Below are 72089 nucleotides of genomic sequence, written 5' to 3'. Positions count from 1 at the left end.
GACACACACAAACTCACACACACACACACACTGACAGACACACAAACTCACAGACACACACAAACTCACACACACACACTGACAGACACACAAACTCTCACACACACACACTGACAGACACACACAAACTCACACACTGACAGACTCACAAACTCACACACTGACAGACACACTCACATGCACACACACTCACAGTAATTAATAATATACATTTAATTTAAATTTCCCACCCAGCCTCCCTACCTGGAGAGCTGGCGTGGGTCTCTCATTAGTGGTCCAGTGGGGCTGCTGGGAGGCGTGCGGCTGAACTGGATTCCGAGGCGGCGAGGGAGCTCTCATCTGCTCCCTCGCAGGCTGTTCACTGATGCCGCGGGAGCCGGAATATGACGTCATATTCCGGCTCCCGCGGCATCACAGCAAAAGGCGCGCGAGGGAGCAGATCAGAAAGCTCCCTTGCCGCCTCAGAATTCAGTTCAGCCGCACGCCGCGCCGGGGATCCAGGAGGTGACCTGGCAGGAGGGAGAGCTTCCCTCCTGACGGTCACTGGAATTTTGCGCCCCCAGAGCCTGTGCTGCCTTATGGATGCGCCGGCCCTGCCCCTACTTCACATCCTCTCTGCTGCATTGTAAATGTACACAAAAGTTAGTCCTATATAAATAAATATATATTTACATGCAATATTTTTAAACTAATTTAAATGTGCCCACCCAGAATCCCTTGCAGTAGCAACATCTTTGCTGTTTCTGTGGGAAAGGCAAGTCTTATGGCTTGACTGTTGTGCAGATCTTTGTTTAACATTGTATTGACTATCCACTGACTTCAGGTGGAAGGGGATTTCAATCACAAATTTCCCCCCCCCACCATAACCCCCCCCCCCCCTTTCTGTTTTAATTTTTTTGTTACAGTAACTTGTACATGATGACCCGGTAAGGGATATAGTATACAGATAAACAGAAAGAAGCAGGGAGGTATTAATCCTTTATATTAATCCTTTATAACACATATAACATGATGTGACAGATGCTATATATTGATATTTAATAAAGGGTGGGTTTGTATTGTGAAAAATCTATATAACAAACAATCTATATTTATTGTAAGTGTAGTAGTTACTCAGCCAGTCTATAATGCCAGGCCAGCACAGACACAGACTGCAGCTTTGCCTGGTTCCTCCCTGCCACTGCCCAGCAGAGTTTCAGGCTGCAATTGACTACTCTGACTCCTCCCCACCACATACCGCCCAGTGAAACCAGAAGTGCGCACAAAATGCAAGTGCCCGGCTTACATGGCAACAAACTGCGCCAACAGGAACAAGCCCGTTTATCAGCAGGGGTTCACAGAGCAGCATTAAACAACATGCGACGGGGCCAGGATATGTGTAAATGCTATTGCTATAGTTATATTGTGTTGTCCTGTTGTCTTTGACCCTGAGGAAGGTCCCGAGTGGGGACCGAAACGTTGGTCGTTATTTTTAATCTATTTATATCTATATACAGGGCTCGAGTCCTGCAGGAACGCGTGGGAACTGCGTTCCTGCACTTTTTTTACAGCAGGAAAGCCGTTCCCCCTGCAGGCACTCAGGGGGCGGCAAAAATGCTGCCCCCAAATGCCCTGTGTTCTCCCTGTCATGGGGGGCCACCTGATGGCCCCCCCGGCAGGCGGCTCTCTCCCTGTCACATGCGGCGAGGGAGCTGTGCCCTCTCTGCTCCCTCTCTCCGCGCCGTTTTCTGATGCAGGTAGCCGGAATATGACGTCATATTCCGGCTCCCAGCATCAGCAGACAGCCGCGTGGTGAGAGGGAGCAGAGAGGACACAGCTCCCTCGCCGCGTGTGACAAGGAGAGAGCTGCCCGCCTCACTGCAACCCCACTGGACCCCAGGGACCCATCCATGCCAGATTTCCTAAAAGGTAAGGAGGCTGGGTGGATGGGCAATGTTAATTTTAATAATATTAATAATTTGTATATGTGTGTGTGTCTGTTAGTGTATGTCTGTTAGTGTATGTATGTATGTCTGTTAGTGTATGTGTATGTCTGTTAGTCTATGCATGTGTGTATGTCGGTGTATGTGTGTATGTCTGTTAGTGTATGTGTGTGTTTGTGTATGTCTGTTAGTCTATGCATGTGTGCATGTCGGTGTATGTGTGTATGTCTGTTAGTGTATGTATGTGTGTGTGTGTGTTTGTGTATGTCTGTTGGTCTATGCATGTGTGTATGTCTGTTAGTGTATGTGTGTGTATGTGTGTGTTTGTGTCAGTGTGTGTAAGAGTGTATTTACATCTGTTAGCATATGTACGTGTGTGTGTGTATGAGTGGATGTGCTTCTGTTAGTGTATGCATGTGTATGTTTGCGTGTATGTGCTTCTGTTAGTATTAGTGTTTGTAAGTGTCTGTCAAATTAGTGAGTCTGTTTGTCATTTAGTGTGTGTGACTATTAGTGTGTGTCTGTCAGTGTGTTTGAGTGTGTCTCTGTCAAAGAATGAGTGTGTGTCAGTGAATGTGTGTGTCAAATCAGTGACGTCTGTGTTTGTCATATAGTGTGTGTATGTTACTGTCAGAGTGTATCTGCCAGTGTGTGTCAGTGAATGCGTGTGTGTCTGTCAGAGTGTGTGTTAAAGGGACACTATAGGCACCCAGACAACTTCAGCTCATTGAAGTGGTCTGGGTGCAGTGTCCCAGTCCCCTTAAACTTGCAAGTGTAATTCCCAGAAACTGCAATAATTACCTTGAGGGGTAACTCCACCTCTAGTGGCCGCTAGAGTCGCCTAATTGATGCTGGACGTCCTCACGCTGTGCATGAGGACATCCAGCATCTGCTAAATACCCATAGGATTTTAACCCCTTCAGTGTCGAGTGGGGGAGGGGAGGACATGAGGGAGGGGGGCACTATAGGGAATTATAGTTCCAGGAAAACAGCTTTGTTTTCCTGGCACTATAGTATTTCTTTAAAAGGAGCAGGAAAAGGTGGAGTCTAAAGAGGTAGTGTATGTGTGTGTCTGAAGATGTGTGTGCACGCATTATATATATATATATATATGCATATGAGTGAGTTCCCACACTTTTCCCCACAGGACTTGACCCCTGTCCCTATATACAGCGCTGAATGTATCTATCACTACTCAGGCTAACAAGGCATGTTTCCTCCACACTGGAGAAAGCGCCGCTCTAGGCAAATGCCTCATGATAGATACATCACCGATTAAATCACATTTGTTTCTGTTTATGCAGCTCTAGCTGTGGGTCCCTAACTGACAGACAGTCTCAGCTAAAATGAAAATAGCACAACCAGCAGGTAACATTTAGCTAGCTATATGCCTGTGCACAACCTTTGAACCAGTCAGTCAGTAAAGAGATCTCCAAACAACCTGCAAATATCTTCATGAAGGCAGAGATAATCAATGGTCTGGGCTGAACACAGTTGAATCTAGCTTTATCTCTTACGTTGTGACCCAACTTTGAGAATAAAAGCAAGGAAATTAACCCTTTAACTACACATCACAGAATTATTCTGTCTTGGGTGTACTTCCCTTGAGGGCCCATGATTGGGATTAAAAAAATATTACTTATTTTTACTTTAAAAACTGAAAAAGTCAGGTCTCTTATATTGCACTGTAATTTCGCAAGATAGTGCCAAAGATATGCATTGTGGATTTTGTTTTGTATTTTCCAGAAGAGCTTCCTGAGCATTATTTGGGGGTTCAACCATAGTGCCACATATCAGATTTGCAAAATGCCCAGCAGAAAAAAAAAATGTAACCTGTACGTAAAATATGCAAAAAAAAAACAAAACAAAAAAACTATTTTTACTACAAACTTTGACATAAACTGGAAAAAAAAATCAGAATTTTAAAGGGACACTACCACTAACATAGATACACCCCTGCTCTCTTACTGACTCCTGTGTATCAGTAGAAGGCAGGACTAGGTAACTCTGTACACTACCTTTTTTACTTACCTTCCAACACAGAAATTCCAGCCTTCTGGAAGAGAGAGAAGATTGACCTCGATTGAGCATGACGGTGATATTTCTACCTTTTACAAGAAAGTGTTCATACATGGTGCCAGTAAAACAAATTCGTTTTCTAAATACTCCGGCTTTGACGCAACTTTTCACTCACATCAAACAGCAGTCATTTTGCTAAAATAATTGTGTTGTGATAGTTTCCCTCATGCAACACCCATAAAAATAATTGCAATGTGTACATATTCACGGTAGGCTAGGTGTTATAACAGTTTTCAGTTCCAGATATGCAATTCCAATATTTTCTGCATTCAAAAAGGTATAGGACAAACAATAGGGAAAGGGGGAGGGGATATGAAGACAAGGCTGCAGGGGATGTATTGTTTTTATTGTATTTGCGCAAGGGGGTTAGCATGCGTAAGGTGTCGTTTAGGGAGTGTGACACCCCCTCTCCTTCACCCTGCTACAATGGTTCAAACAGAGATAATGTTAGGCCACAGAGAAATAAGTTAATGTTCTCAAAATCTTCAAAGGAAAAGCAAAAAGCTTTATACTACTTGTAACAAACCCCTTGTACTTAGTATCGTACTTTCGTTCGCACTCCCACGAACTCTTAGAAGGTTATGTGAATATAGAAGGTTATGTAGGTGAAAGTTTAGGATCCAGTGATCATCAGCCAGTGTGGTTTAATATAAGAACAGTGACTGAGTCACACCACACAAAAACAAAAGTTTTAGACTTTAGAAAAACAGACTTTTCTAAAATTAGAATATGTGTAAAGGAGTCATTATCAGACTGGAGCAATTTAAATGGAGTCCAAGAGAAATGGGATTATTTAAAAGTTTCACTACTGAAGGCAACAGAAAATTGCATTAGGCTTGTCAGTAAAAGCAAAAAATTCAAGACACCACTGTGGCCAAAATAGTAAAAAACAAAAAGTTAGCATTTAGTAATTATAAAAATACCCAGAGTGAGGAAGACAGAATGATCTATAAGATTAGGCAGAAAGAGGCTAAGCAAGTTATAAGAGCTTCCTGATCACACACAGAAGAGTAAATAGCACAGTCAGTAAAAAAGGGGGACCAAACTTTTTTTAGATACATAAATGAGAAAAGAAAAGTAAAACTAGGATTAGTTAGATTAAAAACAAAAGAAGGAAGGTATGTAGAAGAGGATAAAGGTCTAGCTGACTGCCTCAATGAATATTTTTGTTCGGTATTTACAGATGAAAATGAAGGAAAGGGACCTCAGTTAAGAAAAAGGATAAATGAGTCATTTATTACACGTTAGTTTACAGAGGAAGAGGTTCTATTTCAACTCTCAAAAGTAAAGACAAATAAGTCAATGGGACCTGATGGAATACACCCAAAGCTATTAAAAGAGCTTAGTGGCGTACTAGCAAAACCATTAACAGATTTATTTAACCAATCATTAACAGGAGTAGTCCCAGAAGATTGGAAGTTAGCAAATGTTGTGCCCATTCACAAGAAAGGTAATAGGGAGGAGTCGGGCAACTATAGGCCAGTAAGCCTTACTTCAGTAGTGGGGAAAGTTATGGAAACCATGTTAAAGGATAGGATTGTTAAACATCTAAAAACACATGGATTTCAAGATCAGAGACAACATGGGTTTACTTCAGGGAGATCATGCCAAACTAATCTTATTGATTTTTTTGATTGGGTAACTAAAAGTATAGATCAGGGTGGTGCAGTAGACATTGTTTACCTATATTTCAGTAAGGCTTTTGACACTGTTGCACATAGAAGGCTTATCAATAAACTGCAATCTTTGAGTTTGGATTCCAATATTGTTGAATGGGTAAGGCAGTGGCTGAGTGACAGGCAACAGAGGGTTGTAGTCAATGGAGTATATTCGAAACTTGGGCTTGTCACCAGTGGGGTACCTCAGGGATTTGTACTTGGACCCATTCTCTTTAATATTTTTATTAGTGATATTGCAGAAGGTCTTGATGGTAAGGTATGTCTTTTTGCTGATGATACTAAGATATGTAACAGGGTTGATGTTCAAGGAGGGATAAGCCAAATGGCAAATGATTTAGGTAAACTAGAAAAATGGTCAGAGTTGTGGCAACTGACATTTAATGTGGATAAGTGCAAGATAATTCATCTTGGACGTAAAAACCCAAGGGCAGAGTACAGAATATTTGATAGAGTCCTAACCTCAACATCTGAGGAAAGGGATTTAGGGGTGATTATTTCTGATAACTTAAAGGTAGGCAGACAATGTAATAGAGCAGCAGGAAATGCTAGCAGAATGCTTGGAGAGGTATTAGCAGTAGAAAGAAGGAAGTGCTCATGCCATTGTACAGAACACTGGTGAGACCTCACTTGGAGTACTGTAAACAGTACTGGAGACCGTATCTTCAGAAGGATATTGATACCTTAGAGAGAGTTCAGAGAAGGGCTACTAAACTGGTTCATGGATTGCAGGATAAAACTTACCAGGAAAGGTTAAAGGATCTTAACATGTATAGCTTGGAGGAAAGACGAGACAGGGGGGATATGATAGAAACATTTAAATACATAAAGGGAATCAACACAGTAAAGCAGGAGAAGAAAAACTACCACACCAAGAGGACGTAGTCTTAAATTAGAGGGACAAAGGTTTAAAAATAATATCAGGAAGTATTACTTTACTGAAAAGGTAGTGGATGCATGGAATAGCCTTCCAGTTTAAGCATGCGTGGGATAGGCATAAGGCTATCCTAACTATAAGATAAGGCCAGGGACTAACGAAAGTATTTAGAAAATTGGGCAGACTAGATGGGCCGAATGGTTCTTATCTGCCGTCACATTCTATGTTTCTATGTTTCTATAGCCCGTTCGTATGGTACGTTAATTCATACTCTCCCGAAATCCAAGCAGGTCGTGGGAAAAATCAAGCGCTTCGTCGTTTGCATACCCAAACATCAGACGAGACTTGATGAAGGGTACAACTGGAAATGTTTTATTCTGTCCAGATGGCCCACTTTTATACACAGCAGAAATATGTGTAAAACACGCCCAGGAGTCTCTGTGTCTGGGAGATAATTGAGTGTACTTTGCTGCTTAAACCAGGCACTAGAGGTACAATGCACAAAAAACACCCCAAAACATACACAATATTACTAGGTACCCCCACAAGTCCTATATCCACGGATAGCCTGGATCTGAGCGCCCAAAGTGTCCAAATAACGCTCAGATCCCACAAATACAGCCGAATCACCACCAGGGTAAAAATTTGACTTACCGCACTTTCGGGAGTCCCAAAAAGAAAGAAATACTGAACAGTTCCCCTGGCTCATATGTATCGATTGTTCGCGCGTATTTTTTTACCGAATAGCGATCTCTTGGCTTGTCTGCAATAGAAGCAGGCGTTGGTACAAAGTTACCGGTGTTCGCGGGTTAGAGTGTCCGGCTTGGAGTTCCAGACACTCAACGACCAAGTACCGCTGCCTGCTTTCGGAAGTCAAGATGGGCCGCCTTTTTCCAGTGCACGTATTGTTCGGTTATACAAACGGTGGCTGCCCGGGGAGAGTACTTAACTTTGTGGTTACTTTGAAGTTAATGAGCCAGGGGGGTGGTTGGTGTTCGGTAGATCAAACTACCGAATGCAGGGAAAATAACTGGGGAAATGGATAAAAGTGACACAAACTGTATATTCAGTAAATTGTAATACCTGTGGCATTAAATACAAAGTACAATAAATATACTAGTACATATAAAAATATATATATATATCTAACAAGATGAAAAAACATATATAGAACTTTATAAAAACTTTAAACAAACATACACATTGAAAAGAACAAATCAAACCTGTGCCGTGTGAAAATGTTCTGATCGTAGTCCTCTGACATAATTGCAGCACAGTAATCATAATAAAAAAACAAAAACCCAATAACTGGTTTAATACTATGGAAATGTAGTTCTTATTTTCTGTACAACACACGCTGGTATTGGCCGGTTGTTCTTCGGGCCTAGGTAGCCATGGAGCCACCTTGCAAATATTCTATAGGCTGCTTTCCCCAGAGCCCTACAACAAAGTAATATGGATTACTGCTATTGAAAGTGTATTAGAATTATATTTATTAGTTTTAAAGTGACAAGTGAGGTGAGTATTAGTCAATATGAAAGATGCACTAATAACCGTTGAAAAACCACACATGAATGTAGGTATTTCACACAAATGTAGACACTGATGCTTGCACGCCCAAACATTCACATATACTAACAAACCACATGGATATCTAAGTGCATATAATAACATATATAAACATGCACATAAACAGTCAAAAAAAATGTACATACTTAGTGACAGATAGGATGGGACAATACGAACATGAATGTATGAGTCCTAACATTTCATTGTGTTAAAATGTATTCAGTCTGCCGTGTGCTTAAACGGGGAATAAAGAAACAAAAAAGTTAAAAATAGATATTCAAACATGTATTGGGTATTAGAAAATGGTGTCATTACAATTCCTAATTATGTTCCAAAGTAATTGCACTGTATGTTTCTAGTAAAACAGACCTGTTGGGATATGTACTGGATGCATTTCTTCTTGTCCTCCATACAAATTACACCGATCAAGGGAGGAGTGCAACATTATAACATACAGCAAGGGAGCTGGCTCCATCGCAGTTACATTTACTAAGCGCAAGTGATTCGCCAGGACTTTTGTGATCAGATCCTTTTTTTTTTTTTTTTATGGATTTTTATTTGCCTTTTTTGAGGGCTGAAACAAGAAGACGAATGAAAAAAGACATCTAATGGTAAGTATTAATATTTTAATTTTAGAGGTATTTAGTATTATGCCCCCCTGGTCACTATTATTAGGGTTAGGTAGGGTATTTTATATATATTGTGGGGGGGAGGGGGGGGGGGGGACGGGGGGGTGAGGTCAGTGGTGTATTTTGGATTTGTGCTGCCCTAGGCACAACTAAATTCGGGCACCCCCAAAATCTAAATCCCCCCCCCCCCCAATTCATGTCAAGCCCACTTTGTTGACTGACAGACACATGCCCTCATTGATACATGCACTGATATACACTCACTGACAGATACAGTCATTGGCACACACTGTTTAACCTACACACACTTTCACTGACAGACACACACTGACACACCCACTCACAGATACACATAAAATGACATACACTCACAGGCACACCCATTTTCACTGAAAGACACACACTTTCCCTCACTCACAGACACACACTGGCAACTACATTCACTCACAACAAGGTGGAAAGCCTCAGAACACGAGGCAAACAAGGCATTTGTCTGGGAGCTTGGGGTGGCATTTGGCGCCCCCCCTGGAAGTGCCGCCCTAGGCAAATGCCTTGTTTGCCTTGTGGTAAATACATCCCTGGGTGAGGTGACAAAGGGCATGAGGACCCCTAGTCACAGGGGAGTGGGAGGTTGAATAAGGGCTTGGGGATTCCTGGTCAACGTGGGGGGGGGGGGAGAACTTTTATTTATTATTATTTAGGGCTCTCAACCATTGCCAATGGGTGGGGACTGGGGGGACAATATGTCCGCCTGCCATAATTATTAATTACGTCCCCAACACGACGCTATGGGTGCAGGGTTTAAGACACTATGTCCCAAGTTCAATTTTTTTTAATTGTCCCCACCTTGGGCTCTTCTCCTTTACCAAAATGGCACCTAGAAGAAAGTTTGAAAGTAGATTTGTCATGCCCCCCACATAATCCCCCCTGATGATGTAACTTACATCACCTCCCACACACATGCAAGTCTGTAAGTCGGAATTCTGAAAATTCAACTTATAGACTGCATTCTATGTCCAGAGCCCCACAGTGAGAAAAACGTGCTGTAAAGACACGGAGGGGAAGGAAGAGCAGTTTAAAACACAAAATATCACAAAATGGATGCACACAATGACATGTGAAATAAAGTATATTATTAACAAAACATACATGAGGAAAAGAAAACACAAAATATCACTAGTATGAAACAAACAAATTAAGAATATTTCATTTTTTGGTGGTAGTTTCGGTCTAAATCACTGTGAGAAACCCCCAGAATATCTACTTTCATAAATGCTAGGCAAGCCTTTGTTGGTTCATTTGAACATTTAAACTGCTATAATGCCCTAGAATGACAGATAAGTATGTTATATATGACACTGGAGCTTTTTAAAGCATACATATACATAAGGGTATTGTTGAATTTAGAAGCTGAAGCTGAATACTATATGGGATTTTGTAGCACACATTAAAATGGTTATGTTAAAAATCAGAAAATCACAATTTTACTAATATTTCGCAGACATTTGCGGCCAAATGGCTAGGGAAACAGTGTCAAAAGGTGCTTTGGTAAATAGCCTGTGATGTCTACTTTATATAAATATATACTTTTGTAAGGCAATGTTGTTTTCTGTGATGGCAATTAAACTTATAAGACAAACATGTCGAATTCTAAAATTATTCTACATTGAAATTTTATTTTGTGACTTGTAATTACCAAAGATCCTAGATATATATTATGAACTCTTTAAATCAGGACATATAAATTAATTTATTTTGAGTTAGTTTTCTTAAGTTGCACTCATTTTGCACAAATTATTATTGCCAATTGTGGAAAAAAATGAAGCTGCACTAATTCAACACAAATTATTATTGCCAATTGTGTAAAAAAAATGAAGCTGCACTAATTCAACACAAATTATTATTGCCAATTGTGGAAAAAAAATGAAGCTGCACTAATTCAACACAAATTATTATTGCCAACTGTCAATTTTTTTATTTAATAAATTAGAATTTATATATGTATATATGTGTGTGTATGTCTGTCTGTATGTGTGTATGTGTGTGTATGTCTGTCTGTATGTGTGTATCTGTGTGTATGTATGTGTGTTTGTATGTCTGTCTGTGTCTGTAGGTATGTGTCTCTGTGTGTGTGTGTTTGAATGTATGTGTGTGTCTACATGTGTATCTGTTTGCATGTGTGTGGGGTGGGGATACCGTATGGGAGGGGGTTGACGTACAGGGGGAGGGGCCCAGGGCAATTCTTTCACCGGGGCCATGTGGTTTCTAGTTACGCCTCTGAGTCCAACCAAGCGACCTTTGTAAATTTTTCGGAAGCACATCTGAGATGTGTGGCCATAAGCTCCATTTCATATATCTCCTCCACTCTAGTTACGCACAGCACACCCGAGCGTGAAAACACACAATTAAATAAATAAATGCATGAAAAATTGTCCTTTTAGTGCAAGTCAAGCAACTGCAGCTGTGCCTTTATACATGATTTGGGCGCCCTGTGCGAAAAATCTTCACAGCGCCCCCCTCCCCTTTCAGCCCCTCTTACCCCCACTCCTTCCCCCCTTCTCTCCTTCTCACACACCCTGTCACACACACACACAGACAGACACACACACAGGCAGTCACACACAGGCAGCCACACACTCACATACATAGAATGTGACGGCAGATAAGAACCATTCGGCCCATCTAGTCTGCCCAGACAGTCAGACATAGGCAGTCACACACACACAGGCAGACAGCCACACACACACAGGCAGACATAGAAACATAGAATGGGATGGAGGATAAGAACCATTCGGCCCATCTAGTCTACCCAGACAGTCACACATAGGCAGTCACACACACACAGGAAGACATACACACACACAGGCAGATAGTCTCACACACAGTCAGTCACACACACGCGCACACACAGGCAGACAGTCAAACACACAGATAGTCACACACACACAGGCAGACAGTCAAACACACAGTCTCACACACACACACAGACAGTCAAACACACAGATAGTCACACACACACACACACACACACACAGGCAGAGAGACAGTCAAACACACAGTCACACACACACAGGCAGAGAGACAGTCAAACACACAGTCACACACACACAGACAGACAGGCAGTCAAACACACAGATAGTCTCACACACACACACAGGCAGACAGACAGTCAAACACACACACAAGCAGACAGTCAAACACACAGTAAGTCACACACACACACAGGCAGACAGTCAAACACACAGTCAGTCACACACACACACACACACAGACAGACAGACAGTCAAAGACACAGTCAGTCACACACACACACGCAGACAGTCAAAGACACAGTCAGTCACACATACACAGACAGGCAGACAGTCAAAGACACAGTCAGTCACACACACACAGGCAGTCAAACACACAGTCAGTCACACACACACACACAGGCAGACAGTCAAACACACAGTCAGTCACACACACACACACGCAGACAGTCAAAGACACAGTCAGTCACACATACACAGACAGGCAGACAGTCAAACACACAGTCAGTCACACACACACAGGCAGACAGTCAAAGACACAGTCAGTCACACACACACAGGCAGACAGTCAAACACACAGTCACGTTTTTTTGTTTTTTTTATTCTGGCCGGCCAAGTGTGAGCTGTGTCGGCCGCACAGCTCCCCCTGCTTACTACAGTCATAGGGTACATTTCAAATGATTAAATCTACGTAGAACAAAATAATTATATACATTTACCTAAAAAGCATGCGTGAAAGGTGGATACTTTAAAGGAACACTCCAGGCACTTTATTGCACACCACACTTACTCAAACTGAATGGCAACACAGACATACCATAAAAGACTATTATACAAAATTCACAGCATTTTGTTGCAAGAGAGGATCGATGTTGGATCAATGTTGCCATCAACAGGATCAATTTCATATTTTGGGTAGATAGCAATATCTTCTCTTTTTCTGGGTCATAATGGAGCTGCCAGACGCGTGTCCTAAGTGTCTGGACTCTGCCCAGACACATATGATCAGGAAATGTCTTCAGGATGGTAGTAAAAATGGTTTGTACAAGTCTAAGGTTTTTCTTTCGTCCCATATTATATTTGTCCTCAGCATACATGTTTAAGTCATTGCAGGTGCCATATTATAATCCATTGAGTCTATTATGCCACTGTGTAAGATGATCCGCAGAGAGAACGGTTTATATAATTTTTCTGTACATTTTCTGTACATGCACCCGGGCCAAAAGTTGCTAGTTCTCCCTCTGTTTCTTGTAGTTTTGGATCACTTAAGACAAATCCCAGCAGGTAGATTTTCACTTAAAAATGTCAAATGTACGACCTAAATGTTAAAAATAGAGAGTTAAAAATGTAAATTTTGTTCACGTATAACACTGTCATTTACATACCTAGCAATGCTGCAAGTTAGACCTGCAAAGTTCGACAACATTTTTTTTTTTTAAATCTAGATTTAATGGGAAGTGGAGTTGTGTCTACACCATTTCAAATAAGTACCATATATAATCAAATAAAACACTTCAATAAGCAATTGGGACACAGTATCTTTGCTCTTAACACCTAAATAAAAATATTCAGGGTTATTTACAAAACCATTAATGGTCTGGAAATCAGAAAAAATGTATTCTCTATATCAGTTATGTTTCTAGTTCAGTTTCACTAGCCTCTTATTCTTTACTGTAATAAAAACAGACACATAGGAGTGATTTTATTCAAGATTAACACACACACACACACAAATATATATATACACTATCTCACAAAAGTGAGTACACCCCGCACATTTTTGTAAATATTTTATTATATCTTTTCATGTGACAACACTGAAGAAATGACGCTCTGCTACAATGTAAAGTAGTAAGTGTACAGCCTGTATAACAGTGTAAATTTGCTGTCCCCTCAAAATAACTCAACACACAGCCATTAATGTCTAAACCATTGGAAACAAAAGTGAGTACATCCCTAAGTGGAAATGTCCAAATTGGGCCCAAAGTGTCAAAATTTTGTGTGGCCACAATTATTTTCCAGCACTGCCTTAACCCTCAGAGCTTCACAGGTTGCCACTGGAGTCCTCTTCCACTCCTCCATGACAACATCACAGAGCTGGTGGATGTTCAAGACCTTGCGCTCCCCCACCTTCCGTTTGAGGATGCCCCATAGTTGCTCAATAGGGTTTAGGTCTGGAGACATGTGTGTACGTGTCTCAGTGTGTGGGTGTGTGTCTCTCAGTCAGAGAGTGTGTGCCTGTCACTGTATGTCTGTCAGAATGTGTCTCAGTCAGAGATTGGGGCGGAGCTTGCGTACGTGGAAGTTGCTGCACAGTGGTGGAACGTAGAGTGGGCCCTGGAACGTAACGTAGAGTGAGCCCTGAAGACACATGCCCATCGGGTGGCCCTAACTGCATGGGCCACTCGACGGGCCCCGGTGTAACCGCAGCACCAGCACTCCCTGTAGTTCCACCGCTGCGCCATCCTTATTACAGGCAAAACACCAATTCACGGAAACTGGAAAACCTTTTCAGGAGACGCCATATCATTTTCCATGGTGTTTAGAAGGGGCTCTGGTCTAGTGTGTGTATAAAGGAGTTTGTTTATGGTGTACTATGTGTAACTAGGGGCTGTAGTGTGAGCACATGTTCATGTTCATTTTGAGATTGTGTGTGCTAAGAGGGCCTGTAAAGTGTGTGCGTGTGCATTTAGGGGCTGCATTGTGAGTGTATGTGTATTGGGATTGCATTTTGTGCTTATCAAGGAGCTGTAGTTATTATATATACACACACATATATATATATATATATATATATATATATTTATAAAGGATAATCAGCACTCCCAGGTTTTGCAGAAAAACAAACTTCTTATTTATTCCAAATGACATTTGGAATAAATAAGAAGTTTGTTTTTCTGCAAAACCTGGGAGTGCTGATTATCCTTTATAAATATTGAATAGTGCAATCGAGCACCGGGTCATTAAATATGTAAGTAGGAGTGCAAGGTTTCTCTCTTTGTTTATATATATATATATATATATACCGTATATATATATATATATATATATATATATATATATGAGATTTGGTGTGTAATGGCGTGAAGCATGTATGTATGTATGCCTGTATGTATGGGGGTGAAGGTATGTGGGGAAGAAGTGTGTATGTTGGTGAAGAGATGATGTGTGTGAGGGGTGCACTGTTTTTGTATGCAAAGGTGTACTCTGTGTTGGTGGGGGGTGTACTGTGTTCAGGGGGGTGTAGAGAGTAGAATAGGGAAGAGCTTTACAATTTTTACTTTAATAATTGTAAAAAAAAAAAAAAAAAAAAGAATATTCCCCTTTCCTTGATCTTACCTTGCAGGGAGGGGGTGATACAATCAGATCGGTGGTGGTTGAGAAGGCTGCCTATCCATCAAGTACAGGGGAGGTCACGAGATGAGAGGTATCTCTCCTGGAGCTCAAGCACTTATACAACTGACCCATACAAACCCACAGACTGACCCATACACACACACAGACTGCCCAAGCCACACAGACTGACCCATACATACACAGACTGATCCCCCACACACACAGACTGACCCCACACACACACGCAGACTGATCCCCCACACACACACGCAGACTGATCCCCCACACACACACACAGACTGATCCCCCCACACACACAGACTGCCCCCCCCACACACACACAGACTGACCCCCACACAGAATGACCTATACACACACACACTGACCCCCCACATAGAATGACCTATACACACACACACAAACAGACACACAGACTGACCCCCCACACAGAATGACCTATACACACACACACACAGACTGACCCCCCACACAGAATGACCTATACGCACACACACACAGACTGACCCATACAAACCCACAGACTGACCCATACACACACACAGACTGCCCAAGCCACACAGACTGCCCCATACACACACACACTGCTCCCCCACACAGACTGACCCATACATACACAGACTGATCCCCCACACACACAGACTGACCCCCCCCCCCACACACAGACTGATCCCCCACACACACAGACTGATCCCCCCCACACACAGACTGACCCCCCACACGCACACACAGACTGACCCCCACACGCACACACAGACTGACCCCCACACGTAGACTGACCCATGCACACACACACACAGACTGAGCCCCACACAGAATGACCTATACACACACACACACACACTGACCCCCCACACAGAATGACCTATACACACACACACACACACACACAGACTGACCCCCCACACAGAATGACCTATACACACACACACACAGACTGACCCCCACACATAGACTAACCCATGCACACACACACACAGACTGAGCCCCACACAGAATGACCTATACACATACACTGACCCCCCACACAGAATGACCTATACACACACACACACACAGACTGACCCCCCACACAGAATGACCTATACACACACACACACACACACACAGACTGACCCCCACACACAGACTGACCCATGCACACACACAGACTGACCCCGCACACAGAATGACCTATACACACACAGACTGACCTCTACACACAGACTGACCCATGCACACACACAGACTGACTTTGATCCATCACGTGTACATGACTTTGTTTTGCAGAAATTACATTCTTCAAATATTGCACTGTTAATAGTCTTATTTTATTTAATTGTAAAACTGATTTAGCTGTGAGGATGCACCCAATAGAGGGACAATTTTACACATTTACCTTGTTGCATCATTTATGGTGCTTCCCCATAACCTTTACCCTCTTCACAGATGATACAGGGACTACACTTCTGCAATATCAAGCCCAATTCTTTCAAATCTGAACGGCTGACTAACCCCCCTCCCCCCCGCACTAGACAATTTATACCACTGCAATGTAGTTTTTATGGTGCTTAGAGCGCCCCTTTAAAGAATGCTCAATCATCAGTTTCATTTTAATGTACAGGAGAAAACGTTTTACTTTACCTTGGATTATAAGGCTAGGAATAGGAAGCATGGCCTTCTTGATCTCTGTGTGGCTGTGTTTCTTCAACACTTGTTTTTTCTTTATTGACTTTAAGTGAAAAATAAGGCATGATAATTGGTATTCATGAATTAGAATGTTTTAACATGAAGATGCATTTTATGGACACACACACACACACTCTCAATAAATAAATAAACTCCATACCAATTTGCCCCTTTGTTCACACATTCACATATACCCTATACCAATAAACGCTGCATGCACCCACATTTACAAGCAATGGCATACATTCAAATGCCAAGCAGGGTAGATACGGGCTCAGGCCGTGAATTAGTTTGTTTAACAAATTCCATTAACGAATGAAGTGCACAGTGCAACAAATAATAATAATAATAATAATGACAAAGTATTTAACCATGAAAGGCACATTCAGATTACTCTGGTTTTCAAGTACGTCCTGGGGATGTTACTAACTAATTAATAACTACTGGTAATTAATCAAACATGACCATTGAATGACCGTTTTCCAAGACTTTCCTTACACATCTTTGGTTCTCAAGAGATTAAAATCCTGCTCATCACAACAACCTGAATTGACACCTTCAAAAAAGTCACTTGATTGATAACAGCTATGTAATATATTTTACAGCCGCCGTTATACACAATAATAATTAAAAAATGAAACATATTAGGAATGCAAAATATATAACATGCAGACATAATAAGTGGATATTAGTTATTATGTCATGCTCAGCCTTTGGATACAAACTGAAATAGGCAACCTGGAAGGGGGCATTCCGGACTTTGCCTTTTTTGCTGCACCGATTTATTTATTTATTTATTGTAAAATTTGCTGCAGTTATCAAGTCACTCTCAGACTTTGCACCATAAATATTGCAATAATGCAAAGTTGTTTTTGTTGCATCGACTGATTTTTGTAAATGCTGATTTACAGGACAGGAAATTCTGTTGAATGAATACACTTGTTACAAAAACAAAACAAAAAACTTGTTACAAAAAAACCCAAAAACAACTTATTACAAAGAAATAACTCTTTTTAATCGAGATGTTACAATGTATTTGTTTTTAGATTACAAACTTACTGAGTAGGGGGGACATGGACTGGGCATCATGGCAGCTAGCCGCACATCGCTTAAGCTTCTGACTTGACACACATATTCTGCCCGATATCGGACATCCAGCCCGTTACCGACGCCCTACAAAGCTACATACTGCTATACACGGCCCCGGGGGAGCTCAACTGCTCAACTCTCCTGCGGAGACCACACTGCGGCCTGTCACTGCTGCCAGGCGGGTGAAACGGCCGATCACCTGCCCCACATCTGCCAGGAATTCTGGAGCCGGATCCACGACCGAGCTCAAATGCAACCCTCTCATAAAGAACAACAGCCCCACAAGAACACCATGGGAGCATATCCCTCACCCAAGCTGGAGGCTACTAAGAGACATAGCTTGCACTTTCCTACGCTTCCTGCGATGTGGGTGAAGGGTGCTGAGGCCCTCCACGCCTGCTCTTCTTCCGAGCCGGGGGCTCAAATGGAGCTAACCCCCCACCGCCGTCCATATACCCAGAGGGCCGTCTGAAACCCGGAAAACCCTTGGGCCCACGATCCTGATGAAGGGATTAATGGACACCAGGCACAGGCTCCCACAAAGACCTTGGGCCGAAGACATGGAAGATGGAGACCCCACAGACCCATCTCTGGCCGGCGGGAAACAGCACCTGACCCCCACAGACCCGATAAGCAGACGGGTGAGGGAAGCACAAGAGCGCCTTACCAGACATGGCGTGGTCTACCACAAAGCCTGAGAGGACTGCCATACACGGGGATCGGTGTACAGCCAGGCTTCTCCTAAAGGATGCCGATCCAATCAACTGGACTTAAGTGACATCATCAAACATCACCCGATATGCTTATTATTATGTTTTAGTTAGGCCTGTTGCCCACTTATATTATTTTAAACACCGTAATGATATATTGCTTGTTTGACACATGCCGAGCACTCAGATGGAGCTACACTGTTTCACAAGCTTCCGTGGTTCACTCACTCCCTCTGCTGCACTCTTAACCGCACATATCCATACACACTAGCACCCAGAGCGGGTACAACACACATTGTTTGTAAATTTCCCACCTTGTATTACACGCAGACATATGGGTCTCAGCTAGTCCTATACTACATTAATCTCTCGCAACTTAATCGCACCCCAAAGGTATGCTACACTTCATAGCAGTTAGTCGTCAGATACAGTCAGCCAGGGCCGCCATCAGGGCATGACAACCATAACAGTTGTCATGGGCCCGGCGGTCCTGGGGGGCCCCGAGCCCCACATACTGCTGCAGTAAGTAATGGCTGAGCTGGGGAGTTAAACAATCTCCCCAGCCAGCCTGCACTCAGCAAGGGACCCGCACAGCCGTCCGCGGGCCCCTGCTGCTACTAATCATCTCGTCCGTGCAGGGCACACTGAGGGACAGCTATAGGGCCCTCCCAAAGACCCCACTAGGCTGCCTCTCAGTGTGCCTGTCTCAGAACACAGCCTCACTGAGCTGCCTGTAACACTGCTCAGGGCAGCTCCGTGCGGCTTGTTTTGCAGGAAGTGACATCACCAGTCACAGTGAGCTATGCGGAGCTGCCCTGAGCAGACTTACAGGCAGTATGTCAGCATTGTGAGGTTCCTTCAGAAGAGGACCACCATAGAGGTAAGGTTTGGGAGGGTTTTGGGAGCCCCTACCCCCCCCCCCTTGCTCCCACTGCATCCTCTACACCTCTGCTCCCACTGCATCCCCTACCCCCCCTTGCTCCCACTGCATCCCCTACCCCCCCCGCTCCCACTGCATCCCCTACCCCCCCTTGCTCCCACTGCATCCCCTACCCCCCCTTGCTCCCACTGCATGCCTTACCCCCCCTGCTCCCTCTGCAGCCCCTACCCCCTGCTACCTCTGCAGCCCCTACCCCCCTGCTCCCTCTGCAGCCCCTAACCCCTGCTCCCTCTGCAGCCCCTAGCCCCTGCTACCACTGCATCCCCTACCCCCTGCTCCCTCTGCAGCCCCTACCCCCTGCTCCCTCTGCAGCCCCTAGCCCATACCCCCTACAGCTCCTACCTCCCTGCTCCCACTGCATCCCATGCTCCCTCTGCAGCCCCTACCCCCACTGCATCCCCTACCCCCTGCTCCCACTGCATCCCCTGCTCTCTCTGCAGCCCCTACCCCCCCTGCTCCCTCTGCAGCCCCTACCCCCCTGCTCCCTCTGCAGCCCCTACCCCCTGCTCCTACTGCATCCCCTGCTCCCTCTGCAGCCCCTACCTCCCTGCTCCCTCTGCAGCCCCAACCTCCCTGCTCCCTCTGCAGCCCCAACCTCCCTGCTCCCTCTGCAGCCCCTACCCCCTGCTCCCTCTGCAGCCCCTACCCCCTGCTCCCTCTGCAGCCCCTACCCCCTGCTCCCTCTGCAGCCCCTAGCCCATACCCCCTACAGCTCCTACCTCCCTGCTCCCTCTGCAACCCCTACCTCATTCAGCCCCTACCTCCCTGCTCCATCTGCAGCACCTACCCCTGCTCCCACTGCAGCCCCTACCTCCTGCAGCCCCTACCTCCCTGCTCCCTCTGCAGCCCCTACCTCCCTGTTCTCACTGAATTCCCTACCCCTCTGCTCCCACTGCAGCCCTTACCTGCTGCTCCCACTGCAGCTCCTGCCCCCTGCACTGTGCGCAATGGTAGGGTTTCGCTTTTGGTAGTGGCTAGTGGGCTACCCAACTGCTCCCGCTGCAGCTCCTATTACCCTTTGCACCCACTACATCCTGTCCCTCCTCTGCACCCACTACAGCCTCTATTCCCCCCTGTACCCTCTGCAGCCCCTTCCACTCACACCCTTTACAGCCACTTCCTTTCGGCACCCTCTGCAGTCCCTACCCTTTTGCACGCACAAACATAAAGGGACACTATAGTTACCAGAACAACTACCACCGGTTACTATGGCAACGCTCCGCACAGCACGCAGGCCTGTCTCGTGAGATTTAGTCAGAGAGGAGCTGGAAAGGAAGACAATGTGTGCTGCTGGGCCCCCTCTTCAATGTACCGCGGCTGGCTCCCTCCACCATGCCACTGGATCAACAGGAAATGCGATCTCCCCCCTCCCTGGCACGGTAAGAACCAGGGAGGGGGGAATAAAATTGAAATATACACAAATAAATAAATAAAAAAATACTCCCATTCCCCCCTATTTTACACACACACTGAATCCTTACAAGCACACTCTGCACTACACACACACACACTACATTCACTCAACACACTCTGCACTACACACACACACACTACATTCACTAACACACTCTGCACTACACATACACTACATTCACTTAACACACTCTGCACTCACTACAAACACTACATTTACTAAACACACTCTGCACTACACACACACACACTACATTCACTCAACACACTCTGCACTACACACACACTACATTCACTAAACACACTCTGCACTAAATTCACTAACACACTCTGCACTACACATACACTACATTCACTTAACACACTCTGCACTCACTACAAACACTACATTTACTAAACACACTCTGCACTACACACACACACACACACTACATTCACTAAACACACTTTGCGCTACAGACACACACTACATTCACTATACACATTTTGCTCTACACACACACTACATTCACTATACACATTTTGCACTACACACTACATTCACTAAACACACTCTGCACTACATTCACTATACACTCTCTGCACTCACTACAAACACTACATTCACTAAACACACTCTGCACTACACACGCACTACATTCACTAAACACACTTTGTACTACACACACACTACATTCACTAAACACACTTTGCACTACACACACACACACACACTACATTCACTATAAACACGTTTCACTCACTACAAAACACTACATTCACTATACACACTGCATCCAGTACAAAAACACACACTCTGCATTCACTATACATACACCCAGGGCCGGATTAACATAGGAGCTGATGGAGCTGCAGCTCCAGGCCTAGGCCCATGGAATAGGCCCATTGAAAAAAAAAGAAAAAAAAATGTTTTTTTTTACACACTACTCTTAGGGTTTCCTTCTGACTGGTATTTTAAGGCACATCCTGTATTTTCAGGCTGCCTGGCCGTGCTGGTATTGCAGTATTACCAGCAATACAAATGCAAATATTTTCTCTTTTATATTTAAAAGAAGAAAAACTACCACAACAAGAGGACATAGTCTTAAATTAGAGGGACAAAGGTTTAAAAATAATATCAGGAAGTATTACTTTACTGAGAGGGTAGTGGATGCATGGAATAGCCTTCCAGCTGAAGTGGTAGAGGTTAACACAGTAAAGGAGTTTAAGCACGCATGGGATAGGCATAAGGCTATCCTAACTATAAGATAAGGCCAGGGACTAATGAAAGTATTTAGAAAACTGGGCAGACTAGATGGGCCGAATGGTTCTTATCTGCCGTCACATTCTATGTTTCTATGTTTCAGTATAAACAGAGATTACTCTGCAATACCAGCACTGGCCAGTAGGGGTCACTGTGTATCGAGAGAGGCAGGGATAGGAAGTTACAGCATATCCCTCCCTGCCTCTCTCTACTCACTGATACGCAGGGGAGCAGCTACACAGTACAGAGAGTTCAGACAGCTGCTCCCAGCCTGCAGAGACAGACTACAGCTCAGGGAAGTGAGGGATGAGGGGAAAGGCATCAGGAATATGTGAGACACACAGACACTAGGGGACACTGTGAGACATGCAGACACAGACACATGGGGATGCTGTGAGACATAGGTAGACACATGTCTCCCAGTGTCCCCATGCCAACCAGCCAGTGTCCCTAGTGTCTCAGTGTCCCCATGGCTCCCAGTATCCCCATGCCTCCCAGTCAGTGTCCCCATGGCTCCTAGTGTCTCCATGGCTCCCATTGTCCCCATATGTCTGTGTCCCCATGTCTCCCAGTTAGTGTCTGTCTCCCAGTGTCCACATGTCTCCCACACAGTGTCTGTGTCCCCATGTCCCTATGTCTCCCAGCCAGTGTCCCTAGTGTCTGTGTCCCCATGTCTCCCAGTGTCTGTGTCCCTATATCTGTGTCCCTAGTGTCTGTGACCCCATTTCTCCCAGTGTCCCCAAATGTCTGTATCCCCATGTCTGTGTGTCCCCATGTATGTATCCACAAGTGCCCCATGTGTCTCAGTGCCCCCATGTCTCCAAGTGTCTCAGTGTCCCCGTGTCTCTGTGTCCCCATGTATCCTAGTGACACGGGACACACTGAGACATGGGGACACTGGGAGAAATGGGGACACAGACACTGGGAGAATAGGGGACTGGGCGACATGGGGACACTGACACTGTGATTCATAGGGACTCTGATGCCAGGCTGGCCTTCCAATTCTATGGACAGACATACCCCCTTTTTGGGCATGTTCGCCCCTTCTGGCAGTTCTGGTCATGTGATTAGCATCAGTGGCCTACTCTTTTACCCCGACCATTGGCTTCCTGCTTTATTGGACACTGCTGTTGGTATGGATTTACTTGAAAGATGAAAGCATAAATTAGATAAAGAGATTAGCATAGAGTATGTGTTTTCTTATCGTTGCATCCCTTGAGTTTCCCTCCAACACCATCAGATACATGACGCTTGGGAGGTATGACTGTTTTAGTATTTTTCGTCGATAAGATTCTGTAATTAGGCCCCATCATAATTGTCAGCACCAGGCCCACTGGGCTCTTAATCCTGCCCTGCATACACCTACATTCACTACACACACACTTTGCATCTAATGCATGCATACAAACATTACATACATTACACAGAACGTACAATCTGCATCCACTATACACACTGCATCCATGACACACATACTGCATCCACTATACACACTGTATCCATGACACACATACCGCATCCACTATACACACACACACTTCATCCTTGTGGGCGGGCTCGGGGCTGGCCCCGGGGGCCCAGATCTTGAGCTGTGTCAGGGGCCCTAACATTTCTGATGGCAGCCCTGCAGTCAGCCATTTCTACTAAGCCTGTTAATAACTTAATGTTAACCCTGTATGCAAATGTTCATACTGATACTGCTGTGGCGATTGACAAACCACTGCTACCCGTGTAAGCATGGTGTTTCTACGCAACCGGTGCAAGAACTCATGCTAATATCTAACCTGAAAATTCTTGAACTATCTGTGATCTTTTGCTTAGAACTGCAACTTTTACCCTGACATAATCTCACAATGTTTAGTTTGACATTATAATATAAAATTGTGCCGTTTTCTCACATGTCTTATCAATCTACTGTTCAGAATAATCTTATGGAAGCTGTTGGGGCACTGTAAAATAAAATGTTATCTGTTTTTTTACATGCACAAGAAAAATAAAGAATTAAAAATAAATAAATAAATAAGAATTTCTGTTAAAAAAAAACTTACTGAGTATACATAAAATGCACACAACCAATCCCAATCCTAATCCTAATGTGACGAAAGGTATAAGAATCTTCCACCTTTCCCTTGCGTGCAGAGTTTTGCAGATGGTGTCGTTGGTACTTGTTCCCTGTTGAATAATGATTCCACTTGCACATCTAGAAGAAAGACAGAATGTCATTTTGGTTAGAAAAAAAAAGTCTGTCCTAGCACAGAAAACAATTAAAATGTTACTAATGTATTACAATGATTTTTATTCATCATAAAGTTTGTGTGTCGGAAAAGTGATGCACGTTACAGCTTTATCTAGTAACAAATATATACACAAGGGCCCATCAACTTATAGTCTTTTGATTTCTAATGTCAAAATCACAAACCTCATTCTTTATTTTAGTTTATGCTCAGGACAAAAGGCGCGTTTTGCTCTGCTATTAAATGCAGAGTTATAAAGACATAACTTTATTAATAATGCGGGAGAGTTTTAAACACACTTTATATTCAGCTCCCCCTTTCCTATTAAAAAAGAGATTACTTGCCTCCAGTGGAGGCTTGTCCATTGGGGCAGCTGGGGTAAAAAATAAAATAAACTTTATAAATATTTTTTTTTTCTGTTGGGTTTTTAACTCTTGTGTAAACCTAAACCTTAATATGTGTCTGTATGATAATAATGTGTTCTGTCCCTTTAAAATTAGTACCATAATACTACAATTCCCCTTGTTATTCCCATATGCTTTTGCTAGATAAAGTTAAAAAAAAGCCTAATCAGATTTCTGGACGATGTCCCAAAACTCTGATTAAGCTCCAGCCTTGCTGCCCCCTGTTGTTTTCCAACGGAGCTTATAAAGGTGGCAAATAGGTGGGACAAAATAGTCCTTAGTAAACAGCTAGTCTACCAGCCTGCCTACTGGGCTCTGATTGATAGTTTGCACCAGGGAGTGGAGGTCTCGGACCCTGCTCCCTCCTCCCCTCCCACAGCTCAGCTCTCTCCTTCCCTCCTTGTTCCCCAGCTCCAGCTCCTTCCGTCCCAGCTCTTCAGCTCCTTTCTAGCTCTCCAGCACAGCTCCCACACAGAATTAAAAGAAAGGAAACTAATGTATTTCAACTTATTAGCTTTGATTTAAGCTTAACTTGTTTAGCTGCCTGGAGCTTTCCTTTAAGGCAGCACCACTTCACTCATCGGGTGCTGCCTTAATAAGCTCTTCAGTCAGTCAGGCAGCGCAGAGGGAGGGAGCAGGCAGGCAGCAGGTACATTATGTTAAAGGACCACTATAGTGCCAGGAAAACAAACTTGTTTTCCTGGTACTATATAGTCCTTAGGTCCCCCCACCCTCAGTCATTTACCTTTATCCAGCGTTGAGCTCCCTCAGCACTGGTGACCTCTCCTCCCCCACCGACATCAGCTCCCGAGCGGAGCCAAATGCGCACGCATTCAAACCGCCCATAGGAAAGGATTTCTCAATGCATTCCTATGGACATTCTGCGTGCTCAATGCGATTCTCGCATTGACCATCGCAGAAGCGCCTCTAGCGGCTGTCAGGAAGACAGCCACTAGATGATGGATTAACCCTGCAATGTAAACATAGCAGTTTCTTCTAAACTGCTATGTTTACAGCTGTAGGGTTAAAACCTGGAGGACCTGGCATCCAGACCACATCATTGAGTTGAAGTGGTCGGGGTGATTATAGTGTTCCTTTAAGTCACTTTGAGCTTTGTTCTTCTGTGTGTAATGTAGAATATTGGATGCCCCATTTGCCTGGAACTAATATAGATTTAGAAAATAGGACAGATGATTTATCCATGTGTTCCTGAATGTCTGATGGCTTGATATGCGGTCAACAGTCCCAACTGTATGAGCCATGTCTCCTAGAATATTCTATTAATATCTAAGGATAAGGAAAATGTCTAGAGATGATGATTCCTTTTTCATATTCTATTTATGAATCGGTGATCAAAGGACCGAATGTAATGAAAAGATTAATATCATATCGGTCACTTTTTCTTATGTTGCAAAATTCTCATAACAATTTTTATAATTGTGTAGTTTCTTATGTTCTCATAACAATTTCAGGCAGTGTGTAGTGTGTAGCAGTCTTGTGATGCATGACTTCTGTGTCTTGGAAATCTGGCAAATGGTTCAAGATAAAGCAACATCATGTTCTCACATAGTCAGGACCGGTGCAAGGATTTTTGCTGCCCTAGGCAAAAAACAAATTTGCCGCCCTCACCCCCTCACCCCCCATGTGACATCACAATGCCCCACCAATATGATCTGCCATATGAACTAACGCCAGTGCTGCACACAGTGTGTGTTTACATTAAAAAGCCTGCAGGGACCGGCTATAGACACAAGAACCACTTTATTAAGCTGCAGTGGTTCTGGGGACTATAGTGTCCCTTTAATGTGAGGTAAATTAGAGATTAGTGTCACTAATAATATACTAGATTGCCTACTTACAGCCAGATGAGGATGGTAATGGGCTCTGGCTGCAGTTTGGCTCCACTGGTCTGGTGTAGAACAGGATCTCTGGAGGGTGTTTGTAACTGTGGTCACAAAATTCAAAGTTCTAGTAGAATGGGAAGCAGCTCCATTTATTTGAGGCCCCTTACACAGCTCAAGGTCTGGGCCCCAGGGCCTGACGGTGAGCATGCCCATAAGGCCCACCTAAAAGTCCACCTACATGTTCCACCTATGAGTAAGCTCACAGGGATTGGAGTGTGTAGGGGATGTGTTATGTGTTATTGCAGAGGATCTAATGTGTGTGCTTATGGAATGTAGTGTATAGGGATACCAGTTTGTGTACGTGATGCAGTATGTTTATGAGTAGTGGAATCAGTATGTTTTTGTGTAAGTGATAGAAAGCAGTGTGTGTTTGCATGTGTGTGCAGGGATGCATTGTGTGTGTGTGCGCGCGTAGTGTGAAAGAGCTCCCTGTCTCGCCCCCTGTCCTATAGTGCTCTCCCTTGTGTCCCTTAGAGCTCTCCCCTGCCCCTTAGTGGTCTCTCCACTCCCCCCCCCCACGGTCACTTCTCACCCCCCCTTCCTGTGTTCTTCTCACCCCCCCCCCGTGTTCTCCTTACTCCCCCCTCTCTCCCTGTGTTCTCCTTACTCCCCCCTCTCTCCCTGTGTTCTCCTTACTCCCCCCTCTCTCCCTATGTTCTCCTTACTCCCCCTCTCTCCCTATGTTCTCCTTACTCCCCCCTTTCCCTGTGTTCTCCTTATTTCCCCCTCTCCCTGTGTTCCCCTTACTCCCCACCTCTCCCTGCGTTCTCCTTACTCCCCCCATGTGTTCTCCTTACTCCCCCCTCTCCCTATGTTCTCCTTACTCCCCCCTCCCTGTGTTCTTCTTACTCCCCCCTCTCCCTGTGTTCTCCTTACTCCCCCCTCCCTGTGTTCTCCTTACTCCCCCCTCTCCCTTTGCTCTTCTTACTCCCCCCTCTCTCCCTGTGTTCTCCTTACTCCCCCCTCCCGCTGTGTTCTCCTTACTCCCCCCTCTCCCTGTGTTCTCCTTACTCCTCCCCCCTCCCTGCGTTCTCCTTACTCCCCCCCCTCCGTGTTCTCCTTACTCCCCCCTCTCCCTGTGTTCTCCTTACTCCCCCCTCTCCCTGTGTTCTCCTTACTCCCCCCTCCCGGTGTTCTCCTTACTCCCCCCTCCCGGTGTTCTCCTTACTCCCCCCTCCCGGTGTTCTCCTTACTCCCCCCTCCCGGTGTTCTCCTTACTCCCCCCTCCCTGTGTTCTCCTTACTCCCCCCTCTCCCTGTGTTCTCCTTACTCCCCCCTCCGTGTTCTCCTTACTCCCCCCTCCGTGTTCTCCTTACTCCCCCTCCATGTTCTCCTTACTCCCCCCTCCGTGTTCTCCTTACTCCCCCCTCCGTGTTCTCCTTACTCCCCCCTCCGTGTTCTCCTTACTCCCCCCTCCCTGTGTTCTCCTTACTCCCCCCTCCCTGTGTTCTCCTTACTCCCCCTCTCCCTGTGTTCTCCTTACTCCCCCCTCTCCCTGTGTTCTCCTTACTCCCCCTCTCCCTGTGTTCTCCTTACTCCCCCTCTCCCTGTGTTCTCCTTACTCCCCCCTCTCCTGTGTTCTCCTTACTCCCCCCTCTCCCTGTGTTCTCCTTACTCCCCCCTCTCCCTGTGTTCTCCTTACTCCCCCTCTCCCTGTGTTATCCTTACCCCCCCTCTCCCTGTGTTCTCCTTACTCTCCCCCTCTCCCTATGTTCTTCTTACTCCCCCTCCGTGTTCTCCTTACTCCCCCCTCTCTCCCTGTGTTCTCCTTACTCCCCCCTCTCCCTGTGTTCTCATTGCTCCCCCTGTGTTCTCCTTACTCCCCCCTCCGTGTTCTCCTTACTCCCCCCTCCGTGTTCTCCTTACTCCCCCCTCCGTGTTCTCCTTACTCCCCCCTCTCCCTACTCCCCCCTCCGTGTTCTCCTTACTCCCCCCTCTCCCTATGTTCTCCTTACTCCCCCGTGTTCTTCTTACTCCCCACCTCTCCCTGTGTTCTCCTTACTCCCCCTCTCCCTGTGTTCTCCTTACTCCCCCCTCCGTGTTCTCCTTACTCCCCCCTCCGTGTTCTCCTTACTCCCCCCTCCGTGTTCTCCTTACTCCCCCCTCCGTGTTCTCCTTACTCCCCCCTCCGTGTTCTCCTTACTCCCCCCTCCGTGTTCTCCTTACTCCCCCTCTCCCTATGTTCTCCTTACTCCCCCCTCCGTGTTCTCCTTACTCCCCCCTCTCCCTATGTTCTCCTTACTCCCCCCTCCGTGTTCTCCTTACTCCCTCCTCTCCCTGTGTTCTCCTTACTCCCCCCTCCATGTTCTCCTTACTCCCCCCTCCGTGTTCTCCTTACTCCCCCCTCCGTGTTCTCCTTACTCCCCCGCCGTGTTCTCCTTACTCCCCCTCCGTGTTCTCCTTACTCCCCCTCTCCCTGTGTTCTCCTTACTCCCCCTCTCCCTGTGTTCTCCTTACTCCCCCCTCCGTGTTCTCCTTACTCCCCCCTCTCCCTATGTTCTCCTTACTCCCCCCTCCCTATGTTCTCCTTACTCCCCCCTCTCCCTATGTTCTCCTTACTACTCCCCCTCCCTGTGTTCTCCTTACTCCCCCTCCGTGTTCTCCTTACTCCCCCTCCGTGTTCTCCTTACTCCCCCTCCGTGTTCTCCTTACTCCCCCTCCGTGTTCTCCTTACTCCCCCCTCTCCCTGTGTTCTCATTGCTCCCCCCCATGTTCTCCTTATTTCCCCCTCCGTGTTCTCCTTACTCCCCCCCTCACCCTATGTTCTCCTTACTCCCCCTCTCCCTATGTTCTCCTTACTCCCCCCTCTCCCTATGTTTTCCTTACTCCCCCCTCTCCCTATGTTTTCCTTACTCCCCCCTCTCCCTATGTTTTCCTTACTCTCCCCCTCTCCCTATGTTTTCCTTACTCTCCCCCTCTCCCTATGTTCTTCTTACTCCCCCTCCGTGTTCTCCTTACTCCCCCCTCCGTGTTCTCCTTACTCCCCCCTCTCTCCCTGTGTTCTCCTTACGCCCCCTCTCCCTGTGTTCTCATTGCTCCCCGTGTTCTCCTTACTCCCCCTCCGTGTTCTCCTTACTCCCCCCTCTCCCTATGTTCTCCTTACTCCCCCCGTGTTCGCCTTACTCCCCCCTCCTTGTTCTCCTTACTCCCCCCTCTCCCTATGTTCTCCTTACTCCCTCTCCCTGTCTTCTCCTTACTCCCCCTCTCCCTGTGTTCTCATTGCTCCCCCCTCTGTGTTCTCATTGCTCCCCCCTCTGTGTTCTCCTTACTCCCCCCTCTGTGTTCTTCTTACTCCCCCCTCCGTGTTCTCCTTACTCCCCCCTACGTGTTCTCCTTACTCCCCCCTCCGTGTTCTCCTTACTCCCCCCTCCGTGTTCTCCTTACTCCCCCCTCCGTGTTCTTCTTACTCCCCACCTCTCCCTGTGTTCTCCTTACTCCCCCTCTCCCTGTGTTCTCCTTACTCCCCCCTCCGTGTTCTCCTTACTCCCCCCTCCGTGTTCTCCTTACTCCCCCCTCCGTGTTCTCCTTACTCCCCCCTCCGTGTTCTCCTTACTCCCCCCTCCGTGTTCTCCTTACTCCCCCCTCCCTGTGTTCTCCTTACTCCCCCTCTCCCCATGTTCTCCTTACTCCCCCTCTCCCTATGTTCTCCTTACTCCCCCCTCCGTGTTCTCCTTACTCCCCCCTCTCTCCCTGTGCTCTCCTTACTCCCCCCTCTCCCTGTGTTCTCATTGCTCCCCGTGTGTTCTCCTTACTCCCCCCTCCGTGTTCTCCTTACTCCCCCCTCTCCCTATGTTCTCCTTACTCCCCGTGTGTTCTCCTTACTCCCCCCTCCGTGTTCTCCTTACTCCCCCCTCTCCCTATGTTCTCCTTACTCCCCCGTGTTCTTCTTACTCCCCACCTCTCCGTGTTCTCCTTACTCCCCCTCTCCCTGTGTTCTCCTTACTCCCCCCTCCGTGTTCTCCTTACTCCCCCTCCATGTTCTCCTTACTCTCCCTCCCTGTGTTCTCCTTACTCCCCCTCTCCCTATGTTCTCCTTACTCCCCCTCTCCCTATGTTCTCCTTACTCCCCCCTCCGTGTTCTCCTTACTCCCCCCTCTCCCTGTGTTCTCCTTACTCCCCCCTCCATGTTCTCCTTACTCCCCCCTCCATGTTCTCCTTACTCCCCCCTCCATGTTCTCCTTACTCCCCCCTCCGTGTTCTCCTTACTCCCCCCTCCGTGTTCTCCTTACTCCCCCATCCGTGTTCTCCTTACTCCCCCCTCCGTGTTCTCCTTACTCCCCCTCCCTGTGTTCTCCTTACTCCCCCTCCCTGTGTTCTCCTTACTCCCCCTCCCTGTGTTCTCCTTACTCCCCCTCCCTGTGTTCTCCTTACTCCCCCTCTCCCTATGTTCTCCTTACTCCCCCCTCCCTATGTTCTCCTTACTCCCCCCTCTCCCTATGTTCTCCTTACTCCCCCTCCCTGTGTTCTCCTTACTCCCCCTCCGTGTTCTCCTTACTCCCCCTCCGTGTTCTCCTTACTCCCCCCTCTCCCTGTGTTCTCATTGCTCCCCCCCCATGTTCTCCTTATTTCCCCCTCCGTGTTCTCCTTACTCCCCCCCCTCACCCTATGTTCTCCTTACTCCCCCTCTCCCTATGTTCTCCTTACTCCCCCCTCTCCCTATGTTTTCCTTACTCCCCCCTCTCCCTATGTTTTCCTTACTCTCCCCCTCTCCCTATGTTCTTCTTACTCCCCCTCCGTGTTCTCCTTACTCCCCCCTCCGTGTTCTCCTTACTCCCCCCTCTCTCCCTGTGTTCTCCTTACGCCCCCTCTCCCTGTGTTCTCATTGCTCCCCGTGTTCTCCTTACTCCCCCTCCGTGTTCTCCTTACTCTCCCCTCTCCCTATGTTCTCCTTACTCCCCCCGTGTTCGCCTTACTCCCCCCTCCTTGTTCTCCTTACTCCCCCCTCTCCCTATGTTCTCCTTACTCCCTCTCCCTGTCTTCTCCTTACTCCCCCTCTCCCTGTGTTCTCATTGCTCCCCCCTCTGTGTTCTCATTGCTCCCCCCTCTGTGTTCTCATTGCTCCCCCCTCCGTGTTCTCCTTACTCCCCCCTCTCCCTATGTTCTCCTTACTCCCCCGTGTTCTTCTTACTCCCCACCTCTCCCTGTGTTCTCCTTACTCCCCCTCTCCCTGTGTTCTCCTTACTCCCCCCTCCATGTTCTCCTTACTCCCCCCTCCGTGTTCTCCTTACTCCCCCCTCCGTGTTCTCCTTACTCCCCCCTCCGTGTTCTCCTTACTCCCCCCTCCCTGTGTTCTCCTTACTCCCCCTCCCTGTGTTCTCCTTACTCCCCCCTCCCTGTGTTCTCCTTACTCCCCCCTCCCTGTGTTCTCCTTACTTCCCCTCTCCCTATGTTCTCCTTACTCCCCCCTCTCCCTGTGTTCTCCTTACTCCCCCCTCCGTGTTCTCCTTACTCCCCCCTCCGTGTTCTCCTTACTCCCCCCTCCGTGTTCTCCTTACTCCCCCCTCTGTGTTCTCCTTACTCCCCCCTCCGTGTTCTCCTTACTCCCCCTCCCTGTGTTCTCCTTACTCCCCCTCCCTGTGTTCTCCTTACTCCCCCTCCCTGTGTTCTCCTTACTCCCCCTCCCTGTGTTCTCCTTACTCCCCCCTCTCCCTATGTTCTCCTTACTCCCCCTCCCTGTGTTCTCCTTACTCCCCCTCCCTGTGTTCTCCTTACTCCCCCTCCATGTTCTCCTTACTCCCCCCTCTCCCTGTGTTCTCATTGCTCCCCCCCCCATGTTCTCCTTATTTCCCCCTCCGTGTTCTCCTTACTCCCCCCCTCACCCTATGTTCTCCTTACTCCCCCTCTCCCTATGTTCTCCTTACTCCCCCCTCTCCCTATGTTTTCCTTACTCCCCCCTCTCCCTATGTTTTCCTTACTCTCCCCCTCTCCCTATGTTCTTCTTACTCCCCCCTCCCTGTGTTCTCCTTACTCCCCCCTCCGTGTTCTCCTTACTCCCCCCTCTCTCCCTGTGTTCTCCTTACGCCCCCTCTCCCTGTGTTCTCATTGCTCCCTGTGTTCTCCTTACTCCCCCTCCGTGTTCTCCTTACTCCCCCCTCTCCCTATGTTCTCCTTACTCCCCCCGTGTTCGCCTTACTCCCCCCTCCTTGTTCTCCTTACTCCCCCCTCTCCCTATGTTCTCCTTACTCCCTCTCCCTGTCTTCTCCTTACTCCCCCTCTCCCTGTGTTCTCATTGCTCCCCCCTCTGTGTTCTCATTGCTCCCCCCTCTGTGTTCTCATTGCTCCCCCTCCGTGTTCTCCTTACTCCCCCCTCCGTGTTCTCCTTACTCCCCCCTCCGTGTTCTCCTTACTCCCCCCTCCGTGTTCTCCTTACTCCCCCCTCCGTGTTCTCCTTACTCCCCCCTCCGTGTTCTCCTTACTCCCCCCTCTCCCTATGTTCTCCTTACTCCCCCCTCCGTGTTCTCCTTACTCCCCCCTCTCCCTATGTTCTCCTTACTCCCCCCTCCGTGTTCTCCTTACTCCCCCCTCTCCCTATGTTCTCCTTACTCCCCCGTGTTCTTCTTACTCCCCACCTCTCCCTGTGTTCTCCTTACTCCCCCCTCTCCCTGTGTTCTCCTTACTCCCCTCTCCCCGTTTGTTCTTTTTACTCCCCTCCCCAGTTTGTTCTCCTTACTCCCCTGCCCAGTTTGTTCTCCTTACTCCCCCCGTTTGTTCTCCTTACTCCCCCCTCCCCTTGTTTGTTCTACTTACACTTCCCCCCGTTTGAGCTCAAGCGGCTGCAGCATTTAAAGGGCCGGCGACGGGAGCGCAGGGCGCCCCCTCCTATATGGCGCCCTAGTTCGCCTTATAGGAAGCGCCGGCCCTGCACATAGTTACATAGGCTGAAAAGAGACATGTGTCCATTAAGTTCAGCCTTCCTCACATTTGTTTTTTGCTGTTGATCCAAAAGAAGGCAAAAAAAAAACAGTTTGAAGCACTTCCCGAGAAGCGGCACATCCGTACTCATACTAATGCGCATGACACTAGTTATGTATGCTGTCACTAAAAATCCTACAAAGGAGGGACATTCTCGGAGACTTGCCAGAAGCTTTTTTTTTTACTCTTCTTATTGATATATATATATTCTTTAATAATGCTATTAATCTATGTAATAAAATCTATTTTATTCAGATTGGTGTGATGCCACAATTTGGTGATAGAAGTTATAGCAAAACATTCTGCCACTCATCTCCCCCAGATCCCCCTGCAATACAGACAGGCACTGCATGGACAGAAGATTAGTCTCCCAGCTGACTCCAATACCGTGAAAGCAGGCACTGCACAGACAGCGGTATTGCCATTTGGTTCCCCCAGCTTCCTCCTCTGTTAGGTAGTCACCACACAGACAGTGGTGTCTGCCACATGACAGTCCCCCCACATGGTTTACAGGCACACATCGCACTGACCGGTTCCTTCCACTTGGTCCCCCAGCTCCACCCTGCACACTAATGTAAGGCTGCCACCCAGTGTTTGACGTGGTAACTGCTTTACTGCAGAGTAAATTGCCCCTCACACCTGGAGCCCTGCTATAACAGCAGGTGGCTGTCACTATTTTTTTAAATAAAATTTTCTCCAAAGAAATTTCCTTAGGAGAATATTTTATAACTCAAAATCTCAATATGCTTTTGTTTTTCCGTAGGAATTTTAGCTAGCGTTTTACTGCAAACATATATTGAAAAGTAATCCTTTGGCAACATCTTGTGGCTAAATTCTGTTATTACACTTGTAATTTGAATTTAGCCTTACTATGGACAAATTATTTATCTCATTAATAGGAGTCTGTCTATATTTGTTTATTCCCCGTAGATGGGATAGTCTTCATATTTTCGAGGTAATAGAGCCATACAGACATAATCTTATTTATGATTAAAAACGTTTACTCAAATCCATATGTCCAGTGTTGCGCCCCACCAACTTGAAATGTCACCAGCAACCACTGCTTGACTCTGGGTCTTATTTTCTTTTATAATTCTTTATTTTTGTTGTGAATGCAATAAACATATAGACAATCATGACATTAGTTGTTAACGTGGTAAATAATCTATACATTAGCATAAAATAACGAGTGATCTGCAAATTTTTATATATAATAATAAAGGAATGAGTGGAATAAACAGATAACTTTCATTAGACGGAACTACTGAAGTCTATGCCAATGCATTGCCATATCCATCAGAGTACGGTATAGATTTAAAAGCCATGACAAAACAAATCACGAGGAACAATATATAAATATATTTTAATTCTTTCTTTTTTCAGTGCATAAAGATAATACATGGATGCTTGCAGAGCCCCGACAACATAATCAAGATCAACAGAATACACAGAATAAACAGTGTTGTGGCATTTTGGGGGAAGTGCACCATTTTTTAAAAAGAAAAATTACATATGCAGGCTAGATTTCCATGACCAATTGTGTTTAGGACAAATTTAGCTAAATATGTGTGCATAGTTGGACAGTAGGATTAACAGGTTTTAACAATGCATAATTAAACTTAAGGAAAAAATAGAATACAAGCGGTATTAACCACTGGGTTGCATAGATTTAACCAGGATAATATCACAGAAAGAGCGTGTAATGATAAAAGCCTAAGAGCTATAAGATTGGTGGCAACATCAGCATGGGGGTATGGGGGCATAAGAACACAATGTGTTGACAACGGAGGCACAGGTAAATGGGCCATAAGTATATACGTATAGCAAGAAACATGTGAGGCAGATCTGTCAAAAGAGTTATGTTAGGTAGGGTTGGTAATAGGCTACTATTTGTATCAGAGAAACCATGTTAGATTAGGCTGCATCAATATACCTTACATATAGTAATTGCTGTGTAACAAGCGGTGTAAAATAAAGCAGGCAAAGAAGAAGAAAGCTCTGTGAGAGTAGAAGTGTAGAGTGAGAAAAAAGTACATGTTAATGTACTGCTATCAAAGAATGTGGTGTGGAAGTCCATAACATGAAATTAGATCTACTAAACTTCTACTAGGCTTCTCTCAGCTTATGCCCACTGATGACAGGTCACAGTCCCACACTATGGCGTCGGTCACAGAATCGCGTGTTAAGAAAGCTGTCAGGTTGGTTCCCTGATGACAGGTTATTCGGTGTACAATATGCCGCCTTCTGCTCAGTGCCACAGCCCGTCTGGGTGATCCCCGTCCCGACTTGATGGTGCCACGCTTCAGCCCAAGTGCTGCTTGTCTCTGGAGTTTCTGCTTCGTTTTGCGATTAAGCAGAGAACAGCGCTTGTTTCTCCACCATTTGGGGTCTTCTCCATTGCGTGGACAGATGGCATCTACTGTGTACGTGGCGATGGCATGCAGGATGGGTATGTCCTTGCTTGTATTGGGTCACTGTGTAGCATCCCCTGCTCCAGTTTGCGCCAAAATTTGTTGAAGATTCGTTGCAGCCTGGCATGAACGTCAGGCTGGTCTGCGCTGGAGTCAAGGGAGCACACCATGATCGATCAGTTGCCGCTTGTACTAGCCTCTCCTCTCACCTCTCCCTGTGTATTTGCTTCGGCAGGGAAGCCACCCAGGGTTGGACCGGGATAACTGAGGGAGGGGGGGGGGGGAGAATCAGGTTACTTGCTTGTCTTGGAAGTTTTTCTGTTCAATGTCTCCGGGAAGATCAGCCGCCTCTCCCTCCCGGCGCACGCTAGGCCGCATGGTTGAGTATGGTAAAAGTAGGTTGTTATTATACAAGATGTGCCCGCTAAGTCAGGGATCTGGTAATGCTCAAGTTTTTGTCACTAAACGAGCTTGATGAGCTGGCAGGATAAGCTTTTTAACAGCGTAGTTAAGGAGCTCTTTCAGGACACGTCTGGGCACCATGATAGACAGGCGTCACCCCCCATAGTTTGCATTTTATATGGTTTTGTGTGAATTGAGGGGTAGCGGATGAGTACTTGTGTACTGAGATTCGTTTAAGATGTCTGGGCTTGGCTGGTTCTCAGATTCGGAAGCTATGATGAGCATTATGCCAAAGAGAGGGCCTCTGGGTCTTCTTAATGCAGCTCTGCTCCTCCTTATAGAGATGCACTACGATTCAAGGTTCATGCATCAGCAATGCTTTACATAGAGAAGCATTGAAACAAAGCCTTCTCACTGAGAAGTGTCACATCTGCCTTGAGCGAGCCCTCAAAGGGTGTGAGGAAGAGCCCCATGCCGAGGTGAAACCTTTAGAATAGTGCTGAATTCTATTTAAGGATAAGAAGACAATCTTTTATTCCCTAAAGCACTTCAGTAAGCTGACAACTTGGTCAGCCCTAAATTTTCTGTATTACACCTCATTGGGCCAGAACTCACAGAGCAAATAATTTAATAAGCAATATCTGATTAGCTAGGACCATTCCTTGAACTCACATTAGGCATACCTAGCTAAATAGATATATTAAATATGATAAAAGAAAAAAAAAACATACTGTGTCCACTTAGTGCAACTTGACATTGATTCATTGCGGAATGTTCCATTAGGACATTTTTCACACTCTGTATCCATCCTGTTGGTTCCTGTGTGTTATAAAATAATACACATTAAACAGTCAATAGTGCGGTTATTTTAAATTCCCCCACCCCAACCAAACATAATTGGATCTGTGGTTGATCAAAGCCATAATTAGGATGATAAACCAGTAATCAGGTAAAGGGCTAGAATAAACACGGGGCCCGCTTCGGGAACTTAAATGCCATGTTGTCCTGTCTGAATAAAATAAATATTATCTCTAAGCAAACCACATTGCAGATCTATCAAAGCGTCCCCTTTTTACAGCAACCCTGGGAGGACATGATGTCATGCAGACAGTGTGCAGACTGTGTTTAGTAGTCACTTCCATGGTCATCCCTGGTAGCCACAGATTCCCATTTGGGGAGTCACACTCAGCAGTGACAATCAGACGTTTATGATTCATTGGGGTGTAGTGGTATTTGCACAGGTAACAGAAAGGCCAGTTTAGATTGACAACGCTAACAGATTCAGATTCACACTTTTGTTTGGTGGTGAAAATTTACTTCTGTTCAAGTAAACGCCTAACTGTGATACAATAAAACAAATTAATTAATTTGTTGTTTTTCAATACTAAAGCCACGTTGAGAAGAAGAATGGAATGGGTGCATGTGTATGTTTAAAAAATTTAGCACAGCTGCTTTCCGGTTCCGGACCGGAACCGGGAGGAGAAGGTGAGATGGAATGTTTACATAGCGATATGTACTATAGGGCACGGTCACCAATGGAACGGTATCCTGACACCTGACTGACTCCGCTCAAATCTATACAAATGCTGCTCATCTATCATTCCACTACAGCCGTTGCATTAAAAAAACTAAAGTGTCACTATCTACCAGTCTAAACATATAAACTCATATCCGGGGGGGCGGGGCCCGACCGCCATGCTGACCGGTCGCGGGCTAGAGAGGCTCCTGACAAATTTGGTCTACTGTGGCACGAAACCCAAGCAATACAGCCCTACCAGCGACCAAAAGTTGACACAGGTATCCGGGCAGTTGCCGGAGCCACCGCGGTCCCCGGGATCAGGAGTTTCGGAGCCCATGTGGTTGAAATGAAGCGGGACGGCCGCCGCCCAGTTTGCTAACCTGGCTGCCAAGCAACGGCCTTGCAATGCACCTCGCGGGTCCCGCTCCCCCCCCATGGACCGGGGGGGTTATCCCGGTCCCCAACGGAGGAAAATACCGCCTTCCACTGGCCCACCATCCAGCCTACCTGGCACAGTGCACCACGCGCCTCGACACCAAAATGGCGGCAACGCGACCAATACCGAGCAACACAGCTATGCCTGCCCGGAGGCAGAAATAACAGCTTGCTGAGCTGCTACCTGCGAACCACAAGCCTGACCACAAGTGATGGCCCATCTTAGGATCAGCTTGTACAGGATCCCCACTGATGGCCACGAGGAACCAGCGGCGGCATGATACCCAGAACACACAGCACAGAGGGGCTTCAAATCGCCGGCGGGAGGCATAACCGCACCACGCAGCGGATCAGCTTGCGGGGATACCCCAGATGCATCAGACTGTCAGACCAGATGACCCACCTTGCAGGGCACCAGTGGAATTTGCCAGAAACCTTGGCTTACCTGGCGGACTGTATGTTTTATACTAGGATGCCATCTATTGTTTGTTTTAACCCTCTTCTGCCATGATAGGCATATGCATCTTGAGACACTCATAATTTTGCTGCCACCTAACAATGTTGTGCTAATATCTACCCTTATTGTGTTTATCGCAGTGCCTAGCATGAACAAAATTATTGATAGCAGATTGTGTTTATAGCAGTGCCTAGCATGAACAAAATTCTTGTTGCATGAATAGCCAGTCTGGGGAGCCTTCCCATCTTATTTATTTCCATTTCCTCCTCTAAAGCCTGTGTACTACTCAAAATGTATTTCAGAACACACTACGTTCTACACCTTATCTACCAGATTAGACTTTAGCTTGCATTTTATAATATAAAAATGTGCTGTCTAACCGAATGCCATGACTAAGATTCTCAAAACTGTTGTTTCTGTGCTTGAAAGGGCTGTCGTGGCCTACAAAGCGTTGATGTTAACACTTGCACAATATAAATAAAGAATTAAAAAAAAACAATTTTTAGCACAGGCGCTGATGGCACATTACACTCTAAAAGTGAGGATAAAAATATACAAAAAAAACTTTAAAAATTCACTAGAGCGAGTACTAAAAACAAAAAAAAGTATCTCACAAAAGTGAGTGCACCCCTCACATGTTTGTAAATATTTTATTATATCTTTTTGTGTGACAACACTGAAAAAATGACACAGTTGGCAAAAAAAGTGAGTACACCCCTAAGTGGAAATGTCCAAATTGGGCCCAAAGTGTCAATATTTTGTGTGGCCACCATTTTTTTCCAGCACTGCCTTAACCCTTATGGGCATGGAGTTCACCAGAGCTTCACAGGTTGCCACTGGAGTCCTCTTCCACTCCTCCATGACGACATCACAGAGCTGGTGGATGTTAGAGACCTTGCGCTCCCCCACCTTCAGTTTAAGGATGCCCCACAGATGCCCGATAGGGTTAAGGTGTGGAGACATGCTTGGCCAGTCCATCACCTTTACTTTCAGCTTGTTTAGCAAGGCAGTGGTCGTCTTGGAGGTGTGTTTGAGCTCGTTATGTTGGAATACTGCCCTGTGGCCCAGTCTCCGAAGGGAGGGGATCATGCTCTGCTTCAGTATGTCACAGTACATGTTGGCATTCATGGTTCCCTCAATGAACTGAAGCTCCCTAGTGCCTGCAGCACTTATGCAAGCCCAGACCATGACACCCCCATCACCATGCTTGACTGTGTGCAAGACACACTTGTCTTTGTACTCCTCACCTGGTTGCCGCCACACATGCTTGACACAATCTGAACCAAATACGTTTATCTTGGTCTCATTGGACCACAGGATATGGTTGCAGTTATCTATGTTCTTAGGCTGCTTGTCTTCAGCAAATTGTTTACGGGCTTTCTTGTGCATCATTTTTAGAAGAGGCTTCCTTCTGGGACGACATTCATGCAGACCAATTTGATGCAGTGTGCGGCGTATTGTCTGAGCACTTACAGGCTGACCCCCCCACCCCTTCACCATCTGCAGCAATGCTGGCAGCCCTCATACGTCTATTTCCCAAAGACAACCTCTGGATATGACGCTGAGCATGTGTACTCAACTTCTTTGGTCGACCATGGCGATGCCTGTTCTGAGTGGAACTTGTCCTGTGAAACCGGTGTATGGTCTTGCCCACCGTGCTGCAACTCAGTTTCAGGGTCTTGGCAATCTTCCTATAGCCTAGCCCATCTTTATGTAGAGCAACAATTCTTTTTTTCAGATCATCAGAGAGTTCATTGCTATGAGGAGCCATGTTGAACTTCCAGTGACCAGTATGAGAGAGTGTGAGAGCGATAACACCAAATTTAACACACCTGCTCCCCATTAACACCTGAGACCTTGTAACACTAACGAGTAACATAACACTGGGGAGGGATAACGGCTAATTGGGCCCAATTTGGACATTTCCACTTAGGGGTGTACTCACCTTTGTTGCCAACGGTTTAGACATTAATGGCTGTGTGTTGAGTTATTTTGAGGGGACAGCAAATTTACACTGTTATACAGGCTGTACACTTACAACTTTACATTGAGCAGAGTGTAATTTCTTCTGTGTTGTCACATGAAAAGATATAATAAAATATTTACAAAATGTGAGATACTGTATATATATATATATATATATATATATATATATATATATATAAAAAAAAAATTTGATCTCATACCACTTGAGCGTACAGGATATTAAAGGAAACAACATGGCACAAAGTTACACAGTAGAGTATCAGTGTCATTGCGGGGTTTAAATAGAGCAAGATAAAATAGAGTATGTTGCCTACTGGTGCGGCCTGTGTATACTGTGGTAGGAGTGTTTTATTTTTGAAAGGGTAAGAGAGAATTTATAGTATGGAGACATAAAACATGTGTATCCCAAAGGGTCAAGTGAAGACTACAAAAATCAGTGGCTCTATGAAGAGCAAACTGCCCCATGATTACTTATATCAAACTATTTTGGCTGTTCTTCTGTTTTCCTCCATGAATTGAAGATCTCTTTTGCTGCGTTTTACCGCTTCAGGTGATGAGCCTGATGCCATTATCCAGTTTGTGAGGTTTCTACCGATCCCCTCCCCATACATATTCTATATTTACTATATTACACTATGTATAGTTTCTTTCCTTTATAGATTTGTTTGGACCAATATAAGGTTGTATTTTTGTCACATTCTCAACAGTGTATTTCACTTTATATGTTATATATTTTGGAGTTTGAATTCCTTTTCACTTTTTTTCTCACTTTGTTAATGGCACAGTGTGCATAACTTACAACAATCAATGTTTAGTAGTATACAGAGAGAAATGCATACATTTAATGGTGTAGACAACTGGAGTTGCACTGTACAAAATAAATAATAATGTAACTGGCTGGGGGAGGATGAAGAAGGAAGGGGGTGAGTGGGAAAACAACAGAACACTCCTTGCACATTTAAGAGTTTCTATTTTCTTAGCCATGGAAACAGCTGTATCAACTGAATCACACTTTTTCAAATTTCTCTAGTGTGTCATGTGATCTGTGCGTCATTTCCTTGTATTGGACTGATTCTATCACTTTTGAAGTCAATGGTATTGTCTTGGATTTTCAATGTTGTACAATTATGTTTTGGCTGCATTGAGGACATGAAGAGTCAGTGCTCGGTGGGCTGGGGGTATGGACTCAGGCAACATGTCTAGATAAACGCCTGTGGTATGAGCAGAACCAATATTTCTAAGAGCAGATGGAGTAGTGTTTGCATGTTTACCCTGAACGTTTGTAGGGCCAACAAATGTGGAGAATAGTCCCTAGTTCTTGTTGCATCTCCAGCATTTGTTGGATAATGATGGATATATGTTCTTCAGACCTGTGGGTGTTAAGTACCATCTGAACGAGACTTTCCTGCTGGTTTCCCAGTGGACGGACAATCTCTACACCCCTTTCATAGCTATCAATACCTTTTGCCACTCTTCCACTGAGAATGATTGTTGGAGCTCTTCTTCCCATTTGATGATAAAATGGTAAATTATTGAAATTATTATTGAAATTAAATGAAATTATTTTTGGAATTTAGGAGGATTAGAGCTTGGTAGCATGTAGAATGTTATTTGGGTGTATCAGAGCTTGGTAGCATGTAGAATGTTATATGGGAGTATCCGAGCTTGGTAGCATGTAGAAAGTGATTGCTATGAAGAATATATAAACAAGCCTCAATGACTGGTGAGGATGGTTTGACATGTGGTTGTATTTTATGTGATTGGAGGATGTGCTTGATCCGGAGGTATTTAAATATCTTGTTAAGACACTGTTGTCCCATTTGCATGGACAGCTATTTATGTCAAAGGATATGACACATGTCATAGGCATTGTTTCTTAATATTAGTGTTTGTTGTGTTGTGGCATGTCCATATTAATATTTCTGCATTATCATAACATATTTGTATACATAGTAATTGGTAGGGTTTGGTAGGGTGATTTCTGGTATTCTGTGAGTGCGCAGCCATGTCTTTGTTCAGATAATTCAGTTTTTAAAAAAACCTGCAATTATACAGTAAAGTTCAGTGTCTAAAAAGATAATTGTCATGAACATGTAAAGAGAAAATCTCAGAAACACAGTCAGAGACACACAATCTCACAGAGACATGAACAGTCATTCTTACACAGACACATGATCCCACAGAGACATAAACTTACATTCTTAGGAAAAAAAAAGGTCTTAAAAAAAAGCGCACACATATTGTCTCAAAGACACAGTCAGTAACATGCACACTGTAAGAGTGACTTCCTTTGTGAGATTGCCTGAGATTTGGGTGATGCCCTAGTTTTATATATAAAACATATCCTCTTTACCCCAATACAGTGAAACTCTAGTGCTAGGAATACAAAGTTGTATTCCTAGCACTATACTTTCTGTTTTGTATTCCTAGCACTACAGTAACCTATAGTGCCCCCTCGCTCGCGCCTCTTCTCTCCCACAGCACAGCACGGATGTCACTCGTCGCTGTGTCTCCTCCAACATCAGCCGAGGTCAGGGACGTAATGCCCTGCGAATGCCGTGCTCGCATTAGGACTACTCCATAGGAAAGAATTGAATCCATGCTTTTCTACGGGATTTTAGCTGACACTGGATGTCCTCATGCAGAGCGTGAGAACGTCCAGCGTCAGTTACGAGACCAAAAGGGGCATTACAACCTGAAAGTGCTTCTAGTGGCTGTCTTGTACTCACAAGTCTAGAGCCTGTAAACTGGCTTAGTACAGAAGCTTTGTGTAGTTGAGGACTACACCTCCTTCTTTAGGAATGCAGGAGTCCAGATAGGTATTTTAAAAAGGGTATTTATTTAATATTTAAAAAAAAATAAAAATAAAATAATTATAAATATAAAATACCAATATATAATATGGAGTCTTTTTGTTGTCCTTTGTTGCCATGATTATGGCTTCCTCAGTCTTTTGTGTAATACGACCTAGAAGTGCCTCTAGTGGCTGTCTGGTAAACATAGGTGCATATTTCCCAAAATTGGAAAACATGGGGTTGGAAAAGGGAGTTTAAGACAGTAGCAACGAAATTGCAGGCCCATGAAAACATGCACAGACCCATACAGAAGGTGTTAGACAAGTGTACTTCGTCTGGATTGGAGGTGTGCACACAACTATGACAAGCATCTGTCCTGGCCAGTCCCAGTTAGGGCTGCACACGTGGAAATTCTCTCCCATGATCTAATGATGCACTTGTGCTTTTTGAAGACATCTTCCTGGTGTCCCCAGAAGAGGTACATCAGGAAACAAAGCCAAGACAGGAACCCCAAATCAGAACTGCTGGGAGGTATGCAGTATAGCTGCACTGCACAAGATATACATGTCTATTTATTTCCAGTGATTGGGTTGCTGTACGTGGATACGCATTGTGGAATCAACATTACATATCACTAGATGTCAACATTACTTAAACCTGAAAAATGGGCTTAATTATTAGATATAAAAATTTCAATTTATAATCAATAAGTCAATATATTCAACCAAAAGTCATACTTACCAGATCGCTTCACCATTTCGCCAGGTGGACATGTTTTATGTCTTTCACACATGTCACATTCTTTACCACTAACCGACCTACAAAATGATCCATGTTCACAGTCACATGCAGTATTTGAAGTATATGTACATGCTTTCTTTGTAACAAGGCCAGCACCTATGGGACAGCAATGATAAAGGAGAATCCCATGTTTCTTTTAATGTAACAATCAGAGCCTAGTTAATTTTATCGACTGTTTTATAAATACTATTAACATGTGCATAAAACATGCCAATAAAAAGGAAAAAAAACTGTTTAACTTTGAGAATGTGTAAAATGTATCACATAGTTTAGAAAAAGACACATCAGAGTGTATTTGACTCCATTTGTTTTTTTAATTCCCCTTTAAAGTTCTATTGTTTGCTAAAAATCTCCAGGATTTGCAACTTCTGCTGTGAGTACTCTAAGGGTCGGAATATGACTCAAACCTCTTAGCCAATTACAGCCCTCCCATCATTTTTGGTGGGACTGCAGAGTATATTTCATACAATCTTGTCAAATTGACGTTTACGGCACTCATGATTCAGCAGTAGCTTAATTCATGAAAATACATAAATTAAACCACTCTGCAAGAACGTAGAAGTTGCGCAGTGCCTTTAGTTTACTGAAAAGCTGAATTCATGATATTTCATATATGGAACTTGCTATGGCCATGCATGTGCGCAGTTCCACCCCAGGCTCTCTTAACATATGAAGGAGCCTGTCAAATAAAATAACAACGGCTTATTGTGCATTCTGCCTATCATGTCATCAAATAGGAGGATGGACATTTTTGCAAAGGCTACAATTATAGGCATTGGAATATATGGAGACAAGTACAAGGGAGCCCATTGCAATATTACCTATGCAAGAAGAATAGATGGTTGTGTTGCTGGGTACCCCATTAATAGGGATGCTGGGCTTGTCTAACACCTGACGTATGATTTGCAATGCAAGTTTTTCTTGTAGCAAGAATAGTTTAATAAAATTGCCTAAAGAGAATTATAACAAAATATAAAGAAAATTAAAAAAAAAAAACACGTTAGTGACACCTTATGGTTCTACCATCTACGTTGCGATTTGATTCCTTAAAAGGACTCTTACGTGTGATTAAAAAAAAGGTTTCTCTGTAAAACAAAAAAAAAAAAATCTGGAAACATGAGAATGTCAGCGTGAAGGAGAGACAGAAAAGTGTTGAATACCAACTTCCCAAGTGGGGGGGGTGAATATAGGTAAAGCTAGCCACTGAAATTAGAAGCTCGTTAAATTACAAACAGCGATGGCTGGAGTTTGGGATGTGGAGAGTTCAAATATAAAATCTTTATTGTGTTCCTCCACAACACTTCATAAGAACAAACAAAAAAGTGAGTAAAGCTTTTGAGCTTCCTGTGAACCTTCCAGTAAATAGAAATGTCTAAGAGTTGCCTTGGCAGTGCGTCATGACTTAGTCAGCGATCCAGCGTACAGAATACTAAAGGTCCTCAAAGTAATGAGTTAAAGTGTTACTTCAAGTACCATGACCACTTCAATTCAAGTACCATGACCACTTCAATGTGTTGATGTGATTATGGTGCTTAGTAAGTCCAAGAAGTACAATGCTTGGAATTTTTCCAGTTAACCCTTAAGGATGAAGGTAATTGTCCACGTTCTGAACCAAAACAAAACCTTGACTTTTAGTTATAAGGTTTGCTCCACCGTATTTTAAGGGTTACTGTTTAAGTGCCCCCATACATAGTATGTATTGTTCTTAAAGGACAGAAAGGGCTTTCATTTAATATCCTATATGAATACCTGTCGCAACATTACAACTGAATAAAATGTTTTTTTTTAAAAACTACTTGCACCTGGCCCCGTCCCCTTGGTGAAGTCATAAGAATTGCCGATTTTTAACCAGTCCAATGCTTTCCCATGGGGAAAACATTGGATTGGCTAAAATTGGCAAGGGGGCAGGGCCAAACACTGTTTTGGCCAATCAGCACCTCCTAATAGAGATGCATTGAATCAGTGCATCTCTATGAGGAAAATTCAGCGTCTCCATGCAGAGCGTGGGGACGCTGAACGGCAGAGCTGCTTACTGTGCAGCACTGAGCCAGGAAGCACCTCCAGTGGCCATTTGAGGAGTGGCCACTTGGAGGTCTCCCTAGAGGCAATGTAAAGACTGCCTTTTTCTCTGAAAATTCGGTGTTTGCATGAAAATGCCTGAAGGCAATGATTATACTCACCAGAACAACTACATTAAGCTGTAGTTGTTCTGGTGACTATAGTGTCCCTTTAACCATCTTCACACCGTGATTTTTTTTTTTTTTTACGTACTTGAAACCCCAGGACGTACCTGAAAACCAGAGTAATCTGAATGTACCTTTACCTGGTTAAATACTGTTATTATTATTATTTAAAGAGATGCTTGCAGCACTGCAAGCAGCTTATCAAAAAGTCTGGGGCTACTAAAATTGACCATTGATACTTGGGGTTCTCAAGTGTGAGCAGGGATTTAAACCTGCTCACACCTCCTACGGACATTTAAGCTCACTTTGTGTAGGACTGTATAGAACGTTCTAACGCCATTAGGGGCTTAAAGGATCAGCTCTAACATCTGAATTGTTACAGGAAAACTATAGCGTTAGTAACACATGTCTGTATTCATAACACTTTAGGGTTTCTTTAATAATGAGACGAATGGACAAATCAGACAAAAGTAATGTGCGGGATTAATAATAAGAGGAAAATATGTTTTAAATTAAAACAAAAATTACTAATTGTTAACCTTACCCCTGTCACATATTTTACATCTCAAGCACTTTGTCTGCCCGTTTGGATGGTCCATGTATGTGTTGTCTACGCATGGTATACACACTGTACTGACTGTATTTGTGCAGTGATTCTTTACAACATTACCTATAAGAAATAGAAATGCAAAAGAATTATGTGCTGATACAAAACACATTCAAAATCAAAACAGAAACTATACTAGTGCTCCGTAATCTGCTGCTGGCTCTTCGTACCAGTGGCTGCTTGAGAAATATTCATAAGTGAGTAGCATAAATAATCATGATATGGTGTGTAGGTGGAAGGGGATGAGGGTGTGAGGAACTGACTCTGCTGGGTTTCGAACCCTGGTTTACATGCTGCTAAACCTCTTCCTTACCACTACACCAGCCTGCCTTTTGCAAATGTACCTGAGATCTGGTAACCTTGACTCTATAAGCATTGGTATCAGTGACAAGTCTCTTCAGCTGTGTCTGGTCATGTGTCTGGTTCTTGGCCTATAAAAGCCACTTCCTGTCTCTATACCTTTGCCAGATTATTGTGGTTCCTGTACTCTCTAATCAAGCTTGATCCTGTTTCTCCTACCTGTTGCGGATTTTGGACCGTTTTGACTTTGCTGCTTCTCCTTCCCACTGACCTCGGCTTGCCTCACTACGATTATCATCTCTCTGTTCCAGTCTCCCATCTCTGCTTAAGACCAGAAGGCCACTCAAGGCTCAGGGGCTCAACCACCTGGGTAACGAGTGGCTACCTCTGGCAGAAAACATTGCTGATCTGGCAACTGGACTCCAAAACTTTGTAACATCAATATCATTACAGAATAATCTGGCCCATTCATGGAGACCGTCTGATCAGATTCTGCATTGGCCCAGCAGATTGCTTTTAATGCAAGAACTATGCAGACCCAGGCACAGACCATTCAAGTGCTGCAAGATCAGGTAGCTGAACTGCAAAATGAAGTTCGATCAATGCATAGTGAGCTTACCAGCTACAGGGCACATGATGTTGCGGCTGCTGCTGCTACTACTGTTATACCTGCACAAGATGCCCGCTTGCCTCTACCAGATAAATTTGGAGGAGACCGCAAAAAATTTAGGGGTTTCCTAAATCAATGCTGTTTGCATTTCATGAACCGTTTTCCATCTGAAAGAGAGAAGGTGGGATTTATTTTCTCCCTATTCAAAGATGAAGCCCTGGCTTGGGGCTCCCCTTTTCTGGAACAGGACAGTCCAGTCTTGGGAAATTTAAAAGACTTTCTTGAGGCCATGTGCCTAGTTTTTGATGACCCCAATCGCTGTGCTACAGCAGAAGCCACTCTCCTTCATTTACATCAAGGGAGGCGCTCTGTGGCTGAATATGCTGCTAAATTCAGACAGTGGGTTGCTGATACTACTTGGAACCAATCAGCCCAGAGGTTCCACTTCAGAAGGGGTCTCTCAGAAGCTATAAAAGATGAGCTAGCTCGTGTTTCGTCTTCCTGTTGAGTTTGATGCATTTGTGCGGTTGGCTATCTGTATTGATCGGAGACTTTCAGAAAGAAGATTGGAAAGACAGGGCTCTTTTAAACCAAGTGCTACTCCTACTTTCTATTCAAGAATTTCTACTCCGACCCCACAAACACCTACAGAATCTGAACCTGAGGCTATGCAGGTAGATCTAATAAGAGGGTCATTATCCAATGAAGAAAAACAGTGGCGACGCACTCACAATGTATGCCTGTATTGTGGTAGTGCAGGGCATTATGCCATCAATTGCCCTAGCAAGTCTAAAAGAACAATAGCTATGACTGCTGAGGGTGCACAGATTCAACACCAATCCCAGATTTCAGACCAACTGGATTCTGTCACACAACCCTTGTTTTCTCTGGCTCAGGATGAAGAGGGTATGATGACTCAACATCCTCATTTGGTGGTGCCTATCACTTTGCAATATGGTGATAATAAAATTTCAACTACAGCTATGATAGATTCTGGAGCAGGCGGAAACTTTATGGATATCAAATTTGCAGCAGGAAATAAAATTCAGTCTATCCCTAAATCTTCACCTGTGTTAATGGAAACAGTAGACGGTTCTCCACTTACGTCAGGCCCGGTTACACATGAGACTGTGCCCTTAAAATTGATTCTGGAAGTGAATCACCATGAGTCTATATCTTTCCACCTAATTTCCTCAACACAGTTTCCAGTGATTTTGGGTATACCCTGGCTTGCTCTGCATAACCCACAGATTGATTGGAAGACTAGAACTTTGTCCTTTCCTTCAGAACACTGCTTAATTAATTGTCAACCCTCTAAGGCAACACCTGTTGCCACAACAATTAATGAAATGGTTGATACAAACTTAACTAAGCTTCCTCTACAATATCGGGATTTTGCAGATGTCTGTGATAAGAAGAATGCTGATCAGCTTCCACCTCACAGGCCTTATGATTGCCCCATAAAGCTGCTACCTGGAGCTGCTATCCCATTTGGCCGTATATACTCCCTTTCTGAGCCTGAATTGAAAGCACTTCGTGAATACATACAAGAAAATCTTGCCAAAGGCTTTATTCGACCATCTACTTCTCCAGCAGGAGCTCCTATATTCTTTGTAGAAAAGAAAGATGGCAGTCTACGGCCATGTGTCGATTACAGGGACATTAATAAAATCACTGTTAAAAACCGCTATTATTCCTTGCCTCTCATTCCTGAACTTCGCTCAGCTAAAATATTTACGAAGCTTGATCTACGGGGGGCATATAATCTGGTTCGCATAAGACCAAATGATGAATGGAAAACAGCTTTCAGAACCAGGTACGGACATTACGAATATCTAGTAATGCCATTTGGGCTTTGTAATGCCCCTGCAACTTTTCAGCATCTAATCAATGATGTACTACGGGATCTCCTGGATCAGTTTGTTGTGGCATATTTGGATGATATCCTGATATTTTCCGATAATCTTGAAAATCACAGAAAACAGGTCTGCATTGTTCTTGAGCGCCTTCCTACCCACCACCTATACATTAAACTGGAAAAATGTGAGTTTGAACAAACAGAAATTCAATTCCTGGGATATGTAATAACTCCTAAAGGTTTAAGTATGGACGCAAGTAAAATTAAAGCTGTGCTGGACTTGCCCATCCCCAAGAATGAAAAAGATATTCAGAGATTTGTGGGGTTTGCCAATTTTTACAGGCGTTTCATTAAGAATTTCTAAATGGATTATGTCTCTCATATTAGTAGCTCATGATATATTGCTACAGGATACAATGTTATCAATGTTATCAGATTTGTGGTAGCAAGAATGGTTGTTACTAACTAGCTTTGCATTATTTATTTTTCTAATGTGAAGAAAACGGACAGGCAGGTTGTTTTTTTGAATCTACTTAATCTACTCTTATTAGTTTAAACTTCTCGTGTTCATGATTATTATTGTTTTCTAAACGCTTCATGTAGCAACTTTTCATGTATATATTTGCATGTTTCACCTCTTTTAATACAATTAATAAAAGTTACGGTAAGTGTTATAAATGGGCTATTCGCTTTTATAAAAGGGGTTTTCACTTTCCCCTCCTTTTTTTCAGTTTCTTGGTACTTTGATTTTCATATTAGGGGTTACCCCCCAACTTCTTGTACAGTAACCTGACACACTCTCCCTTAATATTTTATCTATATGTATATGTCCATTCTCAGTGATCTCTTACATTTTACGCTGATGTATTGAACATAGACTAAGTAGAAATAATCAAATGGAACCTTGACGTTTAGTGTATGGACTCGCCAAACCCAGGGTTCCAAATGCCAACAACAACTCCACAATCTCCACTGATCCTTAGAATGGCTGGTTGTGATCGTTCAGTTGTTTGGCATCAGATATATTATGTAATAATTAAATATTTCATAGCTGTCAGTTTACATGGATTGAATTAACTCCACACCATGATCACAGATTGTATTGGTCTGTTAAAGGAACACTATAGTCACCTAAATTACTTTAGCTAAATAAAGCAGTTTTAGTGTATAGATCATTCCCCTGCAATTTCACTGCTCAATTCACTGTCATTTAGGAGTTAAATCACTTTGTTTCTGTTTATACAGCCCTAGCCACACCTCCCCTGGCTATGATTGACAGAGCCTGCATGAAAAAAAAAACTGGTTTCACTTTCAAACAGATGTAATTTACCTTAAATAATTGTATCTCAATCTCTAAATTGAACTTTAATCACATACAGGAGGCTCTTGCAGGGTCTAGCAAGCTATTAACATAGCAGGGGATAAGAAAATCTTAATTAAACAGAACTTGCAATAAAGAAAGCCTAAATAGGGCTCTCTTTACAGGAAGTGTTTATGGAAGGCTGTGCAAGTCACCTGCAGGGAGGTGTGACTAGGGTTCATAAACAAAGGGATTTAACTCCTAAATGGCAGAGGATTGAGCAGTGAGGCTGCAGGGGCATGTTCTATACACCAAAACTGCTTCATTAAGCTAAAGTTGTTCCGGTGACTATAGTGTCCCTTTAATGTTAAGGTCTCTCAACAAAAAGAGATGCTTGGTGCAATAACCTGCATTTGTAGATTTGTCTCCTGCAGAAAATAAATTTATACAAAATAAAATTTATTTTAGACTTGAATGAGGCAACTGCTTGTGTAATTCACTGTTTACATAAAACTATTTTTCGACTTACCAGATGGGCATTGCGGGCAGCACTCTCCGTCGTACTCATACTCTCCAGGCACACATGCGCTAAATACCACTCTAGCCATAGCTGCCTGTAGCAAAGGACATAGATAGTTAGGAAGGATTAAGTAGGAATTCAAAGTGAATTTCAATATTTAACATAAAATGGCTAAATGGAACTTTCCCAATAGGGTTAGTGACTGCCAAAAGAGGCAGTTCCACAGAAATAGCCGAGTGACTTATAGAGACCTTCTGAATGGTGTGCATGCGCAGTAGTATCCAATGCTTTCCTAGATTGATGATCTCCGCCATGGAGACTGGGTCAGCAATATTGAGAGAAGCACAACATGGGATAAAAGGTAAGTAAACTACCTTTTTTTTTTGTGTGTGTGTGTGCATATGGTAACATACGAGCTTGCAGAGTCACAACAACAGATGCAAGACATTCAATAGTTTTCAGTGACATGGCAGGTACAATAGCACATTTTATATTTAGAGTGAATAACAATCTAGGATTCTTTAGTAAGCTATAATGAAGATATCAGGCTATATATGCATGTTAGTATAATAATGTATGCTTAGAGCTAAAGGCATGTCACCTAACATTTGTATAGCGAATAACAATTATATGCAATTAAGCAAGCCAAAAAATAAGGTAGTGGAGTAACTTCATATTAGGGTTTACCTCCCCCCCCCCCCCCCACCCCCCCCCAATTTCTTGTACAGTAACCGGACACACTCTCCCTTTAATATTTTATGTATATGTCCATTCTCAGTGATCTCTTTACGTTGATGTATTGAATATAGACTAAGTAAAAATAAGCAAATGGAGCCTTGACATTTGTGTATGGACTCGCCAAACCCAGGGTTCCAAATGCCAACAACAACTCCACAATCTCCACTGATCCTTAGAATGGCTGGATGTGATTGTTCAGTTGTTTGGCATCGGACATATTATGTAATAATTAAATATTTCATAGCTGTCAGTTTACATGGATTGAATTAACTCCACACCATGATCACAGATTGTATTGGTCTGCTAATGTTAAGGTCTCTCAACAAAAAGAGATGCTTGGTGCATCAAATTATATCACTAGGTAATTAAGTTGATTGTACTCCTGAAACTTTTAATCTGCGCATATGCTCTAATAAACGTGGTGAGTTAGAATACGTTATAAAATGCGGAGACTCATACGCTAATTACATTATGCCTGATTGCATATTGGGTCATTGTAAGAGGCAACTGTATACAAGCTTAAACCAGGAATTTACATGACCTGAGTATTGGTACAATTGGAGGGACATCTCTTTGAGGCGAAAGGTGAGGCACCAGGTTTTATAATCCTCTTGAGCAATTCAGCTTTGGTACCCCTGACTTAGTATTAGTAGTTGTTACGGTTACCCTTAGGCTTGCTGAGGGCTGGACCGCTTAGTCGTCTGGATTCCTAGTTGCTGAAGAGGAGAGAGCGGCTTTCCTTAATATTCCATAAGAGTCCTGTAAGTGTAGAACAATCCCACTAGCTATAGCATAGCTAGGATACCTTTCTGCCCAACAAAACGAGTCGAGGCTGCGATTTGAGGGTCAAGTAAGAACTGAGGACTGGGCTGACCAGCCTGCTTTTTATTGTGGTTACATACAAAAAGGATACTCCCAGGGGGAGGCATAAAATCACCAATCACATATTGGATACCTCCCACACATCTCCTCCCCTCAGATAAACAGTTAACATAATTATACAGTACATATTTTTAACCAAGTTCTGGATGTACCCCAAAACCAGGGGGTACCCCTTTAAATCCTACACCGCTGTACAGATCTTGTTCAGGGGAGCAACATATCCAAAAACCAACCCGTTCGGATGAATGGTTCGAGAGTTATGGGTTTTCAAAGTTTTGACCGACCGCACAGACTTCCTGGCCGAAAATGGTTCCACACGTTTAGGCCTTGCGGTCGGTCTCCGTTCGTTCGGTGCAACTCCACGAACCCATTGCCATCCATAGGTATCCTGGGGGTCGCTGTACTCCCCCTGCGAAGGGTAATCGTCCTACCGAACGGTGAGCCGCTTGGTAGGTCCAGCACGAAGTTATACTATCCTGGAGGTCTCAGCGGTGTTCGCCTGGGTGCGTCTCCGTTTTTAGTTCCAGACGATTGCTGGCAAACACCGCTGGTCGTACGTAAGATGGCCGCGAACACGTGCAAAGTCCTGAAATGGCGGCCACCTATACGTTTACACAAAGGATTCGTGCTGAACCATACCAACGACTGCAAATAAGTCAGACAAGTGAAAATAACCTTTAAGGGCACATAGTTCAATAAGGTTTTTGTAACAGTGCTCCCTTTTTGTGGAACACTCTGGCAGACACCGTCTGACCCCTTTTCGGGGCAGACTAAGGCTGTCCAGACCGCTGGTTATGCTGGGCTGAGGTCCGTTTGTCTGGACAACCCGTCCGCGTTGCCATTCTGTTTCCCGGGTCGGTAGGTAATGGTAAAATTGAAGGGTTGCAATGATAAACTCCAACGTAATAACCTGCCGTTATCTCCAGAGACCCGGTTTAGCCACACCAACGGGTTATGGTCGGTGACCAGAGTGAACTCTTGTCCATATAAATAGGGAGTCAATTTCTTTAATGCCCACACCAAGGCCAAACACTCCTTTTCGACCGCTGCATAGCTGACTTCGCGGGGTAGGAGCTTCCGGCTGATGTAGGCAACTGGATGCTCCCCTCCATCTTCACCTACTTGGCTGAGGACGGCTCCCAGCCCGAACATGGAAGCGTCTGTATGGACGATAAAACGTTTATTAAGAGCTGGAGCCGCCAAGACAGGAGCATTAACCAAAGCGTTTTTGAGGGCCTGGAAAGCCTTTTCACAGTGGGGAGACCACAGGACCTGTCGAGGTAAGTTTTTCTTGGTCAAGTCAGTCAGGGGTTTGGCAAGTGTGCTGTAGTCGGGTACAAATCGTCTGTAGTACCCTGCCGTGCCCAGAAAGGCCAGAACCTGGGTTTTAGTGATGGGGGTGGGCCAATTGGCAACAGCTTCTATCTTGGCTGGCTCTGGTCGCTGTTTTCCGCACCCCACCCGGTGACCCAGGTACTGTACCTCGGCCATCCCAAAGTGACATTTTTCTGGTTTCAGAGTCAGGCCAGCAGCCCGGATCTGATCCAGAACCATTCCTACATGAGCTAAGTGGTCCTCCCAGGACTCACTGTGAATCGCTATGTCGTCCAGGTATGCACAGGCAAAACTCTGGAAGCCATCCAGGAGCCTATCCACCAAGCGCTGGAATGTAGCTGGGGCATTCTTCATCCCAAACGGCATTACCTTAAACTGGTATAAGCCGAATGGGGTGACGAATGCCGACTTGGGGATAGCCTCCGGGGCCAGGGGAATCTGCCAGTAACCCTTGCAGAGGTCGATAGTGGTCAGGTAATTTCCCCTGGCTATACGATCGAGTAGCTCGTCTACCCTGGGCATCGGGTACGCGTCCGTCACTGTTTTTTCATTGAGCCTCCGGTAATCTACACAGAACCGGGTCGTCCCATCTTTCTTGGGTACCAGGACAACCGGGGAGGCCCAGGGACTATCGGAGGGCTCAATCACCCCGAGTTGGAGCATCTCATCTATCTCCTGCTTCATTCCTGTTCTAACTGCCTCGGGGATGCGATACGGGGGCTGGCGTAAGGGTGTTTGCCCGGGGGTGTCGACCTGGTGGGTAGTTAGGGTAGTGTACCCTGGCTTCTGGGAGAAGGTGAGGTGTTTGGCCTGGAGGAGTGTATTGAGCTGCTCCCTTTCAGTGGGGTTAAGTCGGTCTCCTATCTGAACCTGGGATACTATCCCTGTGGGGGGACTTTTTTCTAATAGGTCGGGGATGGGTAGACTGTCGGGGTCTTCCTGGGGAGGACAACATACGGCTGTCACGTTCTCGGGTCGCTCCAAGTATTCTTTGAGCATGTTTACATGGAACGTCCTCCTAAGGTTGTTGTCGTGGCAACTGGCTATGACATAAGTTGTGTCGCCCCGTTTCTCTACAATCTGGTAGGGGCCCTGCCATGATGCTTGCAATTTGTCTGTCTTTACCGGCTTAAGTACCAACACCTTTTGTCCTATGGTAAAGATTCTCCTTCGGGCCCCCCGATCGTACCATACCTTCTGTCTTCTCTGGGCCTACTGGAGGTTAGCCTGCACGGATCTGGCTAGCTGCTCCATTCGGTCTCTGAGTTCCAGCACGTATGGCACAATGGGGACACCGTCAGTTTCTGTCTCTCCCTCCCAGTGCTCCCGGATCAGGTTTAGGGGGCCCCGTACCTTTCTTCCGTAGAGCAACTCAAAAGGAGAGAACCCTGTCGTTTCCTGGGGCACCTCCCGATAGGCAAACAGGAGGTGCGGCAGGAAGCGTTCCCAATCTCGGTATTCTTGAGTGAACGTTTTGAGCATTTGTTTGAGGGTTCCGTTGAACCTCTCACAAAGTCCGTTCGTCTGGGGATGGTAGGGGGAGCTCAGAAGGGATTTAATTTTGCAGACCTGCCAGAGTTGTTGGGTCAATTCGGCTGTGAATTGGGTGCCTCGGTCAGACAGGATTTCCTTTGGAAATCCTACCCGGGAGAACACTTGTACCAGTGCATTCGCTACCGTATCCGCTTGGATGTTGGACAGGGCGACAGCCTCGGGGTACCTGGTAGCGTAGTCCACTACGGTAAGGATGTAGCGCTTACCGGAGGGACTAGGGGTGGCCAGTGGTCCTACTAGGTCAATAGCAACCCTGCTAAAGGGTTCCTCTACGATGGGCATATTGACTAGATGGGCTTTAGGGTGATCGCCTCGCCTTCCTACTCGTTGACACACATCGCAAGTATTACAATAAGTCCTAACATCAGCGTGTACTCCTGGCCAAAAGAATGTGTGGGTAATGCGGTGTAGCGTACGGGTCACAGCTAGATGACCTGCCAAGGGGATGTCGTGTCCTATCTTGAGGATTTCTCGACGGTATTTGTGGGGCACTACCAGCTGTCGCCTACGTTGTCCCTTTTTCTCCGTCAAGCGGTATAGTTTGCCTTTTTCCCATAGAAAAGTTTCGTTATCTGCCCCGCTCCCCCCGGTCTCTGCTCGTTCCCGGTATTTTTGTAAAGTCGGATCATTCCTAGACTCGGTCTCGAAAGTATCTGGGGTGTCCCAGGGTATGGGGCCGAACATGTCAGGAACAGTCGGGGTCGGTCTTACCTGGGTCTCCCGCACTGGTGAGGGTTCTCGGTCCGTCCGGGCTTGTGCTCGGGTAGTCACTGGGTTCGCCTCGTTGTTGTACGCTGGAGCATAGGCAGAAGTCATGGGGCCCAAATCGTTGCCCAGTAGTACTTCCGCAGGTAAATTATCCATTATGCCCACGTTCACAGCCCCCTTTCCCGCTCCCCAATCAAGGTGTACTTTAGCGGTCGGAATTTTGTACACATCCCCCCCCGCCACTCTAACGGCCACGGTCTGCCCTGACCGCTTGTGTTCTGGCACCAAATGACTCTGCACCAGTGTGATGGTAGCCCCTGTGTCCCTCAACCCCTCGGTAGATCGCCCTTCGAGCCATACCTTCTGCCGATGGTGCTGGCGGTTATCTGAAGCAGCATATACAGGGTCTGCCTCGTGAAGCGGCCCCAAATATTCCTCCATCGAGGCCTCTTGATTAACACAGAGGGCGCGGGCAGAACGGTATGGCCCCGAGGGGTAATTGTAATTCCGGGGTGTCTGGTGCGTGTTAAGAGGGCAGTTAGCCATGAAATGCCCTGGTTGCTTGCATCGGTGGCAAGTTGGTCTGGGACGATCAGAGTTGTTATTGGGTAGCCCTGAGTGTCGGGTGGGCCCTGCGGGTACCGGGGCTCGGAACTCCGTACGAGGAGGTGCACGGTAAACCTCTCTGGGCTCAACCCGTGCTGGAGCCCGGTAGCTCGTTGGCTCGTGAAGACGTGAGTCATAATGTTCATCCGCTAATTTGGCTGCTTCTTCTAGGGTGGAAGGTCGCCTGTCTCGCAGCCACTCCTTCCCCTGCTGTTCCATGCCATTATAAAAATGTTCTAATAGAAACAATTGTAAAATTTCCTCACCAGTCACAGCTTTACTCCCGCTCATCCAGTGATTTGCCGCTCTCCGCATTCGGTGCGCCCATTCCATATGGGTATCGTTAGGCTTCTTTTTCGTGCCTCGAAACTGCCGGCGATACGTGTCTGGAGTTACAGCGTACCGTCTTAGCAGTGTCTCTTTAACTCGCTCATACTGTGTCACTTCCTCAGTACCCAAGGTACGAAAAGCTTCCAGGGCTCGCCCGGATAGTTTCCCAGACAGGATCGTGGGCCACTCTCTGATGGGAATCTGGTGCAGGGCGCATTGCCTTTCGAAGTCCGCCAAGTATTCATCAATTCCTGTCTCGCTCTCTAGAAAGGATCTAAATGCTGCAAAGGGTATCTTGGGCTTCCCAGCGTTTTCGACAGGAACGATTACCTGCGGGGCTTCAGCATTGCGTTGTGCGTTTACTAGGTCAAGTGCGTGGGCTCGGGCCTTTCGTATATCCTCGTCTGCCTCCGCCATCAACTGCTGTACTAGTTCTATAGGTGGGTTTGGCCCGTATATGGAGAGCCTCTCCCGAACAATCCTTGCCTTTTCATCACCATTCGTGGTTGGTGCTTCCGCCATTGTGAAGCTTTGATCCAGTTCGGTCAGTTCTGCGATCAGTTCTCTCCTTGGCCGGTTGCTGGCGTACCCTCCTCTGCTTTCCAGTAAATCTTTTAGGGTGGTACGCTTCAATTTTGTGTAGGTGCTCTCCATCCGTTCCGTACCTCTCCTAGGAAATCCAGGAACATCCCACCGCTGCCACCAAATGTTACGGTTACCCTTAGGCTTGCTGAGGGCTGGACCGCTTAGTCGTCTGGATTCCTAGTTGCTGAAGAGGAGAGAGCGGCTTTCCTTAATATTCCATAAGAGTCCTGTAAGTGTAGAACAATCCCACTAGCTATAGCATAGCTAGGATACCTTTCTGCCCAACAAAACGAGTCGAGGCTGCGATTTGAGGGTCAAGTAAGAACTGAGGACTGGGCTGACCAGCCTGCTTTTTATTGTGGTTACATACAAAAAGGATACTCCCAGGGGGAGGCATAAAATCACCAATCACATATTGGATACCTCCCACACATCTCCTCCCCTCAGATAAACAGTTAACATAATTATACAGTACATATTTTTAACCAAGTTCTGGATGTACCCCAAAACCAGGGGGTACCCCTTTAAATCCTACACCGCTGTACAGATCTTGTTCAGGGGAGCAACATATCCGAAAACCAACCCGTTCGGATGAATGGTTCGAGAGTTATGGGTTTTCAAAGTTTTGACCGACCGCACAGACTTCCTGGCCGAAAATGGTTCCACACGTTTAGGCCTTGCGGTCGGTCTCCGTTCGTTCGGTGCAACTCCACGAACCCATTGCCATCCATAGGTATCCTGGGGGTCGCTGTACTCCCCCTGCGAAGGGTAATCGTCCTACCGAACGGTGAGCCGCTCGGTAGGTCCAGCACGAAGTTATACTATCCTGGAGGTCTCAGCGGTGTTCGCCTGGGTGCGTCTCCGTTTTTAGTTCCAGACGATTGCTGGCAAACACCGCTGGTCGTACGTAAGATGGCCGCGAACACGTGCAAAGTCCTGAAATGGCGGCCACCTATACGTTTACACAAAGGATTCGTGCTGAACCATACCAACGACTGCAAATAAGTCAGACAAGTGAAAATAACCTTTAAGGGCACATAGTTCAATAAGGTTTTTGTAACAGTAGTGATTTTGAACTCTAGAGGCCAAAGGGAAATGTGGGCTTAGCTCACAGTTTGTCATTGCAGTTACAAGTTATAGTGGAGATAAGTGTAAGGCTAGGGTAACACTGAGTGACACTGATCACTCCTGGCTCATTACCTGTCTGCCCCTGCTGTGGGAGTCACATAGTAGGTTTGATTTCAGGTTATTATTAGTAAACCTGCTAACATAAGTAAAGTTAACAACAAAAAATTAACATAAAAAGTGAAACAAAAATACTAAAAATATTCGCTTATAGACCAGAGGTATGAGGGCAGGTGGGTCGTCGGTGCCTGAGTTGCCCCAACTGCTTTACCTGACGTAAGCGTAGTCAACTCGGGTGCACCTTGTTATGACAGGAGTAAGCTGGGATAGGGAGGTGTGTAAGTTCCTATGTTTCGGCCTACCCTCCGGTCCCTTTAAGTTAGGTGGGTCTCTATATGTCGGGTCAGGTCTCAAGAGGGATAAGGTCTGTCTAAGTGTCTTCCACCTTGGCTAGAGTCAGGTTATGTGTCAAATGTGTGCAGTCCTCGGAGGGAATGGTCATTGGCGCTGTCACGGCAAGGGTGCATAATTTATTATTACGCTATGAAATATTATCCTTTAATGTAATTTGTGTAGTAAATGGCACAAATTACAGAGATGCTATCGCTGAGGTCAACAGGGGTTACATCTTTTGAAGCTGGAACCCCCACAGAGGCCAGATGACAGAAGGGGTAGTATGAATGGCATAGGAATGTGAAAAGGATTTTACTATATGGACGGGAAGTAATCAAGGCTCTGCAAGGTGTGAGGTTCTCTTCATCCATTTGGCATGTACCTTGTAAAGGATAGTTCAATCATTTGATATGGTAATGGGATTAGTTTCATGAAGATCCTTGTGTTCCAATATCTTATCCAAGTGAAACATTAATACTTACCCACAGGTTAATAATTAAGCCTCATTTTTATTATATTTGGAATGGGACAAGCCCAATCTCTTAATTAAGCCTAAACATGAGTTGCACAACTTAAACCGTGTGGCAGGAGTTGTGATGTCTGTCCTATTGGATCGTGGGCGGGGCGTGCAACATGTCTATGGAATGGGAAAAGAATAACAAATTCATAGAGGCAATTATTTCTGTGGCAAGTACGGTAGAGGAGATAAAACCAAAACTTTATATTTGGCTTGTTGTTTCTGGAACAAAGGAGGTGATCACTTAGAATCACTATAGGTACGCCCCTGGGTGAGGTGTGATAATTCCACAGGGTATATCTCCTGTGATCCTGAAGGGTGGTAGTGTACTTGCTTGGGGCCAAGATCTAATTTTTAGTGAGTCACCATCTTTCCTTGCCAGAGACCCCCTGGACAGAAGTTGTACTTTGAAAAACCTAAGTGACTTCTGTATTTTATCCTTTTTGTTTGTATCTGTTATTGGTGTAAATAATTTGTTTACCATATATTTTTATATGCACTGTGACCATTTTTTGCTCATAATAAACATTCATTTATTAAGTTCTGCCTTTGTCTGGTTAAGAATCACGTTACCTGAAGAGACTAGTTAGTATTTTTGTAATTCCTTAAATATTGTACCAAGTAATATTTGGTGGGTTTTATTGTTGATTTACCTGGGGGACCAAGGCACCCCATTTATAAATTGTCTTGGTGGTGGCAGCGTTAAAATAGTAATAGTTATATTATTATGTTTAAGTGTGGGTGGTGTTAAAAAGGGGGATTTTGTCATTATTTCCGGTCTAGTGCAGACAAATAGTGTACTTTAACCTTTTCACCACCACAACTACGTCACGCACACTCTTGGAGTAGGGTGCGTTCGTGACAAATTGGTGGCATAGCGGTGGGATAACTAAAAGATTTTTCATCTTTTTATACCAGATTTTAGTGTTGCTGGATTTGTTGGTTAATCCAGGCACTAAAATATATTGTGTCTCAATTTCCAAAGGCTGAACTCAGTGCATATGTAATATTTTTACACCTCAACAGTCCCTCCCCACTCTCTGTTTTTTCTTTGCTATCTTTTATTTACCAAATGGAGTACCAGGCGCAGTCCAAGGCAGCGCTAGACCAGCTTTGCCGAGAGAGATATATTCCCTGTCGGGGAAAAACAAAAGAGGAACTATTGCAAGCACTGGTGGACTATGATATGCAACAAGCGGTGCAGAATGATGCCTCAAACACCTGCAGCTTTTGTCCGTGATATACCGAGATCTGGAGATCTTTTGGATTGTTACTTACAAACGGTGTTAAAATATGTGGACTCAGCAGAGAGGGAGAGAGAGGCTGCTGAGAGGGAGAGAGAGGCTGCAGAGCGGCAGGCTGAGAGAGAGGCCTCCGAGCGACAAGCTGCCAGAGAGCATGAGCTAAAAATGGCTGAGTTAGAGAGGTTGACTGCACCCAACCACGTGCAGAGAATTTTCCAACTTTGGACAAAGATGGTGATTTGGATGTTTTCCTGCGCAGTTTTGAAAAAGTTTGCAGGCAGTACCAGCTACCAAAGGACCAGTGGGCAAAATACCTCACCCCTGGTCTCAGAGGTCCTGCACTGGAAGCATTTGCTGCGCTTCCAGCAGAATTTGACCAGGACTATGATGTGATTAGGGCTGCCTTGCAAAAACTGTACAACTTTACTCCTGAGGTGTACCGAAAGAAATTCAGGACCTTGTAAAAGCATCCCACAGAAAGTTATGCAGCAGTTGTGGGACACCTGGCGACAGCATTCCGACAGTGGACTACAGGGCTGGAGATTACCACTTTGGAAAGTTTGCAAGACTTGTTAATAAAAGAACAGTTTTTGCAGCTCTGCCCAGCCGATGTACAGGAATGGTTGCTGGACCGGAACCCCAAAACGGCATTGGAGGTGGTTATCTGTCAGTCCCAGTGATGAGAGGAAGGTGGGTGCCTCTTCTTCCGAGGTGAGTGTGTGTGCGGCTCCTTCGTGTTGAGCCACTAGATTTCCGGCTGGTCCTCATCGTTGGGCTATCCACGCACCTTGTAGTTTTGATGTGGTTGGTCCCAAGGATTTGCGCCACTGGAGGGTAGCTCGGGTGGGATCTTGAAAGAAAGACAATGAGGCCTCTTCGAAGGTGAGTGGCGTCTTGCCTCTTATGGCTGACATGATCTGACTTTTATCCTGGTAGGTCAGGCAACGCAGAATCACATCTCTGTTCATGTTAGGTGAGGATTTAGGGGGTCTTGCTACCCTATAGGCTCCGTCGACGGACACCCTTTTTGCAGCTGAGTGAGGTAAGAGCGTTCCCAGTAGTCTCCGGTTGTAATGTGGTACCTCGGAGGAGGAGATATTGGCTGGTATGCCGCAAATCTCTATATGGTTTTGGCGCTTCTTGTCCTCCATGGTTGTCATTTGGACATCTGAGCATTATGTAGTTGTTGGATAGAGTCTTGCATAGCTGTGATGTCAGTTATGTTTGTCTCTAAGGTTTGTATGCAGTTTGTGATCGCCTAGATCTCAGTTTGGTGGAGATTTGAGATGTCCGTCAACAGGACCCTGAGGTCACTTGTGTGGCAGGAGCTGAGCCGTCATAGGGCTCTGAGTATGTCTATTTCGAGGGGTTGCTGGTGCTTCCGCTGTCGAGCTTTCCGGCCTGCTGGGTGATGCAGCCTTGCCCGCGTTGTCCGCAAAGCTTGTTCTGGGTTGCGCCGGCTGTTGAAGCACGGTCCCAATATCCCTGCTTTCAGAGGCCGTGTTAGGCTATGGGATTAGCGGCCCATGGTCGGCATGCGTTCCGGGGAGGATGGTGAGTCAGCGGCTGTGCTCTCCACTAGTCTGTCAACTATTGCTTCCAAACCGAGGATTCATGGCCAGACGTAGGCCTTGGTCTTGCGGCGCAGCCTAGGCTGTTTAGTTGGTTGGAAAAAAGGCATCTAGTGATGCAGCCCGGCCTTGAGAATCAGGGTACATTGTTTGGCAGGCTAGTTGAGTGGGAATTAAGGGATTCCACTCTTGGAGTTATCTTAAATAAATAAATAAATATTATATATTCCAATAGTGTAGAGGGTAATGTAATAGCTGACTTTGAAAGTTGTAAGAAAAAAAACCTCACATGATGTGGAGCCTAAGGATCCGGCTTGGCGTTAATGCCCCCTGGAGCGTGTATTGCTTCTGGCGTGTGTTTTCATTGGTGAAATTGATGCCTCTTCACGTGTTTACAGTAGGGGGTGTGTAGGTCGTCGAAAATCAGTCCGCATTGTTCTCAGAAACTGCAATGTTTTACATTGCAGAATTAATGGGATAGCGGTACTTCACCCAGAACACGTCCATGCTGTCCCTTTAACCCCTTAAGGACACATGACATGTGTGACATGTAATGATTCCCTTTTATTCCAGAAGTTTGGTCCTTAAGGGGTTAAAGAACCACTAAAATTGCCCAGGCCACTACATCATAATGAAGTGGATAAGGTGCAGTGGTCCAGTCATTTTAGCCATTCAAGGCAAAACATTGCCGTTTTGTAAAAACGGTAAAGTTTATCCTTTCTTTATTGCAAGTTCTGTTTAATTTAGGTTTTCTTATCCCCTGCTATATTAATAGCTTGCTAGACCCGGTGTTCTATCAGATTACTATACCTTGTCAGATTGGTATACCGGAAATGACGCGGCCGCACCGGATGTGACGCGGCCGCACCGGAAATTACGTTTCGGAGCTGGAGGAAGAGGAGCACAGCGCCGCGCAGGCGCAGAAGAACAGGTAGGTGAAATGTTCACCCACGGTACAGAGAGGAGGCCACCTAATGCGCATGCGCGAACCCCACACTGTGCCTGCGCCAGGAGCCACAAGAGAGGGGGAGGTAGGGGACCTAACGGGCCAGTGCGCACGCGCGCCTAAGTACTCCCGTCAGGCACAGACAGCGGGATACAGCGCGCATGCGCACCAGCGGGCAGGGAGATCGATTCAGCCGAACATTCATCCAATCTCCCTGCCCCACACTGCGCACGCGCCAACCCAGCCAGGACAGCCTCGGGCACGGACACCGCGCACGCGCACTGAGGGGTATAGAAATCTGATGGCCATTTGTTCTTCTACGAAATCTCCTACCCCTGAGTGTTAAACACACTTCCAGTGTTTTTTCCTATTCAATTGACATCTCTACAGCTAAGAACAGTGACGCTAATGTGTTAGGAATACAGGTTTAGTGTTCCTTAACCCCTTAAGGACACATGACGTGTGTGACACGTCATGATTCCCTTTTATTCCAGAAGTTTGGTCCTTAAGGGGTTAAAGAATAGTGTCTTGTTCAAGGACTTTATCAATTTACAATCATGAATGAATGGATGAACTCATAGTCTCCTATAGATAATAAATAGATTACAAATTATGACTTTTACCCCTTTTCAACTGGAGCGATGTAAGCTGTGGGTGGCTCATAATTGTGAGACTTTCACTTTCTAGATTCCCAAGAATATATTACTTGTATACATTCAATTAGCTCTAGATTTGTTTTTTCTTTTTAATTTTTTTTATGAATATTATGTTTTTTTTCTGCTAAAAGAGATACATATTTAGAAAACTACTCTTCTTACTTAAAGAACCACTACAGTGCATTGTAGTGGTTATGGTGTCAGTTGTGCCCTGGCATTCACCACCTTGTAAGAGGTCAAACCGCTTTAGAACGCCGCTCCTCCCTCCAGTACAGCTACAGACGAGCCGAAAGCTCTCACTTTGAAACTTTTTTTAAAATTTGGAAGTCAGGAGTACGTCATGGGCTGAGAGTGTCAGCTGGTCACTCTCAGCCAACGAGCTTAACCCCTTAAGGACACATGACATGTGTTACATGTCATGATTCCATTTTATTCCAGAAGTTTGGTCCTTAAAGGGAATCTCCAGTGCCAGGAAAACAATCAGTTTTCCTGGCACTGGAGGGTCCCTCTCCCTCCCACCCCCTAATCCCCGGTTACTGAAGGGGTAAAAACCCCTTCAGTGACTTACCTGAGGCAGCGGCGATGTCCCTTGCCGCTGTCTCCGCCTCCACGACGCTCCCCCTATCCATTGCGTCAGCCGGTGGGCGAGACTGATCCCGCCCACCGGCCAAGGAGACCTAATGCGCATGCGCGGCAATGCCGCGCATGCGCATTACGTCTCCCCATATGAAAGCATTGAAAAATCATTTCAATGCTTTCCTATGGGGTTTTGAGCGACGCTGGAGGTCCTCACACAGCGTGAGGACGTCCAGCGACGCGAAGCCAGGAAGTTCCCTCTAGTGGCTGTCTAATAGACAGCCACTAGAGGTGGAGTTAACCCTGCAAGGTAATTATTGCAGTTCATGAAAAACTGCAATAATTACACTTGCAGGGTTAAGAGTAATGGAAGTTGGCACCCAGACCACTCCAATGAGCAGAAGTGGTCTGGGTGCCTAGAGTGTCCCTTTAAGGGGTTAAAGCTTGGCTCTCCTTGGCTGTAGAGGAGGTGGGGAGAGGTCCAGAATCCAGGTAAGACGTTATTCTTACTTTACGCGATTTTCTCTTGGCTGTTTTAGCCTCACTTTTTGCCATTAATAGTATATTTTGTTACAATTCACAGTTTACTGATTAAGGCTGCGCCATATCACAAAGCAGACAGCAGATGGCAACATCATATTACCAGATGGGAGACGTAGTACAAAATACTGTACTCTTTTATAAAAGTTATGTTTTTTTAAAAAAAAATAAAACAACAGCTAAAAGCATAGTTTCTTCTTTGACAAAAATAAATTAAATAGTTGATTAAACAAATAAAAAAAAAAAAACCTATAAAAACAGAGTAAGAAACGATCTGGGAAGGCAGCCGTTTGAGTAGACCTTGAACTCACCCAGGCCAGCAACAATCCGAACAATCGTCCCATTTCAATAATCGGCCATTCTGGGTCACTCCGCCGATGGCCGCATTCTTCACTGATACACTATGCTAGAATTCCGTTTTAGAACGCCGAGACCCTTCTCCGAATCTTCATAACGGCGATTATTACAGAAACTGAGTTCTATATCTCCGTTAAAAGCGAAACTGCAACTGACATAGTGGGCGGAGCCGGAAAATATCATGTGACTTCTCATAGTCCAACTCCCATCACACAGAACAGGAAGATGATTCCCCGCGCTCCTCGGGGGCAAGAGGGGAGACAAAAGAAGGGCAAATTGTGGGTATGACAAAGGGATAATGAAAGAGAGACAAGGAAAGGAGGGCAGGGGGTAAGAGACAAAAAGGGCAAATTGTGGGTATGACAAAGGGATAATGAAAGAGACACAAGGAAAGGAGGGCAGGGGGTAAGAGACAAAAAGGGCAAAATGTGGGTATGGCAGAGGGATAATGAAAGAGAGACAAGGAAAAGGGGGGGACAGGGGACAAGAGACAAATAGGACAAAATGTGGATATAACAAAAGAATGGAGAGAGAAGGGTGTGAAAGGCGTAAGGGTAAAACGTGTATAAATAATTTTATAAATGAAGCATCACTCTTGTATGAATCATGTTTTCTCCATAATCTGAGCAGCAGTTACAGTAACGATTCACATTCCAGTTTATCATATATTTTCCCAAAATATGGCTATGGACGAGAATTCACCTTTTTTTTTTACGTGATTGTTAAACTTCCAGATAAACAGATTTAGATAACGCAGATAAATGATAAAACTGTGTTTTCCTGAAAATCGGAAAAAGACATTTGAGAGCATCAAGCATTTTATACCTCATTAGCACAGTAAACAATACTTAAAGGGACCCTCTGGACGCTTAAAGCACTTTCGCTTGCTAAAAAGCTTTATGTGCGGAGAATGTGTTTTATTTTAATTTTACGAAAAGTAAAAATTTCAATAGAACTAACACTATTATAAATGAACTTTGTAACACCCCCTGGATCTCAAGTCCGGGTACTTCCTGGTTTGTTTAGTTCAGTGGAGCCAAATTCAAGAGGCAGCAATAGCTCAGAGCACCTGCCTGGCAATGACTTCTGAATGAGCTGCATTGGGAAGTCTGTGAGTGGACAGCCACAGAAAGTCTGGCCTGGGTTAGAAGGTGAGGGAATCGCAAAGTCTGAACTTGGAGAGCGTTTTTAAAGAGGAAGTAAAATAGAAAATCCGAAAAGAGCATGCGCTCTGAGCTGGCAACATGGCCCAACCAAAGGCTTCTTTTGTGGTGGAATCTCGGTAAAAATAAATTTAGTAGGCCGAGATTACCACGTGGCATGTGTACGTGCATATGCTGACGTATCGATCAGTTGGTTGCACGAGGCAAGATACGATCAGTAGTGTACGGAGCATGTGCAAGAATACAGGATGTAGTATTCCCCTCCTCCATTGTGCTGGACAGGCCATGCGGTCAAGTAGGAAGTTAATTCTTATTTGTGTTGATTGGTCAAGAGAATGTGCTGGTGGAGCTTAATATGGGAGGAGTTATGTGCCTATATAAGGAGCCTGCACTATTGTCCGGGGCTCAGAACTTGCTGTATTTTGGTGACATTAGTCCCTCTGAGTCCCGATCGGTGATCCAATAAAGAATCTCTTCCTTCCTGAAGAAACCTGTGTCCATCTCTCTGTGCTTCGCTTCCGTCAGTTTCTCCGGTATCATTTGGTGCATTGGCCGGGAAGCTCATCGTTCAACGGTAGCTGAGAGGCAGAGGCGTGAGACGGTCTATCTTTGCCCACGTTCTCTACGGCTGCACCCCTGAACTTCTGCGTGGACCTCCCTTCGTCTCGGCGCCACTGGTCTGTTGTCCAGGAGATCATCGGCCTCTACGTAAGAAGTGCTGGGGTGTCCCCGTCGATGAGTGTGAACTCAGGTTCAGGAACGAGGAGGTAAGACAACTGCTGTTTTAGACGGCAGACCCACTAGGGGTATACCGATTGTGCGGTAGGCCCATAAGGGGTTATTTGTGTATGGAATCTGCCCCCTCTGTCGGAGGGAAGGAGCGAAGGCGCACCGCTCAATCGAACGCTCTTTAGTCAGACCGTTTGATTTGGTTAGTCAGGCGGGGTCCTGTGTAAATAGCCCTAGCCGGACACCGGTGTCTTGTCTAGACTAGCGTTCTAGGGTGTATATTACGTTCGCTAGGTCGGAGGGACCGGGAGACTAAGCGGCGCCTGTGTAAATTCGGTTCGCTAGCTCTCAACCTATCTTGGCTAAGTGGGAAGGCGTGTAAATTTGGAACCCACTAGACTTTTGATAGTAATCGACTAAGAGGCGCCTGTGTAAATTCGGTCCTCTAGCTCGCTATATGTGGTGCTTGGGCAGTGTGGCTAACCAAAACGGGTGTATATAGTTTTAGGTAGTCCATTCAAGGTACTGGCCAATAGTTTAGTTGGGAATTGTAAATGTGATAAAGATTGTTTAGTAAAGTGTATATCTTGTTAGATAGCGCGAGCTCAGCCGTCTAGCGAGAGTGTTAATAGTGTGTTGCTGTATCATAGTGCACGGTACCATAACCCTGTATATTTACTGACACTGTATATAAGTACTAATAATTGTCGTCCATTGCATGTTTAACACCATAACCACTAATAATTGTATTGTGACCTTAACTTGTGCTTTGACCTATGCTAACCGTACTGTAACCGCTATTTGTAAAAGACGATGTTACTGGGGTGTGTTATAGACGGGTAATTCGTATATAGAGAATTATAGCGTGGGTGACTGTATAGTTTCGCCAAAGGGCATAATATTGATTATCTAGTGACTGGTGTAACAGCTGTGTGTGTACGGGAATTCCCTGAGTGTTTATTGTGTTATTGTATACGTTTCACTTGGTAACCGTACCACGTGGTGCTGTTGCCAGAGGAAACGGGTGTGACTGTTGAATAGTACGCGTGTATAGTATTCGTTGTCGACGACGTTCCATTGTTAAGTATGGGTGCGTCGCAGTCAACGATTCCGGATCCCTTAGGTTGTATGGTGAAGAATTTTAAAAAGGGATTTAAAACCTGTGATTTTGGGGTTAAAATGTCTCCTGTACGTTTGGTCACTTTGTGTACTAGGGAGTGGCCTACTTTGGTTGCGGCATGGCCGCCACGTGGCAGTTTGGATCCAACTCTGGTACAGCGCTTACACGTGGCTGTATCAGGTAGGCCTGAACTTTACGGCCAGTTTCCTTATATTGATTGTTGGAGACAGGTCGTAAATGACTCGCCAAAATGGATTCAGACATGCCACGAGGAGCAATGTCGCCTCATGGTGGCTAGAACTTGTTTGTCCACTAGGACTGGTGTTAGGCCCATTTTGGACACGCCCCCTGAGTCTAAAATCCCTTTGCCGCCCCCTTACTTTCCTTTAAGAGGAAGTGACGCAAATGCAGGAAGTCCTGCAACCCTCCCCTCATTGCCCTCATCCACTTCCGCTTCCTCCTCCAGTACAGGATCCACCCCCTCTCGTACTAAATCTCCCCTTCCGGAATCAGAGCCAACCCCCATTAGGTCTGAATATCCTGATTTGGCGCCACTTCAGACTTCCGGTCAAGCTTCTTCTAGCTCGACCCGAAGTGTTTTATTTACTACCTTTTCCCAAAACCAAGCTCCCTCATCCTCATGCCCTATCTCTCCCCGACCGGAACCCATAATTGACGCCCCTCTACGTAGCCCCATACAAACCCGACAACTGACTGGTACCCAACAATTAAAGCACTATCAGATGCCTCTTCGTCTGAATCCCGGGTCAGCCTATATCAATGCCGCAGGTCAAATGGCACATGCTGACCCAGTCTTCGTATATGTCCCATTCACTACAACCGATCTCTTAAACTGGAAGACCCACAATTCCTCGTATACGGAGAAACCACAAGCTATGACTGATCTGTTCACCTCAATAGTACAGACACATAACCCGACATGGGCTGATTGCCAGCAGTTATTAATGACTTTGTTTAACAATGAGGAAAGGACAAGAATAAATCAAGCGGCCATTAAAGCGCTAGAGGATAAAGCCTGTACTTTGAACCAAGCCAATCCATCAGCATGGGCCGCAACACATTATCCCAACACCGATCCCGATTGGAATGTAAATGGTGCTGATATGGTTCAACTCAGAGCCTATAGAGACGCTATAATTGCTGGCATGAAAGCAGGAGGAAAGAAAGCCATTAATATGTCGAAGACAGTTGAGGTGATTCAGAAAAGTGATGAAGCGCCCAGTGTCTTTTATGACCGATTATTGGAGGCATACCGCTTGTATACCCCCTTTAATCCGGAAGACGCAGATAATTCCCGAATGGTGAACTCCGCCTTTGTCAGCCAAGCTTACGGAGATATTAAGCGCAAGCTACAAAAATTAGAAGGGTTTGCAGGTATGTCCATCACCCAACTAATGGAGGTAGCGAATAAAGTGTACATGAATAGGGAAACAGAAAGTAAGAAAGAGGAAGAGCGCAAGATGCGTAAAAAGGCTGATATGCTAGCGGTAGCGATCGCAGGCGTAGATAGACGGGGCCCAGATAGAGGCGATAGTAGATGGAATAGGGAGCCTTTGAGTAGGAATCAATGCGCGTATTGCAAGGAAGAAGGGCATTGGAGGAACGAATGTCCACAAAGAGAGCAGTACGAGAGAGACCAACCCAGGGCAGGTTACGGAAACTTTAGAGGCAGAGCGAGAGGTAGAGGAGGCCCCGGAGGGAGTAATGGTAATAGAGGGAGCAATGGGAACAGAGGAAGTGTTAGGGAAGATAGGTATTTCCCAGCAGCGCAAAGGTCCCGCGATAGAGAAGGCAGGGACTTTGTAGGATTGGCTGACACGGTCATGGAGGACTATTGATACCGACCGGGCTCCATCCCCCTTGGTCGAGCGGAGCCTATGGTCGATGTATCAATAGGGGGAAAAAGGAGTGCGTTCATGATCGACACTGGTGCTGAACATTCGGTGGTGACTAATCTAGTTGCTCCTCCATCTGGAAGGACTATCACTGTGATAGGAGCAACTGGAAGAAGTGCTGAAAAACCGGTTCTTAAAAGTCGACTCTGTACATTGGGAGGCCACGTAGTAAAACATCAATTCCTTTATATGCCTGAATGTCCAGTCCAATTGCTGGGACGTGATATGCTATCTAAATTACAAGCGCAGATTACGTTCCTACCAAATGGAACAACATCTTTAAAGTTTAATGGACCTTCAGGTATTATGACTTTATCCGTACCAAAGGAAGAAGAGTGGCGACTTTATACAGCGTTGACTATCCAAAACCCTCGGAGTGATGAATCCTTATTCAACATACCAGGAGTTTGGGCAGAGAACAACCCACCAGGACTGGCCCGCAATATTCCACCTATTAAAATTGAACTAAAACTTGGGGTTTATCCAGTGAGCCTAAGACAATATCACATCCCGCAGAAGGCTAAGAAGAACATCCAATCTTATCTGGATAAGTTCATACGGTATGGTATCCTAAAATTCTGTACTTCCCCCTGGAACACCCCATTGCTGCCTGTTCAAAAGCCCGGTACAGATGAGTATCGACCTGTGCAGGACTTGAGAGC

At 45.3% G+C, this 72089-nt stretch overlaps 1 protein-coding gene across 1 annotated transcript; it reads right to left on the bottom strand.

Moving 5' to 3' along the window:
• Positions 1 to 24127: 24127 nt before the first annotated feature.
• Positions 24128 to 66610, bottom strand: TNFRSF14 (TNF receptor superfamily member 14). The gene is made up of 7 exons (XM_063435619.1): positions 66454 to 66610; positions 51846 to 51930; positions 47186 to 47311; positions 44399 to 44554; positions 37197 to 37284; positions 24247 to 24398; positions 24128 to 24147 (listed from the first exon to the last, which is right to left on the bottom strand). The coding sequence occupies exons 1-7, from the start codon at positions 66484 to 66486 to the stop codon at positions 24128 to 24130; spliced, it is 660 nt and encodes a 219-aa protein (XP_063291689.1). The 5' UTR covers positions 66487 to 66610.
• Positions 66611 to 72089: the final 5479 nt, after the last annotated feature.

The sequence above is a fragment of the Pelobates fuscus genome, chromosome 11 (assembly GCF_036172605.1).
Source record: "Pelobates fuscus isolate aPelFus1 chromosome 11, aPelFus1.pri, whole genome shotgun sequence".
Taxonomy (NCBI): domain Eukaryota; kingdom Metazoa; phylum Chordata; class Amphibia; order Anura; family Pelobatidae; genus Pelobates; species Pelobates fuscus.
Note: the sequence above shows the minus strand (reverse complement) of the source record. Positions and strands in the feature narration are given on the sequence as shown.

Bases quoted from the DNA above. Each gene is read 5' to 3' on its own strand.
- TNFRSF14 (XM_063435619.1), bottom strand. From the start codon at position 66,486: ATGGGACGATTGTTCGGATTGTTGCTGGCCTGG. The intron at 37,285-44,398 runs GTAAGTATGACT...TATAACACACAG, and splicing joins CGAAATGGTGAAGCGATCTG to GAACCAACAGGATGGATACA. The intron at 24,148-24,246 runs GTAAGTTTTTTT...TTTATTTTACAG, and splicing joins GTGCATTTTATGTATACTCA to TGCCCCAACAGCTTCCATAA.